At 41.7% G+C, this 72,089-nt stretch overlaps 2 protein-coding genes and 1 long non-coding RNA gene across 3 annotated transcripts; 2 read left to right on the top strand and 1 right to left on the bottom strand.

Annotated features, from left to right (window-relative positions):
- Positions 1-14,785: 14,785 nt before the first annotated feature.
- Positions 14,786-16,399, top strand: LOC128967597 (uncharacterized). Its single transcript, XR_008489121.1, has 3 exons — positions 14,786-14,948; positions 15,259-15,387; positions 15,793-16,399. It is a non-coding gene; the product is annotated as an uncharacterized LOC128967597 (long non-coding RNA).
- Positions 16,400-36,038: 19,639 nt separating this feature from the next.
- WRNIP1 (WRN helicase interacting protein 1) lies at positions 36,039-58,949 on the top strand. The gene is made up of 7 exons (XM_054381970.1): positions 36,039-36,572; positions 46,680-46,871; positions 47,868-48,112; positions 50,781-51,010; positions 57,263-57,418; positions 58,094-58,173; positions 58,674-58,949. The coding sequence occupies exons 1-7, from the start codon at positions 36,039-36,041 to the stop codon at positions 58,947-58,949; spliced, it is 1,713 nt and encodes a 570-aa protein (XP_054237945.1).
- Positions 58,950-62,714: 3,765 nt separating this feature from the next.
- Positions 62,715-68,332, bottom strand: SERPINB1 (serpin family B member 1). The gene is made up of 6 exons (XM_054381924.1): positions 68,159-68,332; positions 66,140-66,277; positions 65,228-65,345; positions 64,511-64,653; positions 63,892-64,059; positions 62,715-63,116 (listed from the first exon to the last, which is right to left on the bottom strand). The coding sequence occupies exons 1-6, from the start codon at positions 68,324-68,326 to the stop codon at positions 62,715-62,717; spliced, it is 1,137 nt and encodes a 378-aa protein (XP_054237899.1). The 5' UTR covers positions 68,327-68,332.
- Between the last annotated feature and the right edge of the window lie 3,757 nt (positions 68,333-72,089).

Raw genomic sequence — 72,089 nt, 5'->3', positions numbered from 1 at the left:
GGATGGGAAGGCAGGTCATTAAGCAGACTGTAAACACAATCCAGTGCTTTATCCAGACACATCAATGGCTACCGACCACCCCACCTACCAGTAATGAAGAATGACTGGATTATTTTGCAGACCCAGGCCAGGGACAACCAAATATTTGTCAGACAGATCATCCCTTAGAACTAAGAGTTGAGGCAGAGTGCAGGACAAAACATGGGACATCTCCAGCAATGCACAGAAGAAGGAACTGTTCTTGTGAACTATGATGAGGGATTCACCTTCTCATAGCTGTAAGGAAAACTAATGGGGTTGTGTATGTCTAAACTAGTTGCACAGTTGCTCAATATTGCCATACAGAGTCCACCTAGGATAAAAGATGTTGGTATTTCTGCCTGTCAGCCTGCTCTTCTGCAGGGTCAGCATTGTCCAGACCTGTTGTCAGCAACAAGGATTAATAAGGATTGATTTCTGCATCATCAGATAATTTTATTCATTGTTACACCACCAGGCATCAGTGGTGCATTTCAGGTGTAAAACTGTGCAAGGATGAGGTCCCCTACTTCTCCATTCTCTTGATTTTCTTCTTCCTTCTGCCACAACAATGTAAAACCTTATTTGCAAATGTAGTTTGGGTACATGGCAGGCAGAGACACAAGCAACCAACTTCACTATGTTTCATGGATCAGACTTTTCATTAACTTGCTCAGAGATGCTTTCTACCCCTCACACTACGGAGGCAGCTCTGACTAAACTGACAGACAAGTTCAACAGTCTCTGATGAAAGATATCATACCATGTTCCATTATTCATAACACAAGGCTGAATTCAAGTCTGGTTTTACTTAAATCCAAGAAGACTGTTTACTAAAGCCAGCTGTTGTTCACAGGATAGCGTGATAATTTTATGATGGTCCTTTACTAATAAATCAAACACACATTGAGGAAGGTAATGACAAGCTAACATATGTATGCTATCTCATAAAACAAACAAAATATTAACAACCTAATAATATTACCAGCACGATTCCAGACATGCTCGTGCTGCCTTTCCTAAGCCTTCACACTAGACAAACTCCTACCAAGCCTACTCAACGTTGTCAAGAGTTCGCCTAAACAAAAATTAATCATTGAGGGATTACAAATGGAGCTGCTGTTGGGAACAGAGACTCCGCTCACCCCTCTGCTCTTTGGGTCTTTGTCAGTAGCTGCCTCTGTTTTCATCATGTTCAAGGCCCCTACCCTCCATTTCCAGGCCCTTCCAGGTCTCTGATCATGCAGCTGGGCACATGGATCTCCCTTCTGGCCTGCCAGGAGGACAACTTCCTCCTCTGTCCTCCCTCTTCCACTACACCCACAGTTTCCCACACGCTCACCAAGCAAAGCCCACAGTCCACTCTGTTCTCTTACCCTACATTTCTAGCACAGAAAGCCTCACACCTACTGGCAGCTCCTAGAAGCTCCCAGAAGCTGCCAGTTCATTAACATCCTGCCTGATTCAATTTATATTTATAAACAGTTTAGATGAGTATGTCATTTTTACCAAGACAGGTAGAGCTCTACCACAAACTGTAGCAATCAAAGCTATAAAGAGACGACCATTACAATGGTGCTTTTACAACAGATGTTTCCATTGATGTTTTGAAAAGTAAAAGAAGCCCTAAACTTAGACACTCAAAATAAGTAATCCTTTCTCATCTAAGTAATGGCACAAAACAAGAAAAATTCTCTTTTGTTGATCCCCCTTGATTAATATCAGTCCAACCCCATGTTCAAGAAGCACGTATAAAAATCATTTTTGTTGTCAGTCTCCTTTGGCAGGGCAGCAACTTTTCCCTTCAGCTAACAATGCTCTGGAAACAAGACTGCACATTTTATATCCTTTCATAGTGGTGGATCAGCCAGTTCAGCTGACAGATCTTTACAAGATGCTCCTCTGCTGCTACCCAGCAATGACCACTATTTTTATAGTTTCCTGTGATGGCTCAGATGTTTCTTGTCTACCTGAGAAGTGGGGCTGCCTAAGAGCAGCCGAGATCAAAAGCAAACAGTTTGCTGACCACACTAGTCTAAGTAATATTGGGTGTTTCTTCTTCAAGGAATGTCATTTCTAATAATACCTTCACAAGATGCTTTTCCTGCTCAAAAACTTTAGAAAAACAAGCTCAAGAATTAAATCTTTCAATGAATCAACAAATGAAACCTGTATGTGACTTTTTTTGAAGAAAAAAAGAAAAAAGAGTAAAGCAAAGCAGGAAAAAAATATTAAAGGCAACCTTTTTGGTTCACTGTAAGTTAATAAAACATCAACATATTTTGTCTGAAGAAATGTCTTCATTTTTCTAATGCTACTGGGCTTCTTTCTCCCAAAATAGAATAGTCAAACTATGTTAATAAGAGTCTGTTATAGTCAACAAAGCCTTACAAGAGATTTTTGTGGTCTTTTAATCTGACCTGTAAAGAACACAACGAACCCCCCACTAGAGTGACACAGGCATTTTTCCCCCAAAGAAGTTTACAAAAGCCACATCTCCAGTTACAGTAACCCTACCTCAGATCCCAGTTTAGAACTCCTCCCCTCCCCATCGATGTCAGCAGAAATACCAGATTGGAACAGCACACTTAAGATGTTCGTTGAAATATGTACATGCCCTGACCCAAGAAGGAGTTTTACCAGTTTCACTGAGCTCTAGACATCACTGCATGCAACATGACTGCTGCAACTTGATTCCCCCGGAGAATTATAAATCTAGAGAAGATCATAGCAAAATGCATGGCCAGGACTCACCCAAACCTCCTGAAGTCTGTGTCAATCATTGTCACCCATGTCAGTGACCCCTAGCTATGTTTTACAACTGTAAAGAAATAAGCTATTTATCACTCAGCAGATTTCTATCTTTTTCCACTGCAACTTGCTCGATCTGTTCTAATACTTTTCATTTTTAGAACGTATAGGGTATTTTCTCTTAAATGTTAACGAAAGAAAATAGCTAAGCATATAGCAGAACATATCTGCAGCTTGCAAAGACTCCTGACAAGATGAAACACAAACCTGGGCTCACCTTTTCACTCTTCTTCTTGAGCAGTGCATCAGCTGTTGTCTCCGAGAAAATCTGCATTCTATAAAGATGCCCGGCTGCTTTTGTGCCGTCACCTGCCTTGCAAAGTTTACGTTTTTGAACGTAGCGTTTTACACTTGAATTATGAATTACTAGTGTTTTAACCTTCTCAGCCAGAGGCCCTACAAGCTTCTGTAGTCCAGAAACATTTTTTTCCAGTCCATCTAGTCTTTTAACCTGCAGCTCTGCATTCCTGTTTATATGAGAAAGAGATTTTTCCATTTTAAGGCAAAGTCTCTTCCTTTCATTACTTCTCAGATTTTTGTTTCTTCCCATCCTTGATCCAGGTTCAGATGTTTCCGCCTTTACAATCTCAATGTCTTTTTCAATGCAACAGATTTCCTGGGAAACACTATTAAGCTTCGTAAGGACAATGTCTTGCAGACTCAACAGCTTATCTATTTTCTCTTCAAGAGAGGCAAACTTCATATCCATGATGATCAAACATTCAGATGTGATGACATCACTGCTTGGAAAATGAGGAATTTGGGAAGGGTCCATTTCATTACCAGGCCCTTGGTTTTTGCAAAGCGTTTGGACCACGTATTTTGGCCAAGTTGTTTACCATAGACGTAGAAGAGCTCTGCGTGCTGGTCATTTGGCTGGTTTGGGCAGGGGAAGGAAATGCTCTGATGATCAGCTGCTTGAGGCCAATATCAGTTGCAAAAGCTTCCCATCCAGGCTGCTCAGATATACAGCCAAGTTTGGCAACTCCAGCTCGACTACTTTATAAACATATATTTGCCTAAATCAGAGGAAAGAGACTTCCAAATTATTTAGGAAGAAAAATTAGTCTGATCAATTTTTTTAAAAATAAAAAACTATCTAGATGAATAAACAAATAGACAGATAAATGCAGGTTCCCAAATGAAGTGAATATAGAGATATGCATCCTGAATGCACTCAGTTCAGTGGCATAGCCCTAGCAGGGACTGAACTGTTTGCCCTCTGATGGAATTTGACAGCAAAAAGGATACACGATACATGAGAAGTTTTTAAGGGCAGAGACCCTTAGGCAGTGGTGTTGTTGCCTTTCAAAAGCCCAGTCTGTAATGTGACCCCTGCTCTGTAGAGAATAAGGGTCCTTACGGGGACCTCAGATGTGGCTGTTTGAAATTACCATGTCTTGAAAAGCCTGTAATGTCAGGCAGGTAGACAGACTAGTTAAAAATAAGGTGCATTTTAAAAAGTAAAAGAACAAGACAGTGCAATGCAATTATTAAAAAAAAAATCAGAGCCCCTTTCTCTACCCTATATTTCAGCTACCACACAGATAGCTCTTTATACACAAGCAATTCTCCTCATAGCCAATACTTTAATTTACTTCTATATTTTTGAGACTCCACTAATCTGCTACAAATGAAGAAACTTTTGTTTTATAATGATCTGTTTACTTGAATTCAAAAGTACATTTTGATAGAGAGCCTGAGTTCTTTGTTTTGTTTGCCTGCCATAAGTGTCTCAAAACCAGTGAATAGTACTTATAACTCAAACAAGGCTTTTGCAAAAAGCCTTAATTTTTTTTCAGAAAGACAACACTGGGCAAAGAAGAAATATGATTTGGAACAGGATTCCTCTAGGCATAGGTCTGAATTGTTGAATATTTTTTTCATGTTAGTTAGAAAAATAAAAACAGAACTAAAATCAAAGTATGAAACCTCAACTACTCATTTCAAGTCAACTATATTTCACATGAGCAGGAAGCAACTCAGTATGGATAACCTTGAAGAAGAAAGGCTGCCTCTGAAATAGAAATAAAAGGCTACCCTGACCAAATGGCTGTCAGAGACTGACTACATGTAGGTCAATCTGCATTTGTGTCATATCCCTTATAGAAATCAATAAGTGAAGTCAGTCAGCGAGTTGGAAAACATCCAGATTGCTGCCCTACTCAGAAAAATGAGAGCTTCTTTTGTGATCCCAGTGAACAATTTCTTTTGCCAACCTCAGTTTCACCATCCTTTAAACGGGGAGTGTGAGGGATAACTAGGTAAAGCATACAGGTAAAACACACTAAAGAGCCTTCCAAAACTGCATCTGTTCACTAAATAAAGAACATGAAAGGTCGTCTCTTTATTTTTAGGTGCCAAAGATGTCTTTTAGAGTCAGAGTTTTCAAAAATCTCCAAAGGCATTCTCCCACAGTCATTTATGAATCAACATGTAGTCAGTGTTGATAAGCTAGTTCAGGAGCTGGTTCTCTGGTTACCACAGGTTAATAAAGGAGAAAGCTCCTAGGTACATTTGTCACTTTCTGAGGGCAGTGTGGTACCATAAGTGAAAGATGACCTGTGTCCATGAATGATCCAAAAACATGGATTGAAATCTCTTCTTTACATAGCAGCCATTACCAAGGGGTGACCACCATGTGTTGTTGTTCATAGCACGTTCACTGAGCAGATTGAGAAGGTTACATGAATTTGAAATAAGAAAAATGATAGGAGAAGAAAAGACAGGGAGTTTAGTGAAGAATAATATACAGGACAGCAGTTTGAAAAAGAGAAGAATATTGAAGCAAAGAACATCACAGTAATTTTTGAACCCCTCCTGACAGTTCCACACCTGCAGAAGCCCTTGTTAGAGACAAACTTCCATGAGAGGTGTGTGCATATCTGTAAAACAGCCAGGTTTGGAGAGCCATTTATCTTGGATGAAACATCTCTGAAGGAATTCACAGTGGGCTTTCCCCACTGTAGCCCACATCCCCTGCACAGAAAAAAAGTTAAAGGTTTACTTGACCTTGCCACCCATCCAGCTAGGACTCCTCCTCTGGGAGCTTTCATAGGTCAAGCCTGTTGGCCACAAGGATCCTCTCTAAAAGGACCATTCTTTTGTCAAAGCGAAGAAATTATTTTTTAAGAAAGGACACAAAGACAGTAATGGTAAAATCATGAGTTATATTAGTGCACACGGCCACATATGTTAAACATTTAAATCTCTCCTAACAGTTGTCCAGGGAAATGTTATGTGAAATACCTCAAACCAATACTATAAACACTAATAAAAAATTTAAGCTCTGTGAGGTGAGGTACCATTATCAAATATCATCTGTAAAGTCTGATTGATTTAGTATTATGCCATGGCACACAAGAATGCCAGACACTTTTAAAATGTAGAAAGCAAACTATAAAAATGCCTCATTAAAAACTCATCTGTATGCTGAGGCTGACGTGAACTGGAAGATAGACTTGCTGCGTAGTGGTAAGAGAAGAGGAACAAAGGAAAGACAGCTAACATCAGCTTGCTCTCTGGGCTCAGAAAGCTCCTGCCAGTAACTTCTTCAGACCTGGGAATTTGTGATCACTGACTCTTGCTCTGTAAACTGAAAAAAACTTACATAGTCAGATACCTTCCAAGAGTTCAGTGAGAATTCATTACTTAAGACTAAACCTTCTGCAAAAGATAGCGTTAAAGTATTTGATAAATTCTTTCTTTCATGTAAAAATCAACCTGGTTGTTTTTATTTTTTGAAGTTGAGTGGAAAACGCGTTAAAGCAGCACGAGGAATTTTCAAAGTAGAGAGGCATCTAAAGTTTGTAAGAAATACCAACAAAGTATCAGTAGACAGGTCACTGCTACTGGGACTTTCACATTTTTAACATGCCTGCAGACATGGTACAACGAATCTGCAAGAGATGTGCTAAAGCTCCATACCTTCTACAGATACAGATAAAGGGGCTAATGGTGAAGACTGGATAGGGTGCTCAAGTCAAGTCTTCCTTCTTCTTTCTCTCTTGAACTCAAACTGAGGCCAAAGGTATTTTCTCTGCACATACAAATATGGAAGCCTGGCTGGCATTAGCAAATTGTCACAGACAAGTCAGTTTGCTACCCCAGCTCTGTCAGCTAGCTGCTTCTGAACTGTGACTCTCATGTTCAGAGACACCCAGACGAAGCTTTTAGCACCTCTTGACCTAAAGCCTGGGAAGGACAGGAAAACTGCAGGTTCCACAGCATTTGGATGTCAGCCTCATCAAATACCTTTTAAAAAATTATCACAGCCCAGTTCAACTGAATCCATGACAACCAAAATATCCAGTCTCAAATCAGTACTTGCTTTTGTAACTTCACATGACAACTTATCAGTGCAAATAAAAACTGCTCTTTAAAAACGTTCACTTTGTTCTCACCAATTATGAGTCCTCTGTTCATACTGCTGAGATGTTAACAACTCTGGCTTACCTTACCTTCTTTTACTGGATGCATGTTAAAAGGAGGTTTCCTCCCTCTGCTCACTTATTTAGTCTGAATCTTTTCATTTTAGTTCAGTTCAGTTTCGTCCTCCACATTTCCTAACAATAAAGACCCAGACACAGCACCTCATAAAAGTATGGCTGCTGAAATCAATCATGAACAAGAGAACAAGTGGAAATGTATAAGTTGTAAAGTCCTAGTCCAACTTCCTCAAGCTATAAGACATGTACTGTGATATGCTGCACTTCATGGAAGACTGCTATCAATGAACTTCATCTGGAGAACATGGTACCATGTTCACCAATCTCAAGCTCTCCTAGACAAGGCCTCCAATCTCCCGTGTCCAGTTTGCAATTTTACTGCAGTGAAGGCTTGGGGTGTTTCTTCTCCCGAAGTAACACGGGGCTGCCTCTCATGCATGAGTTTGCAGCGTGTGTGTATGACGCACACTCCACATTCCAGACATTGCTCACTCACATGTGTAAGGAGCACATGTTCTCCTGATATTTCTGTACCTACATCCTGGCAAGGATCAGGTATGCACAGGGTATGTATTAAGGGCAGTAGGAGGGGACTGTGAACAATTAGCTCTGACTTAGAAGCAGAAACTTAGACCAGCCCACTGTGACCTCCACCTCTGGGAAAAAAAAAAATATGCTATCAAATGACCTCCCTCAATCACTCAAGAGATGATTTATATGAAATTTTATATAATTTAGGTATGGATAGGGCACGATGTATCTCAGGTTACATCCACACTGAATCTTCCCACACATTTATTGCCAGTAAAATAGCAGGAAGATCTGGAGGGAAGTGAGCTGTCTCTATTCAGCTAAGAGACAACATGGAGCAAACACAGTTCTTGAACTCATGTGAAAGTTTATCTCACACATGAAGCTTTAACACTACCAGCACTGGAGCTTCCATAACTTCTTCAAACAAGCTGGTGCAGTCTTGGTAATTTTCTGTTAGAGGGTTTTTTTAAAGCATGATCTAAACTTCCCTTGATGCAAGTGAAGTTGATTTGTTCTTGTCCTAACCTTGGATGACAAGAACAGTTTTATCTCCCTCCCAGTATTCTCTCAAGTATATAGTAATACTGCACACAAAAAGATAATGACAGTTTCAGAAGTGATCAGTATTGAGAGAAAAGGGGAAATTTTTTTCTTGAATATTTTTGTCCTATACAAAAAGAAATTGAAGATACTCTGTGTGCGTCTGTGGACATATAAAAAACTCCTTTGTGAAACTGGTCTACAAGTCAACATGTCATCCTCTATTTCCCAGAAAACAGTGTGAGTTTTGGCTTTCCTTTGAACTTGTTGATTTCTTCTTCTATTAAAACAGTTGCTCAAATCCCCACAATAAAATCTCAGGAGTGTTAAAACATCAAGTCATAAACATGCAGTAGGAATCACCTTTTCAGAATCTAGACAATAATATTATTATACCCTTGTTTATATTTTAATTACTTAAATTAAGGCCTTTGTAATATTATCCTTATCTAACACTCCCTGATGATTTTTCACTTATTTTTATTCATTTTAGTGTCTATTTCATGCCTTATATATCCCCTATGCTATATAACTGGAACTTCTGCGTTTTTCTTCCTTCCTTAAAAATTCATTCCTTCCAGCAACCTTGACCACTTTCTTGTCTTCAGCTTTCATCCAACTGTTTATCTGGATCATTTCAGCCAACCTGGATGAAGGAACAGAGTGTACTCTCAGCAGATTTACCGATGATACAAAACTGGGAGGAATGGCTGACACACGGGAAGGCTGTGCTGCCATCCAGCATGACCTGGACAGGCTGGAGAGTTGGGCAGAGGTGAACCTCACTAAGTTCAACAAGGGCATCCTGCATCTGAGGAGGCTGACCTGCTGGAAAGTGGCTCTGTGGAGAAGGACCTGGGAGTGCTGGTGGACCACAAGTTTGAAGAAGGCCAACAGTATTCTGTGGTGCATTAAGAACAGCATGGCCAGCAGGTCAAGGGAGGCTCTCCTCTCCCTCTACTCTGCCCTGCTGAGGCCAAATCTGGAGTATTTTGTCCAATTCTGGGCTGGATGAATCCAACAGAGGGCCACAAGGCATGATTAGAGAACTGGAACATCTCTCTTACAAGAGATGCTGAGAGACCTAAAGGCTCTTAGCCTAAAAAAGAGAAGACTGAGAGGGGACTTTATCAATACATACAAATATCTAAAGGGTGCAGGTCAGGAGGTTTAGGGCTGGCCTCTGGTGGTGGCCAGTGATAGGATTGCTATATCCTAGTCATGAAGGAGAAGTATTGTACACAGCAGTATACAAACCAGAGCTAAAGCATGTCTGCTCTTTCTCCAGTACTCAACAGCACTCTGAGAAACAATATGAGCAAACAGCTGCTCAGCTCTCAAAGAGATTAGAAAATGAGCACGACAGCTATGAACCAGATCCAGAAAGTCAGAAACTCAGGCTGTTTACTAAAAGTTCACAGGTATCAGTGATGGTAGATCAGAAGAAAACCTCTCGTCCCTCTCCCCTCCTTCTTCCTATCCTTCCCAATTAAAAAAAAAAAAATCAAGATGGATGGGAGAAATTCTTCTAAATGATCCATTTCTACAATCAGCAGTCATGTTGGACTCTTATGCCTACAATTAAGTGACATACTGTGTCATAAGTGGTACACCTTCACGGCTCCCTTGGGGCCTGCCCAAAACACTACTCTGGAACTCTGCTTATGGTCAGAAAGTCTGGCACAGAATTTCATGAAGCAGAACTAGGGAATTTACTGCTTTACAGGGCTCTCTGCACACAACTACTCTACAACCTGTTAATTAATTAGGAATTCTGACTTCCTTTACTATAATGACCCTGGAGATACCCTAGTGATAAATGATGAGAGCAAGGGTCTGAAAGAAACTACAGAGAGATCCCAGTCACAGTTTAGTGATCAATCTTGCAGGTGTCACATAGTATGTGACACTTTCAGATACACCACCACCTCCAAACTCTGAGCCTCTCTGTACGTGCTCATGTGACCACTTTTGACAGTTAACTGAAATATATATCACAGAATCACAGAAAACATCTCTGTAGAAACCACCTGGGTCTTCGAGGACGCAAATGACTGTGGAAGACACTACCCATGTTCTGTTCTGAGAGTGATACTCCTCATACTCTGGGGCTCTGGAGATCTCTTTCATGCAGAAAATCATCCGGAAAGGAAAGGTGATCCACTGCAAGTTGCACAGTGCAGCATTTATCCAGGTCAAGCACAACTCCCTCACACATGGCTTCCCACTGTTAGTGGGTTTCTTTGGGTAAAAACTAGACAGAACATATAAAATCCACCATAATCAGCATGTGCCTACTTCACAGCTGAAGCTGAAGTTCAAAGAACTTCACTGTACAAGCACATGATGTCCTTCCACTGTTAGTCTTCACGATCACCATCTCCTGCTGTCTAGATATCACATCAAGAGTCTCACCTCTGCTTAGCTGTCCCCAATGTACTACACTAAAACCAAAACAAACCTCAAAACACAAAGTTTCTTAAGGTTAAAAAATACTGCATAATAAATTACCCATTAACAGTCTAAAACTTTATTTCCAGGGAACCTTTTTAAAGGAACATTCCTGACTTTCTGAGGCGAAAGCAGAGGTGTCATAACTCTGAAACAGAGCAATGAAAGAAGTACTGTCTCCAGGTGCAGCAGGAGCTGTACCTCATTTCATCTGCTGGGCAGACTGGTTAAAATCTTTGGTTGAAATCCAAAACCTTCTGGCAGCTAGCATCCTGTATTAAAATTTATAAACCACGAAAGGCCTTTTCTTACCAAAAAAAGTTAATTCAGGATGGATAGGCTGAAAAGACTTGAAAGGGACAGTCATCAGAAGTGGTTATATGGAAAATTGGATGTAAGTAACACCTTTCACACCATCAGAACATTCTAAGAATACAGTAAATGCAATTTCAGTGAGAAAGGGAAACTATTGATTAAAAGATCTTTAAAAGAGCTAAGGAGAGAAGAGCCCCAAAGCTTCCTGCTGCGTTGAGAGGTCAAAATTTTACAAAGGATGCATTATTCTCTCCAGAAGAAACATGCTGATAGCTCAGCTTCCTTCAAGCAGCAAAACTTGCTTACTGTCCAGCCTATGATATCAGAACCCTGGTTAGAAATAGTGGACACACTCTGTGGTGGCTGCCCACTCAACAGGCATATCAACATAAAGAACAGTAAAAGCCAATGTATGTCTCAGGCTGTCACTCTGTGATTAGCTAACTTTATTAAACTGACCTTTACAAAGCAAAAGCTCTGCTCTTTGGATTCACTATGAGTTCACAACACCCAGGACAGAGAAAGTCCCAATGTGGCAACAATAGGAACATAGAGCTCTTATACTGAATTTCTTCTGTTGAATTACTGCTGGTTCATTTTCAGTTGGTGGTTTGTTCCCAGCTGCCTTCTACTGTGGGACCAGCTATGGAGCACAGAACTGGGAAGGAGGGTTTGGGGAGTTTTTGCTTGTTTGTTAGTTGTGTTTGTCAGTTTTGTTTGTCTTGGGTTTTGTTTGTTAGGGTTTTTTCCCTCTGGTGGTTTTTTTTCTAAAAAATTCCAGCAAACACTCTCCACAACTACAATTAGTCCATTTCTGCAGAAATTAAGAAATTATTTTATCCTGCTTTACTGCTAAGGCACTGCACCAAGCACAGGAATCCACTCATTCTGTAGGTCAGCCAGGGCACTTATTATTTACATAAACAGGTTCTGCTAAAGCAAACACTTTTTCACCAGTATGACTGCAACCAGAGCTGGAATTAAACAGACTTGAACTAAATCAGCACAAAAAGCTGCATGCAGAAAATACATTCAGCCACCTCTTTCTCTTCTAGAAAGGCAAGCGTCAAAAAAAGTAGAATAAATGGCAGCATGAATGTCAGAATGCAGGACTGTGTTGAAGCACCAAATGCATATGTTGGAAACCAATGTTTTTAGGCAATGGGCAACTTGAGCTGCTTTTGTTTATACATTTGGGTAATTCTGGTGAATATTTGTTATTTTATATGGATTGTAGGGGAGTCTTTCTTCCTCTGTACAGGCCTGTTTGAGCTGTGAAGGAACTAGCCTGGAAGGTCAAGCGAACCCAAGAGAACCCATCCTATTCTCCACCTCTATGTTCCTGTGTTTCAGCCATGAAGAGCAGGTGCTTCCCCATCCAAAGGAGAGAATCTGGGAGGTACACACCATGGCATACCCTGTGGTTCTACTTACATGACCAAGGGAGGGCATGAGGTATTGGGATGGAAAACCCACTTCAGACCTAGCTGTGCAAGGCTGTGAATTACAAGGAAATTCTCTCCAGAAGAACACTGCTCCGGTTTCCAGTGGAAAATCACCCAAAAAGAGCAGACAAACTGATACCGATTCTGATCTTCCTGAAGGGACTTCCAAAGCATCTTCACGGGATGCAAGTGAGTCCAGTCATAATTAGAGGGGCCCAGCCTCCAACCAGATGGAGGAGAGGAAAAAATTGGTTTATTTGACTGTATGGATTCAATGGCTTGGCAAGTTGAACCCACAGAAGTATAAAGCTTTAGTAGATGCAGGTGCTCAGTGTAACCTGATGCCATCAAACTACGAGGGGTGGAGCCCATCTGTATTTCTGGTGTGACATAGGGATCCCAACAGCTGGATGTGTTGGAAGCTGAGCACTGGAATGCAGGCCACAGTTTGCTTTCACTTGGAGGGGTGGAAGGAGTCACTGGAATCAACTGCCCCACTGGAAACACAGCCCTGCCATTTGGACTGATCATAGACTGATCCAGACTGTACAGGAACAGGGTGAACCTTCAGAGCATCTGCAGTAAGAAGTCCATTGTGTAGAGCAAGGCAACCTCATTTTGAGTGAGAATGGACAGTGAATGATGTGTGATGCATCTTGTATGATGTTAACTGCTGTTGGGCATGATGCATATGGTATAGAATAAGAGGTGGATAATGTCATGGGCTGACTTGAATCGGCTGCTGATATTCAATACCATGCTGCCGTCATGTCAGCTTTAAAACGAAAGTGCTGGCTGGATCAAAGTATCTTGGAGCTTGAAGTTCAGATTGTAACATGAAAAGGTTCCTGTTCCGGTTGCTGCTTCTGGTTTCCCGGTTTAGGGTGTTGTCTCCTGCTGTGCTGGCTGCTGCATGTTTGCGGTGGGGCGGCAGGGGATACAACCATTTATCACTGGCTTCTGCTGCTGCTTCTGCTTTTGCTAACGTAACTGTATAGCATATCATCTCAGTAAATTCCTTATCTCAACCCAGAGGGGGTTTTTGTGTTACTTTCCCTCCCGTCTGTTGGGGGAGAAGGAGACTTGTGAGAGCAGGCTGTGTTAACCCAGGATAGTTGTCATCCACTCTAGATGAAAATTCAGATGGTGCACATCTGCAGGCTACTCCCACAGAGGCTTTACGCCCTTGCTAAGCCCATGCTGCAGAACTCAGCATTAGTTTATGACCAGGATTTTAAGCTAAATACACTAGAACTGAAGTACAATCCATTTAGGAATGAACCTTCACACAGGTGTCCAGAACAGGTCAAGGCAATCTATGCTGAGAGTGGGCATGTTTCAGAGTACTTCACCATCTGGTATCAGTATGTGCACCCAGAAGCCTTTTGAGGTGCTCTCTGAAAAGTCTTTGGGGAAGAGTTTTGCCTGCTGTTCCTACTTGTGAATTTCTGAAACACCTGCTGAACATTCACGTGAAAGCAATTGTTCTGCTACATTATAGGAGCTGGAACCCTTCAGAAGTTGAAGAGCAGTCATTTTCTGAACAGCAGGACACCAGGTACATAGGCCTGGTTTCTCAGTCAGTGAAAATGGTGGCCAGAGCAAGTACTGCCCTTGGGAGAGCATCAGTGCTCTCCTAGAAACTCGTCCAGCAAAAATGAAGGCAAGTGAAGAGTTTGTACCCTTACCTTTCCCACTTGTCTCACGCAGCTGGCCCAGTCAGTAACTGGATTTCTTACCCTGTCTAAGAAGACAAAAGGGGGTGACAATGGTCTGCTTGCACCTGTAACTTCCCTGTGTTATATGCAATATAACAAAATTAACATTCCCTAGAAGCCAGATCTTTTGCATTTGTCATTGTGTTTTCAGGCTAAATTGTTACCTATTCTTTATATTTTAAAATGTAAACATAACATTGCTTAGAATAAGCTTGTTGTATTTATATTAATGAAATATCAGATTTGGATTCCTCAGTGTCTAGTGACTCTGCTTCTGGGACAGGGAAACATGAGAAGAGCAGTCTTGTTATGAAACAAACTCTCCTCTTACCCCAAAGGCTCTCTCCTCTCTTTCCCTGACCTATCCTTATCTGCTCACTTCTTCTATTTACAGAACTCCATTAATGTTACTCGTTCTAATTTGATCACAAGATTTTCACCTCCATACCAAAACTGCCTGGCTGATTTCCATGGCCTCTGCCCTGTGGAAGGGCAGAGCAGAGGATCAAAATGGTCCCTTATCACTTCACACAGCTAATAGAAGCTTACCTTAAGAAGCTTATCTTATAGTCGTTATTTCTTTCAAGCCTTTACTTCTTTTAAACTCTGTAATGCCTTAGGGATCACAGCTACTCACACCTTTTTTGCTGCTTGAAGGAAAACCACAGGTAGGTAAAGCCCTGGTGATACTCCTGTCTGGATATCCTCTGCTCCTCACTCTGCCTATATACCACGGATGAGTGCTGAAAGAGGGATTATTCCTGTCAAAACATTCTTTGGAAAGGCAGCTTTCTCTAGCTGGAATAACTCTTTGGAAAGGTAGGACACTTTCACACAGAAGTCTCACTTGGCAGTGAGGCCATGATGTTCAGTTTCTTTTTAGGGTGCTCAGCTCTCTCCCTCACTTACTCTTTTTTCATTTTGTATTTTTTTGTTTAAATATACTGTTTCTAACTAATGCTTTTGCTTTAATATCAGTACTCACTGAAAAGTCATACATACACCTGTAAGAAGTATCATGGCTCTAGAAAATCATGATTGCTGTGACAAGATGAATGAGTGAGCAACTGCCATTTCTCCCAGTGCAAGGGGATGGAGACACTCAACGTGAGTATTGTACATCAGCTTCAAATGAGAAACAACAGGTTCTCACACTAATTACTTGTTGTGCAGCTTACTGCCACAGAATATTCTGAGGGCAATGGGATAAATGGAGAGATAGAAAGGCACTGGGCAATATGACAAAGAATAGCATTGTTGGTGGCAATAGTGAAGATGTAACCTGTGGCCATGGGCTACTGTCTATCTTAAGCTAAAAGAGTCTCACCAGGAAATAATTTTACCTCATGATCCCAAATTTTAGATACTGCTACTAGCTACCTGTAGCTGGGATGCTGCCAGACCTCTAAATCTAGGATATTCATATGAAAATCCCTGCTTAATCATTGTAATTTTCTGTCACCAGAATACAGGGGAGATGGTAATTACTTATATGTCTGTCTTGCCTAACAGTGTGGACGATTTCAAGGTTTTTGGGTTCTCTCCCATCCTGCGTTCACCTAGAAACACTTGGAAGCCTTTTTGTGACTTCACCTCTTTGCCAGTGTGGTTCAATTTCGTACATGCCACCTTGGGTTTTTTCAACCTAACCTTTTTCATCTGATGCTTATTCCCTAACCAACTGATATGATCCAGCATTAGAATTAAAAATAGTTGTTAGTGGAGCTGACCAAAGAAACAAAACACTGGAATGCTTTGGAAAGTGATGGCTCATGAGAACAGAAAACTTTGATGGACACGTGAGGATGTGCTACTTCCAAATAAAATTAACTGGGTAAGAAGGCAAAGCAATGCTTGCAACCCTACTGGAATGAAGCATGTCTACTTTTCACTTCAGTGCAGTTCAGCTTATTGCAGTCCTCTCTTACGGGGCAAAACACTATTACAATGAAACGGAAAACCGTGCAAAATAAGACAGACTATAAATCTATACAAATCTCTACAAGCTAATTTCAACCAGTTGCTTAGTTGAAGGCTTTGTTCCTTCTGGAAATCTGCTGACTGAACTGCATATACTTATTGTGAAACAGAATCAATTAAACTTGACATTAAAAGATGATTTCACCTGAAATTGGGTGTAACTATTTTCGAGTCTGTTTTTAAATGCTATTTTGTGTTGAATACAGCATGGAGAGTTAAGGTGGAACACTGAGCTCTGACAACAGATATAACTGTTGGGATCTGCACATAATTGTTTTAGTATGTCTTCTTTCTTTTCTCCTTTTATCCCTGCACTACTACTTCTTGCAACTGTCCTTAAAAGATATGGCTTCTTAACATTATGTTTCGTCCACAGTATGCATAGAGTACATCAAATCCTTTAATTCTTCAGTTTTGCTGTACTAGCTGTTTCAAATTTACTCTGCGGTAAACAAGCTACAATGGGGAACATCACCATATATCAAGTAGCTGTGATCAGGCAGATCAGGTACCAGTAATTTTCCTAATGGAGATCCAGTATCAGAGACTAAGCACAGAGGATCAGATGTCTGCATTGCCACCATCCAGAATCAAGTGTCATGGATCAGAGCTGTAACTGCAAGGAATGAAGTCTCATGTGTGGTAAAGCAGGGAGGAGATACTGCCCTGGTCCTCTGTTGAGGAGCTGTGTTCCCATAACTACACTACTAGGCATGAAAGATTAACAGCAAAGACAAAGCTGGATAAATGATTGTTCTCTTAGGGAAGCCAAAAGCCTCTTTGCCAGGCATTGATTTGGTCATGCATGTGTGTCTCTGGGCAAGCAGCACCTGCAATACTCCATATGCAGTTAATGATTTTAGACACTGCTAGTCATGCATTTGACCTGCTGCTCAATATCTAAGTACTTAGAGGTGTTTTAAGTAACACACTCCAAATGCATGTAGTGACAAGGGAACATCACAAACTTAGTTTGTTTTAAAACCTAGTTTGTTTTCAAACTTAGTTGGTTTTTAAAATACTCAACAGAATAATCCAAGATAACAAAATACAAAAGAGAAAGAGACAGGCAGATTGAAAGAAAAATAAATATGAGAGTAATTTCAGCTCTTCCACTCTTCCCACTTCCCACCTTACCTCCCCAGTCTATAGGTAGACATAATTATAATTTAAAATATGTAACCCTGCAAATATCTTTAAAGTGGTAAGTGTTTCAGTGGCTTGCATCCCAGTCCTCCATCTTCCAAGGTGGGACAAATGGAAGAATGCATCAGAAGTATACAGTGATATTGTTCACTCATGACCTAGTCAGTGATCTTCTAGAGGCACAAATCTTGTTTCCACCTCACTTCACCTTGAGCTGGGAAATAAGGTTGGTGGAGGCAAGCAGTCCACCATGACACAGAGTACCAAGTCTTTGGATTCTAGGACGTGCTGAGGAGTTTACATTCAAGTTATTCTAATTAGCTTACATTCATTTGTAAAGATTGTGATTCTCAAGAATCCCTCAGAAAACAGCTCATTCTCAAGATGCCTACCACTGCTGTACCACAAAAGGAAACATCATTGTCCTCCGGAAGCACTCCTGGAAACTACTGACGCAAGTAGGTTCTTGGACAACATCCAAAACTATGATATGAACATATGACACATTTTGATAGTGCTTGGTATTAAGTCCTTGGTACATGAGCCACCTGTAAATCCCATCTATTATTAGCAGGGATAAAGGAATATGTCTGGAGCCATTTAAGGAGCAGAAACAATTGCAGAGAGGTAGACTTGTTACAGTTAACACTGATATCACTGAACACCATGTTTAGAAAACCTCCTAAGCCCACAAGACTTGTCAACATCTGCAGGTACTTCAGGTCCCAGTTAGCTTTGATTTAAATGTCTTATAAGCCAGAACAGAGGAGCCAGCTATAGCTGTTGCACCATTCCTTTTCATGTCACAGGTCAGAACCTTTGTCACTGCAACACCTGCTGCACTGCTGACAAATAGAGTCTTCTAATTTTTCAAGCTGCTCTGACACCATCTGAATCTCTTCAGAGGTTCACAGCATCTCAAAGAGGAATGAAACCTGATGTCTGTGTTCCACTGGCCAGAGATTATGGGTGAAACCTTACAGAGTGAGTGGTACATACTTGTCACTGCAGAACCAGCCATGGCTACATCTATCTCAAGTTCTTTACCTCGACTCCAATGTGAAACCTGTGTTTTGGCAGCTAGGAAAATCAAATTAATGAGCTCTTCTTATACATGTTTATTCCACTGCTATTAGAACTATGCACTCAGTTTCCAGGCATTTGCAGGGTTCTCAAGGAGCAGGCTACCAAGAGATTTTCAGGATGTTAACTGGCTCCTCACCATCAAGGCACTCAGGCTCCCTATCTCTGAGGACTTGAATATTCCCATTACAAGCGTAATTCCTCCCTTGCATCCCAGCGTAAGGAAGGCAGAATTGTGGTCAAGGACAACACCTTGTCTTCTTTTGCAAGAAGCAGCAAAGGCACAGAAAGCCTCTCTAAAGAAAATGCAACAGCACCCAGATAATTTCTTTGGGAAGGATTTATGGCAGAGACAGCCCAAGCACAGTTTGCAGAACTCTTGCTTTATCTTTCAGTGTCCTGCTCTACTGTGGTGCTTAACTAATTACTTTGTTTGCCACATTATAGCCCATCAGGGTTCTCCATTCTGACAATCTCTCAAATACCATCCCAAAGCAAGTTCATGAGTATTAAAGACCCATTGTAACCTGCAAAAACTGGTTCAGAAAGCCAGCAATCAGGACTTCTTTTGCAAAATCCAAAATGTGATCCCCATATCTGTTGCTGGCAGGTTTTTGTTTGTTTGTGGGGGGTTTTTTGTTTCTCTATGTAGATATTCCCAGGTAAAGACAACTGCCATTATAAGGTTGTTGGCAACTCAGAATATGTCCACTGAAATCATGCACAAGTGAATTTACATTCACAGCAGCTGGCTGAAGTCTGATGACTTCTGATTCTTTGTATGTCTACCACAGAGTACATTTACTTGGTCTATGTAGCGTAAAAGAATGAAAATCATCTGAGAAAGGCAAGCTATTCCTGTATCATATTAACCCCAAAAAAATCTCCTACTCCCCTCCATCAAACCACAAACGACCTGACATCATGACTGCCCTTTGTAGAATCCAGCTCCATTCTCATTGCTGAAGTCAGCTCTGTTTTCTACAGGGAAAGGTCAGTAATGCTAAGTAATGGCAGTCAAGAATGCCATTCACTTGACAGCAACCAGGCTAACCTGTGTTGCCCACAGTATAGAAGTCAGCCTAGGCAAAGACAAGGCAACTTCTGTTGAAATTGCTAGGAAGGATTGTAAAGCGTAAAGGTATGTTCTGCCTTGTAGAACATGGAAATATCTTCCCCAATGCCGTATTCCAGCATTACTATTTAAAAATATCTACTCTGTCTTGGTGGGGTCTGGGCTATGTACATGACTAAAGCATTGCAGAATCAACCCTTAACATAGAACACTGAAGAAGCCAGATTAAGAGAAATGGGAAAAGTCCTCAATGAACAACGTGTAAGAGACTTTGTAAATATATAGGAAAGCCAGAAAGGTAGACGTGGAAGGAGCTGAAATATACTGTGAGCATTGAGGAGAACTACAGAAAACGAGATTTGAAGGAAGAAAGACCAGAATCAATCTCATGCTGTTACACAAGGAAACGCAGAGTCAGCAAAGCTTCATACATTGACAATTATTGTCAACTACTGTCAACCCTAAAAGCAAGAAGATCCTGAGAAGAGGAAGAGCAGAAATAAGATATTTTTTTTCCAAAAGCAACAAGGCACAAAACATAAGTAAATCTGAATGTAATATGCGTTATAGGACTTAAAATTTCATCATCTAAACCCTCTGAGGAATGACTTCCAGCCAAAATTGGGATCGTAGGTATGTCATTCTTCCAGAAAGGTTTTCACCACTGGAGGTCACTGTAAACTGTAGCTGCTTTTTAGCAGTCAAAAAAAAAAAAAAAAAAAAAGGCAAGCAGAGAAATCACAGACTGAGGAACGTTTAGACACGTATCTGTGTATATACAGAGACCAGTTGTGTATTTTTCAGCCTGCCCCTCTTGCTGATCTTGCAGACATCCTTCCTGAATACCACTAAGCTAACAACAGGTAAGGTGATGGGGACACAATGGGAGACCTACTACTGCAGCTCATAGAATTCACAGCATCGTTTTGTAAATTAACATAGGATTACCTGCATTAGGATCTCTGAAAAAAAAGACAAATGTTTGGCAGCAGTTCCTAATGACGATGTAAGCCTGCTAGGTTTGAAGGTTTACATTCCATGTAATCCACAGATCACAGTTCATCTGAATGCAATTTTCCTCTCTTTTCATTGCACTCAGATGACTATTACAAGGAACAATCCCTCCAACAGTTCCCAGCCCACTCCATTCAATCAGATAGCAGTGTGTGTATACTACATGTATTACAGATCATAGGACCATAGGATGTTAGGGGTTGGAAGGGACCTCCAAAGATCCTGGAGTCCAACCCCCCTGCCAGAGCAGGACCGTAGAATCTAGCACAGATTGCACAGGAACACATCGAGATGGGTCTTGAAAGCCTCCAGAGAAGGAGACTCCACAACATGTCTGGGGAGCCTGTTCCAGTGCTCTGTGACCCTCACAGTGAAGAAGTTCGAACTCATGTTGAGACGGAACCTCCTGTGCTGCAGTTTATATCCATTACCCCTTGTCCTATCACAGGGTGCAATGGAGAAGAGCCTGTTCTCTCCCTCTTGACACCCAGCCCTCAGATATTTATAAACATTTATTAAATCCCCTCTCAGGTCTTCTCCAGACTAAAAAGCCCCAGGGCTCTCAGCCTCTCCTCATCGGGCACATGCTCCAGTCCCTTAATCATCCTGGTAGCTCTCCACTGGACTCTCTACAGAAGATTCCTGTCCCTCTTGAACTGGGGAGCCCAAAAGTGGACACAACATTCCAGGTGAGGTCTCACCAGGGCAGAGTAGAGGGGGGGAGGAGAACCTCCCTCGATCTGCAGGACACACTCCTCTTAATGCACCCCAGGATACCATTGGCCTTCTTGGCCACAAGGGCACATTGCTGACCCGTGGATAACTTGTCATCCACCAGGACTCCCACGTCCTCCTCAGACAGTAATGGGATGCTAGTTCATATTCCTGTCTCCCATATTGCAGGAGTCCTAGTGGTATGAGTAGCAGTGGATGTTCACAGAACAGAGATACTGGGTCACTGTCAGTGAAAGTAAGTATAAAAGCAGTGGAAAAGAATAAAAATTAATGATCCTGGCTAGTTCCCCATGGCTTAAAAAACAAACAAACAAAAACCCAAACAAAACTGGTTTCATAAATGAAAGCATTTAGATGATAGGGATACAATTGTAATTTGACCACAATTCTGACAATGAATCAGTGTCACCTGGACAAGTTTTAACTGAAATGCCTATTTCATTCATGGAAATTCCACTTTTTAGTGGGGAGAGGGAATCAATACAGGTTTCTTTGTTTTCTGCTTGGTAATACGCAGCAGACCAAGTCTTGGTTTGTGTCAACCAGAATAACTCCTTCTGTAAAAGAGAAGCAATCTGGGCCTCTGATAATTCAAAAAGATTAAAAAGGAACCAGCTTTTCTGTGCTCTTCTGATTTTTTTACCTTTCCCTTCCACTCTTTTGCACTTTATTTCAAGGAAATCAGTAACAGACATCACACAGCAAAATCTTGACAAAAATCAAACCCTGAAGAATGAAGTTTGACAAAATCCTCTGATGTGATTAAAGCACTGCTGGTTAAGCAAAGGCTAGTGACAACACCAAGTTTTCTGGATAGTAACTTCATTGCTTTGTTGTGTCGTTCTCCTTTTGGTTTTATTGCACATAGAATATGACCTCATTGAAAGAGTAATTGTCTTTTTGCTGAATGCATACTCAGACAACCTCAATGTGTATAAATGCATAACACCATGTAACTCCAATTTAACAAAGCATCTCAGCATACGCTTAACTGCAAACATGTGAATTGACTCACTGTAAATAATGGGTAATCCAAGACCACCCACATGGTGAAGTATCTCCAGTCACATCCTTTAGCATGTCATTTTAGCTCACTGGAAGGTAGAAAATCTCAACTTTCCACTGGGACAAACAGCACTTGCTTGTTCAAGATAGTTATGCTTTAGTTTCATCTTCAGAACACAGTGCAGTACTAACACAGACTGAGCTGAGAATCAAAAACCCAGAACAGATATTCAACAATGGATAAACAGATGTGCCAAAGAACTCATTTGGGGTTGCTTGTTTTATCTAGAAAATGCTTATTTGTCATAAACCTCAGTTTCATTTGACACTTGGATTTAATGCTATTCCAAATTCGTGCTGATAAATCTTGTATATAGCACTCCAGACATGCACTTTTCTTCTTGACCATCCTTAAACCATCATAAATTATTATTATGATTTCCAAGGTAAAACACAAAATATAGTCTCTAAGGTCAAATGTAAGATAATGTGATTTTTTTTTTCATTTTGATGAGTATTTTTTAATTTGGTGTTTGTTGCATACATTAAAATTCCAGATGCAAGAGACCCTGGGAACTATGAGAGACTTGGCAGATCTGGAAATAGAGCTTAAATCATTCTTGCCAACCCATATTCTTTCATTAAGCATTCAGCTGATTTTGGAACCCAGAGATAGCTAAGAGGCCAATTTTCTCTACCAGTTACATGATGCTGAAATGGAGATGACTGAAGAATTTGTGGGGAAAAATATCTCCCACATACTTGGCAAATGCCAGCTAATGACATGAAGGCTTTCATGCAACATGTGCCAGAGAATACAATTCCAGATGTCAGAAACAGGTGTGATGAGGAAGACAGTTCTTTCAAAGCAAGCAGATCATACTGTGGTAGCAGTATGCCTCATGCCCTGGCCTGCAAGTCAGAACACCCTGTTTATGCCAGAGATCTGCTGAGTGACCTTGGGTGCCTCTTTTCATCCCACTGGGTCCCTGTTTCTCCTTACACTCCTGTCTACATAGACTGACAGGCCTCTGATGTGACAGCTGTCCATAAACAATCTCTACTGCAGTGAAACTTTGTATTGTCTGAGCACATAAGGAGGAAACCTCGTGCTGAGCTGACCTCATAAAACATCTAACCATGCATGAAACTACTGCTAAAGAAGCCGGGGAACCATGTCCAGCTCAGGCATGAACCAGGAATGGTACACAAAAGCCTTACACAAACTTTCTGAACAAGTCCCACACAAGCTCTCACAAACATTTTCAATCTTCTCACAATTGGTGGCAGCAAGGAAATATTACACAAAGATTCTTTAAGAACATGATTTAAAAAATCTGTTTTGACTCGTTATCAGTTCAAACACAACTTCCTAAATAAAGTTTTCCATGTTTGTTCTCTAGAGTAGCTGCTTGATAAGTGTAAACAATTTTGACAGGTGACTTACACTTAAACTTACAACTTACATTTGCTGCACAGCATTATAAATCTTTTTTAAGACAGATTTTATTATGCAGAATTGTGTGTACAAGGTGGTCTCCTTACATAGCACACCTGGTAATTAACATGACAGGTGAGGCAGTAGTTGTATGTGGAATCAGGAAAACAAAGAGAAAATATCTTCAAAAACCTAAGCAATTTAAAGTATTTGGATAAATCCTTACCTTTGCACATGTCTCTATTTGAACAGAGTTATTCTACAACTAAAAATGAAGCGTGTACACAATAGAGTTTATAGATACAGATCTTGGATGTAGTGCTGGAAAAGTTGCAACACAGAGACAGATCTGACAGTTAGCAGCCAGAATATTGTCTTAGGTAAGGACAGCTTAGAGGATTAGAAGTGACTAAAATAAAAATTCCTCTTTATAGGAACATAAGTAGTTTTAGTCAATTTGTCTGATTCACAGAATGTTAGACGTTGGAATGGACCTCACTCCTTTGTCCTAATTTTGTTTGTTCTTCCATTTTAGTGGTGTTATATAAATAAACATTTTTCTACCTTTCACCTCTTTAGATGCCTTCACCAGCAAGATGCATTTCTATTCTGTACACTTCTACTCTTACAGAACAGAACAAGTTTCATAGGAAAACACAGTGAAGCCCTGGTAATATACAACTTGAAAGAAACATAGCAGATAGGTATAAACGGGGTACCTAGGAAGCCTCTGGGATGGTCTAAAAGGCTTTAGGCGATTTCTCCAGATTTGGAATACCAAACATAGGTCTACCATGGAAGTCAGAGACAGCAGAAAGCGACAGCTCCTGTGGTGAACATGTCCTTTAAAATGTGATGATGACATTAACGGCTGTAGCATCTTCAAAGGTCAACAGAAAAATCATCCTGCACCTTGTTGTCTCATTGCCAATAGTTAAGATAAAAGGCTGTAATTTTCTCCTATCATCATCAACTACAGTCACTATTCAAGATATGAGACCAATTAGACGGGCTCATAACTAGATAGGGTCATAGCTGAAATTAAATCTATCTGCACACGTATCTGCTCCAGCACTGTTCAAGCATGGAGTTAAGGAGATCTTGCGCACCAGTATGTCTGTTTAGTTAGCCTTGAAGGCAAGGAACTATGGAGAAATTCTCTCAAAATCAATTTCCTTTATGTGTATTACAACAGCATCCTGTGTGCTTTCTTCAGCGCAAGGTCATATTATAAAGCCCCAGTGTCATTTCTCTCAGGAAATTCATTTGTAAATGACAATCAAGTACTTAAAAGTACTTGACTACATGATACTTTTTCAATTTACATTCAAGTTACATTTTCAATATAATTAAGGGATTTGCCTAACTCAGCAGTGAAAAATAAACTATTTTCAGCAAACACCAGGTATTATGTTGGATTGTCCACCTAAGAGGGAAAAGGAAGACTCCCAGCTCCTTAAAATGCTCATTACATGTGAGGTTTCCATTCGAGGTAATAGAAATGCAACCTGTCCTGTGCAAGGTCCCTTGTCTGGAATCCTCACACTGTGTTCAGCACTGAAGAGCCACTTTTACTGCACCGTGACTTCTGTTAAACGTGTCCACTAGACATTGCACAAGGGTGCCAGAAGAGAAAGGTCACAGAGACAGTCTGGATGTATCTCCCTGCACCTCCATGTGCATTACAAATTGGCTTGGCAGGCAACCTGTAACAAGACACCTTTGAATGACCATGCTCAAAAGAATTCTTTGCTAAGCCATGTATCTAAGGTCAAAGAAGAGTTTTTAAGGGGAAACAGACAAGATTCAACATTTTTAGACTGAAATAAATGTCTTTGATTACAGCAAAGGCTGTATCAAAAGTGATTTGATCTTCATAGTCACATATTTAACAGCCACATATTCCAAAGGTTATGACAAGTCTCTCACCGTGGTATTCATAGGATCTAAATAAAAACCAAGGAGAATGAACTGGAGGAGGAAGGAGTGAATTGCATGTAAATAAACACCAGAAAAGACAGAAGATGCTACAGATATTTTAAATTTTAGATCCCAGGCCAAATGGTCTGCAGGACCATTGTAATCTGTATTGATGTAAGGGCTGGGATCCAGTAGGTTGAAGGTTGGGAGGCGTGCAAAAAGGACACCAGACAGAGTCAGCAATTTCATTTCCATGTTACAGATGTCTCTGCATTTTTGTCACTGACTCACAGCATGACCTGAGGAGACTCTTCATCCATCTCAACACTTGTTTCTCATTTTACTTCTCCCTTAACCAGCTGTCCATAAAATTCATTCTGTGGAGTGGATCTGACTGGTACTGTGCCTCACACAATTTCAGTTAGGGCCTCTGCTTGCTTATCATAACACATATAATTATTACCTAAAGCTAAAGCCCTTTCTGACCCACTGAAAAGATACAGGATCACCAAAAGTACAGTTACCTGACACTGATGGTAATATTCTGCTGTAGCATCACATACAGAAAAAAATGGATTTACTAGAAGTTACTTGCTATAACTCTGAATTTTATCAGTTAACACTTCTTTCTCAGTTAACATGACCAAAGGGTAGCACTGTTCCCCCACAAACTTTCATTTTTTTCCAGAACTGTATGAGCAAGACCCATAGAGATCTACACATCCCATCCCCTTTCTTTCCTCCCTTAAAATATGAACTCTGGTAGATATCACCAGCCTTTCTGATAGCACCAACCACATGTGCAAATCTTCACAGGTCTGGGAGACACGGGACACATCAGCATGCAGAGGAAGAGTTTTCTTGCAGTTAACAATAACACTTCTCTAGAAAGAGAGGGGGAAGTATATATCTGGAATAGACATGCCACAAGGTCCTGAGATGACACAGAAATCTTAGTCCAAAAATGCAGTTGACTCATTTCCTCCCAAAGCTAAGGATTCAGATTATCCAGGAATCCCTGAAAGAGCACAGCCAGTCCCTGCCAAGGACACTTGCCCTGCGTTTGAAATACCTCAAGAGGTCATGCCACCTTTTTATGTACAAGGACTTACAAGATACCCTGGGAATCTTATACTTCACAAGGTATCCTTTAAGACAAAGAACATCATTTACACACAGAGCAATTGAAAAATAAGTGTCTGACAGATGTTACCACTCTGAATTTTGAAAGTGGGCTTGTGACATACAAAAAAAAAAAAAAAAGGCAGATAGCTCCAACAGTCACTGGCTTAAACAAAAAAATCAGGAAACAATACATTCATGCAGGTAAGGACTAGAAAGCACAGTACTATTGATACTTGGTAGTCTTAACACAGGGTAATTTAAAAATCTCTTCTCAATGCAATAAATATAGTTCTATTGCTAGCAAATACCATGTAACACACCGGCTTTAAGCCTTAAAAACCGAAAAATAAATTTACAGCAACAAAACAGTAGAAGCACAATAAAAAAGAGGACAGGGGAATAAAATAAACTTACTTTTCCTTATAAATAAAATTCACTCAATCCAAAAAAAAGGCAAACTCTTAGTGAACCAGCTCTTTTTCCAAGCTCCTCTCTGAGTACAGCAACAGCCTCAGACTGCGTCAGAGACAAAATGCAAACCACCAGCAATAGACTTGATTTCTTTTATTTGCAAATATATCTATAGAAACCACTTTTTATAAAGAACACAGTGCTAGTATGTTTTTCATATCTGTTAATTATCCTCTCATGATCACTCTTGTTTGACTGTCCTGCAAGAAACATAATTCCAAACCATTAGTGGTTTTAGAGGCTCAGTGTGACTGAACTTAAGATTCAACAGCGATGCATATCAGGGACAACATTCTCCTTGCAGAATGGTACTGAACAGCTACTTCTTCATCTACTAACAAGCTGGCTAAAGAATGGACTTGAAAGATCATTACTTAAAGTGAACATTTTAAAAATAATAATAATTAAAAAATCATTCAGCAACTGACACTACCAAATTAATTGACAACATGAATAAAGACATTTCTAACATTTTTACTTTCTGACTGTCCCCTTACTTTTTCCTTTCTTTCTATTTACCCATGCATATGTGTCACAGAAGCAGAATCAGTCTCAAAGGAAACAGCATCGAAAAACCTCAATAAAATCTAGCTATTTGCTTTTACTGAGAAACACAAGTACAGATTTGTGAAAGAACAATTGTTCTGGTGGATTGGAGAACATTTATGTAATGAGCTTCTTAGTTCATCATGGAAGAGTATACAAATTATTCCACACTTTTCTTCTTTCTTCAATTTATTTATGAATCTCACTAATCTTGAGTACTGATAGTGTGTGTAGAAATATTTCTGTTATCACTGACCTGAGAGCTCCTTACATAATATGTGAAAAATTGTTATATGCTCATACTAGGTCACAGCTCTTTTGGCCAACAAGAAGAATAATCAAGTGTGAGGTTGCAGACTTTTCAGATCTCAAAACTTTGACGTGATACCAGTTTTGAAATTCTGCAGGTCTATCTCTTTACTGAACAAAAGGAAATTTAACTTGCAGTAAAATAATTCCAATCCTAAGCATTCTGGCCTTCTACACAGTTGAAGCTACTAGAACAAGTGTCTTCCTTTGTGCCCATCTAAACCCATATATTTCTTCTGTTTAAGCAATGTTTCCTCTTAAGAATTCTTCTAAAAGCTCTTCAGTTAAAACATGATAGGTCATCACAGCACTGTATTACTTCCTGGGAAGTCACAGCAAATATCCATACAATCTTTGACTGCAGTATCTGTAATAACTAGCAATGCTCCTTCTCTTGGGAGTTAATGCTAGGTTCACTTGATGCCAACAGGCATGCAACACACTGGGGATGTGAGTCCCACAAGAAGGGTTGGCAACCTTGCTCCCACGGTGGCAGGAGGATAACCTTGATGCAATCCCTTGTACTGCACCCAGTAGAGGTCACTAGAGGATGGGTCATGTTGTAAATGGCAAGCCAAAGCCCTCCAACAAAGGGGAAAGATGGACCTTCCTGAAAAGCACAGCAGCTGTCCAGGGCTTGCTGTGGGGTAGACTCTCAGGACAGAAAGGGATACACACCGCTCCATCAAAAACCAGAGAAGTTTAACTGGACACATCCAAACACCAGCAGCATTCATCCAGTCAAACAATACTGATAAGGATCAGTGACATAGATCTAAGTTATTAAAAGTATTTCTACTACCTGTGCATTTCCAGACGCAGGGATCTTTTTCTTCCTTCCACAGCTTAATACAGTCCACAAGGTATGCCAGAGATACGAAGCCAAAAGGCAGAAACTATCTGCAAGCCAGGCAGCATTTCTTTGCAGGGGCAGATCCATCCCCTTATTTTTGATCAACTGATTAACTCGGTTCTCCTGCCCTAGCAGATGCAATTTGGCACGCATGTCTAAAACCCTCCCCAGCTCTCTAAGTACTACCTAGCTAGACAAGGCTCAGACATGCAGCAGGATCCTATCTCACACTTCAACACATTCCCTAGACCTATAAGGAAAAGAAGTGATGGTCTAATGACAAGCGTGCAGCAGGTGCACATGTGCATACCACAGACTTGAAAGGTGATTACTCTGACACTCCAGAAATTCTCAAATGAAAGCAATCCCTTTGTAATTAGCAGTTCAGGCCACTGGTTATCCTTTTTTTTTTTTTTTCCTTTCGATAGGCACAAAATGGGAAAAAAAAATCCAAAGAGCAAAATTCAAGATAGTCACTAAAAATGTATCATGGTGCAGATGCACAGGAAGGTCAGTTTGAAATACCATGGCTTTACCTACTGCAGTTGCTTCTGTACCTGTGCTTGCAGTCTGTCTGTGTTGCACCCATATCCAAACCACCACCATGCAAAAAGCAGGTCTTAGAGAAACTGTGGTGGTGGTGATAGGGAAAAAGAAGGCTCAAAGGAGACAGGGCTGATCACATTCTGACTGCAGACAAGGAAGGACAAGTTGCCATTCTTAGGCCTAGCTTAACTGAACACCAAATACTGAGTATATAAAATACTTAGCCTGGCTGGAACTACTGAAGTTAGTCTTTAAACTGATTGCTGAATATCATCAAAAACCTCAAAATCCAAAATACAAATGAGAAGTACTTTTCCACCTGACCTGAACTGAAAGTACTCCCATTATCTCCAGAACTTCAAAATAAACTGGCATAGCACCTACTCAAATAAAACTAGCCTTAAAAGAGCAAGACTAACAAACCCTGAAACAAGTAAAGAAAGAGCAGCTTTGCTTCTTGCCACTTCTATTCTTCCAAGAAGGGCAGCAAGGGCAGTAAAGTTACTACAGGTTATTGCTTATCCAACAGTCAGTTGCAAATGATATGGGAAAGCTTGCTCACATATATGCATGGGGAGACATCTCTATTGTCACAGCATGCTGCCCAAATAGCATGCGGCTGGCACAACAGAGCAAACAAGAAACAGTGATGGATGGTAATGGCCCCCAGGTGACAGCCAAGATTTGAAGATACAAAATGACAAGATCAAAAAGCCCTATGCCTGTGCTAGTGACTGTAATAGCTGCAACCACAGGAACTGTACCTCTCCCTGTTGCAAGAATTTTAAAAGCAGTGGCATTATGCTTGTGGAGACACCCTGAATTTCAAACCTGTTTCCCTGGGGGATCTGCCAGAGTTCAGAAAGCATTGAAGCTTCACTTAGGAGCAGATTCAGCTTTTGATTTATTTAATATTTTATTTATTTAATATTGTTCTCCTGAAAAAGTAGTCATGTCATTGCTGTCCAGTTACTTTTGTTATTAACATCGTAAATAGGAGCCTAGGAGCTTCTACAGTTCTGAACATTACTAATAGGAAAGAATCAGGCTGCACACATCTGAATCACCGAGTAAGGGTTTAAAACAAGTCATAGTGCCTGAAGAAGATAATTTTACAGTATTTAAAACTGAACAGTCATTAGGGAGAAGGAGTTTGTGCCCTAATTTTAGATAGTTTTTCAGAATTGAACAATCTGAATTGTATTCTCACACCATCACTAACCAGGCAAGGGCCAGAAGGAAGAGACCACAGGTTTGCTGCCCAACAGCATGCAGCTTTGGCAGGGCCATCAGAAGCACCGGGGAACATGGAGCTCACTGTGAGCTAATCCAGCTAATTGTGAGGCAGTTCCACAATCCATTTACCTTTGCAGAAGCTGGTGCTGCTGCCAAAAGAGGTGGTTTCACCTTCTCACACCTGCTTGTTCCCATCCTGTGCCACTCCCTCCCTTGAGCCAGCAGAACTCCTTGGTGTGGCTGTTCAGTGCAAAAGCTTGAGGGTGGATCTGGATTTCTATTATTTTTTTTATCTGGTTCTCATGCATGAAAACCTTTCTTACAGAACAAAATGTCTTTCACTTGTTAATGTATAACCTGAAGCAAAACTCTGTGTTCATTCCTGAATACAGAACTTAGTCAAAAGACAAAGAAGACATGTTCTGCCAACTGTACAAGTGGGGGTCAAGAGGACATTCTGAACAAAATATCTGTAAAACAGGTGAAGAGCAGTTTTGTCATGAGTTATTTTGAGTCCTGCTCTTCAAGAGCAAACTGGTTGTGGTGGTGGGCTGGTGTGGCAAAGAGTGCCATCTAGAGGATACCACTCCACAGCAGGTGGACAGCATGCCATGAAGTCGCTATTCATAACTGATGTGCAACAATTAAAATGCAACTACGGAAATCAAAGCCAGTAATGTCTCTGAAAGTTGGGGTATTTTTATTATAGTTTTGGTTTTAGAAGAATATACTGTACTGAAAGATGAAAGGTATATTTTCTTATTTTATTAAAAAAATGTATCTAGAAAAACTTCTTTTTTCCAGGATGGGGATAATTTTGTTCTCTAATTAGAATCAGGTTTAGACAGCATTATTTCCTACAGCAAGTACACAATTTTCTTCTAGATGGTCTCCTGAGTTGCAACCCTCTCCCCCTGAAGTTAACAGATATTCTGCCACTGCTTCCAAAGCAAGCAGAACTTCATCCACAGAAATTATGAACATACGCCCCCACACACAAATGTAAATGCAAACACCTGAGCAAAGTTTACTGTATTTCCTGCCAGCACAATCTTCTTTTCTTCTCTTCCTGATCAGTACAATAAAACTGTTCATCAGGCAAGCAGGCCAAGACCTTTCAAAGAAAGGCCTTGGTTTTCCTTTCATTGACATTAACAGCACAGCTAGGGCCCAATTCTGTATCCCACTGAGGAAATTCCTAAAAAACTTTTATGACAGTTAAGTTTTAAAAGCTTAGGAGAAATATAACTAATGTTCATGTATCTGGAAGCCTCACTCCAGTGAGGTATAATCAGAGTTCTAATGGACTGCCTTTCACCTTTGAAGTCCTGTCCCCAGGAGACTGAAGAGCTAAAATGGGAATACAGAGATATTTCTTCAGATTGCAACTAGCCACCAGCTGTTCATCTTCTAAATGTAGTCCCTTCTCCCCTACTGCACCTCCAAACTCTCCCTGCCTTTACTTACAGCACTAAGATCCAGGACCAACCATTAGACCAATGAAGCAAACAGCAAGGCAATGGGTTAGAGATTTTGCAGCCAAAAGTAGGGGCAAATCCCACCACCTCAATTCTACCTGCAATTCTACCTCAATATTACCTCAATACTACCTGCATTTCATCATCTCAAATACATTAACACAGGTAAAGCAGCTCTCATAGACTGTTACCTGAGCATTAAGAGACAAAACTCAGAGCAACAGTTTTTACTTTCTCACTTCTGCAAGCTGATTTCCACAGTAGAAGAAAACAATCCTAATAGAGCCAATATTTCTCTCCAAACCACCACCACCCAGATTTCTTTTTTTAAAATTTATTCTCATTTTCACTGTAACTCTACATGAAAATCTCTAAAATAAACATATCCTACTTATGAAAGACATGCTTCCTTTAATATATAGATAAAACTATTTCTCTAAAAAGTAAACATTGTAGTAGATTACTGAAGCCTAGAAATATTCAGACAAAAAAAAAATATTCAAGATACTTGAAAAACTCCTCTACCATGTCAGCACAATCAGCACACAAACACCCACAGCACGTGTTTCAAAATTTTTCACAAATTTTTGTGTAAACTTAATTCCTCATTGTACTACTGCGAGTAGATTTCCTCATTTCTTGTCTAAATGACATAACAATATGAATACTGGTTCCTCTGGACTCTTCCAAAGAAAAAGTGTAATACAAATAAATGTGTTACTATTTCTAAACATTTTGGCTGCTTATATAGGCATTTGCCTGCCAAGGACACATTCTGTGATGCCCAGCGCCTTTCTTACTGGAGACAGGAGCACCACTGAGCTACAGTGGACATCTGGCCCTGCAATCATGGCCCACAGTATGTAACTGTGCCCTGCTCCCCAGCTAATAGGGAGAAAAGGACAAACCTGCCTTAGTTCCTCTGAGAAATTTGCTCTTTCTATGGGATTCCTTGGGTGGCCACTAACTCCAGAGCTGTTAGGTAGAAAAAATGCTTTCAAAACATGAATACAACAAAATCTATGTTTACCTTCTGATCTTGAAGAGCTGCAGAACCAGACAACTTCTTTACAACTTCTAAATACAAGTGCAGCTGTAAATAAACCCCAGAACAAAACCATACATGCTTACTTCTGTGAATGCAAAAGACTAAAAGACGTTGACCACACTCTCAAGAGCTGCAATACATTTTCACAGATGGTAATGAAGAATTCAACTCTGCTGGGAAACACCATAGGAAACTCTTTAGCCAGCTGAAAGAAGAAAGGGACAGTGCTTTCAGAAGATGAAATTAATGATGCAGTTAGTTAGTTACCTTTTCATCTTCTGTTTCAAGACCTGATTCCCTGATTTTTTCTTCCTGGAAGCTTCTGGTCCTTTCCATTCTTTCCATGCTCTGAAAAAAGGCTGTTTTTTCCAGTCTGTTGTGGCTGTATTGTGCATTGATCTCCTCCAATCTATTAATTTTAAGTAGTTTCATACTCTGCCCGGTTAATTTACTCTCGGTTTTCCTCTCCACCTTAGATTCGTAAACCAGTGAACACTCATACCGTCTGATCTCTCCTCTTTCTTGGCTGTACAGAAGAAACACAAATAAGAGGCATCAGTGTTACTGATGTGTTTTAGTTTAGAAAACAGTCATTGTTGCAATACTTTCTGTTTTATAAGTTCTCTCTTCTTATACTCTCTGAACCAATACACAAATAGAGTTAACAGCACTAGTTGTTCACAGATGCCATTCTACCTACTCATCTACATTACACCAGATATTCAAGCAGGCTGCAAGACCAATGTAATTTAATTTGTTGGTAGAAACTATTTAGCTTTATCAAATCAACAGATACTGCTCTTGCTTGCAGACCTTGCTTAGGGATTGCTCCCCACTTTTTAACCATTTCATTGGTTCCTTGTTGCTTACTCTGTTCTCTCTCTTGCATTTCCAGCAAGTTGACATGCAAAGACTCTGTTATTAAGTCCATTAAAATTTTAGATATTAAAGTGGTTTGGGCCTGAACACAGTCCTTTCCTCTCTTCCCACTACTTTATACCACAGAAATAGGTAATTTCCAAAATGGTGGTAACTTCAGACACCCTCCTGAAGGTTGCAGAAGAGCACAGACTTCAGCTGGGTTCCTTTCCACCACAGGCCCTCACTGTACACCTAGTACATATATAATGTAGGATCATTAAGGCTTGTCTAATGGCAAGATTGGCTGAGAAGTAAATCCAAATCAAGTCGTTAGATTTGATTAATTCTCTGTAGAAGTGCTTTTATTCCACAGCATGGTGGAATGTTCCTCCCCCAAGTAATCACTTGGTAAGTATGCCCTTTTGTAGAAGTAATTTTAAAAGATTAAGAGAAACTACAAGTTCTAAATTTTCACTTAAAACCTTCCTCCCAGCATTACATTACCCAGCTTTGGCCTGGGAGATGCTTTCTTCTAGGTCATCTTCAGCAAGCTAATCTCTCGCTTTAAGCAAAGCAGCTTGCTTCATGAACCACATCCTCACTTACGTACTCGGAAAATATACACACATCACAAAAACACAGAAACTTGCATAGCTGTGTGCACAGGGGTTGTCTACCTCCAGTCCTACTGCTTTTCCTGCCCAATAGCAGAAAACAAATAAATTTCCACAATAGGTATACAAATAATACTGTGTATGTTTATAAAACTGATGAGAAATAGACATAGGCAGGCAAATAGGTTATCAGCCAAAAAACTACCCACAATCAACCTTTTTTCACTTCAAACTCAGTCTTTTGCCATCTTCAGATCAAACAGAAAACTTTATTTCTGACCAACTGGCCATCTGCAAAATAGTCATTTCCAAAATTTAAGCCTGGGGACTGGTACCTTTGCCAGTAGCCTGGCCTATTTACTTCCCAGTATACCCTGACATTAGACCGACCTGAATTTTACAAGCTGGAAAAGATTATGCAACAGTATATAATTAAACCTAAATATGTAATTTAAGAAAGAAAACAAGATGTAACATGGAAAGAATTGCCACTGGGTCAAGTTCAGGTGGTAAATTAGGATGCAAATAACACTTACTGTGCTTTTCTTTCAAATACAACCTGCTTTGCATTGTGTGATACAAGCTAAGCATTTTCCTTATTAAAAAGAATTTATTGGTAACTCTTCAATTAAGAACACATTTTTCAAATTCTTCAATGAACAACCAGGTGAAACCCCAACAAAGACACAGATCTTGGCAATACTTATTAGCATAAGCCCAAAGCAGCACCACTTGAAGGGAGCCAGTGGGGTCTTGCTCTTCTCCCACCTCTTCGCAGGTTCGGCTGTAGAACCCCTCAGCGGCAGCCTGCTGGCTAGAAACTCGCACACCACAAACGGGCAGTGACGACTCTGTGCTTCCCCCAGTCGCAACCTGAGAGACCATAGCGACACTGCGTACCCTTAAGTGTTTGCAACACTTTGTGTCAAGGCAGAAAACCAGGAGAGCAGGTTACAGGCCCAACTGGGGGCGCCCGTTTACCCCGCCATGACCGAGGAGTGCAGGGTTCTGAGGGCGGGCTCCCCTCAGCATCCCCCTGCCTACAGCGGCCTTTCCGTCCCTGCCCTGCCTCCACGGCGTTGGGGACACTGAAGGCGAGGCGGGAACGTTTGTCCTCTTCACCTCTCGGAGATGCCGAGACGGGAAAACGGTGCTCGCCTTCCCCCGTTCGGACACAGCGAACTACAGCTCCCGAAGGGCTGCGAGCGAGCGCCAACCTCGCTTCCTGCCCCAGTCTCGCCTCGCGTGGCCTGACTCCGGCCGTGGCGGGAGCCGATGGGGGACGCCGGAAAAGAGCCGCTAGTGCGGTGCCCGGTGTGCCTGCGTGAGCTGCCCGGCGTGCGCATCAACTCGCACCTGGACCAGTGCTTGCAGGCCGGGAAGAATGAATCGGAGCCGGGCTCGTCGCCCCCCTCCAAGCGGCTACGTCTCGCCACCGCACCGGCGGGGAAGCCGGAGGAGGCCCGCCCGGCCGCCGCTAGCCCCGTCTTCTCCCTCTTCCACAAGGGCTGTGACGGGGGGCAGAATTCAGGAGCCCCTGGCGGGAGGAGCGGGGCGCGGCGGGAGGAGGCCGCTGTGAAGTCGGAGGAAGGAGGCTCGGCGGCGGCGGGCAGCGAGCTGGCGCTGTGTGGGGCGAGCCTGGCGCAGAGGCTGGAGGGGAAGCCCCTGGCCGAACAGTTGCGGCCGGACACGCTGGGGGACTACGTAGGGCAGGAGCGGGTGTTGGGAGCACAGACTCTGCTACGATCTCTGCTGGAGTCTCACGAAGTTCCCTCCCTCATCCTCTGGGGGCCACCGGGCTGCGGCAAGGTGAGTGCTGCCGCCGGGCCCCCACCGCTGCGCAGGCCCTGTCCGGCCCCGCCGGCGGGCGGTAATCCCGGGACAGAGGCCTTTGGCCATAGGTTCACACCGTGCAGCTGAGGCTGGATGTTCAGGTCGTTTTCGAGGCTTGACGGACTTAAAGAGTAAGACCTGTTTAGTTTTCTGAAAAACCGGGTTTTTCCTGTCTTTTTGGTTGGCTGATGCCTCCAACTTTCACTTGGGTTACAAAAACACACCTTCCTCCTGAATAAAATAAAAGTGGCTCAGCCCCACCAGCCCAGCTCCCTGCAGCTTACACTTTGGTTTACACACATGCTTTGGTACACTCGAGAGCTGTTAATTAAAACACAGAAGCTGCAAAGCTTTAAAACAGCAACAATAAAATCTATAAAAATTACTGGGAGATGGGATGAAATACTGGCAGACTGCCAGTATAGAGGTTTGTTTCAACTCAAATTATAGCCTCTGACAGAAGGCAGCCCTAGGGCAGAAGGGAGCCGAGGCTGTGGCCAGGCGCTCATGCGCATCTAAACTGGGTAAGTGCCTGCAGGATCTGACTCCTGCATGTTCTTGTTCTGCTTCGATACTGGGGCAAACCTGTGATGAATCCTGAATTGCAGCACAGCAGTGGAGGGATCCACAGCTGTAATGACAGAAGGAGCAAATGAATGCCTCAGGTGTAATCAGGGAAAAGTGCTCTAAAGATCCTGCCTTCACTTTGTGCATTTTTTGTGTATTTTACATTGAGGGGAGGGCAGGGGAGAAACTAGACAAGCAAGATACATGGTTATGTCATTATACATATACATATGTCAGTGTAATGTGTGCACAGTGCTAAGTTTTGTGTACTATGTATATGGATGTCTTGGCTGTGTGAACATGTGGAAAATCTGGGATAGGGAAAATAATGACCAACAGATATTGTTAGCATGAAGGGACAGAACAGCAGCTTGCTCTTCTCAGCATACTTACTGGAAGGTAAAAAGAGAGTTGATATGTGTGGTATTTGACTAATAATACAAGTTAATTACAGTTAATAAGGAGCAGGTATGAGAATAGTTGATAGATGAATACTGTTATCAGTGATGCAACTCGTTGTTTAGGCTGGATAACATACACCTGAAATGAACCAGCTGGTAAATTTTAAAATAACAAGGTAATATCAGAAGGAGATCAGAGGAGATGAGGTAAAGAAGGGCTGTTTCTCAAAAAAAAAAAAAAACAACCCAACCCCCCCCCCCCACCCAAAAACATTTAAACAGGGGAGGTGGATTGACTGAGACAAAATGGCCAGAGAGAGGTGGACCTGAATCCTGAGATAAATAGGAATATACCTTGCTGAATGAGCAATATATTCAGGGGCCTGCTTTTGTATTTGTTCATACTCTTCTACCTGTCACTAGTTATCTGTGCCAACAGTGTTTGCTCTTTCTTGTGGCCCTTTTTCCTTAGGAAGTATAGTGACATACAGTGGTAACAAATCAAAGGCCACATACAGTCTCTGAAAACTAAAACTGAATTCAGTGACATTTGGGTTGTAATCTGATGACCCCTCCATTTTTTAATTATAGAATCATAGAGTTGTTAGGGTTGGAAGGGACCTCAAGGATCACCTAGTTCCAACCCCCCTGCCATGGGCAGGGACACCTCACACTAGATCAGGTTGCTTTTTTTGTGAACTTTTGACAGCTTGTGTCTCAGGTCTTCTTTGGGAACCTTCCTTCTGTGATATGTTTTCCTATTTATAATAACAACAGAGCTTTTGTTCTCCTTTCTGCTGACCTGTCTTTCTCACACATATCCCCTATATGGATCCATTACTTGGAAAACTTCCTTCTCACAGAGCTGTAATACTCCTGCTCCTCAGTCATCTCACTTGCATCAAGATTGTGCTTTTCGCTCCACAAAGTAGTAGTTCCACAATTCATGTTTTCTCTCTCCAAGTGCTTAAGCTGTTGGGTAGCTCATCTTTTTCCAAAGTTACTCTTTCTCAGCAGTCTATATGCTTTCAGTTGGCTCTTGGTGGGACTATCCAATTCTGGCTGAACCAGAAATGTGTACTATAAAAAAATTGAGCATTTCCCCTCACTCATGCTTACCAATATTCCTAGGACAGTGCTAGAGTTTAGTTCTCTCTCAGGCATTCTTCCTCATAAATCATATTGTCTGTCTCAGATAAATGTCTGAAAGGAGTATCCTTTACCAAGACATTTTTTGTTAAATTTCTGTCCTTACAGAGTTAATATGCAAAGCAAAGTAGGCCACTTAAAAATGGAAAAAGAAGTGTGTGGTTGCCTGCCTGCCTCATTCACTTACTATTTGGATTGTCCATACAATGTCAAAAACCCCCAAAACATTTCATGAGGAAATAACCTGAAAAAAGTGGAGGATGGATGGATGAAAAATAGCCTATTTCTCTTTTGCATGAAGAATCACATAACTTAGTGCTTGAACTCAAAAGACCTTGTGAAGGAGAAATAAGTATTCTCACTGCCTAGGGACCTGGTTGGATTAATAATCTAATAAACTCTGTTGAGCATCTTGTTTTTTCAGTGGGAAAATATTAAGAACTAATTGTATGTTATGTAGCTTCAAACATAACAAGCCCACATGCTAAGCTCAGTCGTAGAATCATAGAATCAGTCAGGGTTGGAAGGGACCACAAGGATCATCTGGTTCCAACCCCCCTGCCATGGGCAGGGACACCTCACACTAGATCAGGCTGGCCAGAGCCTCATTCAGCCTGGCCTTAAACACCTCCAGGGATGGGGCCTCAACCACCTCCCTGCACAACCCATTCCAGGCTCTCACCACTCTCATGGTGAAGAACTTCCTCACATCCAGCCTGAATCTCCCCACTTCCAGCTTTATTCCGTTCCCCCTAGTCCTATCACTACCTGATAGCCTAAAAAGTCCCTCCCCAGCTTTCTTGTAGGCCCCCTTCAGATACTGGAAGGCCACAATAAGGTCACCTCAGAGCCTTCTCTTCTCCAGACTGAACAGCCCCAACTCTTTCAGTCTGTCCTCATAGGAGAGGTGCTCCAGCCCTCTGATCATCACCAAAGAAAATAGCCTTACGTTAGAGGTTAGGTGCTAAAATAGGAGTATAATTAGATATGTTGGTCTAAATTCAGAGTAAGATGGGCATAGACTCCTTAAAACCTTTTCGTGCTTCTGCTACCCATAGTGTGGTTATTGCAGCCCAACTGTGCTGTTCCATTTCTACAGCCAACTGCCAGCTAACTGATGCTGCTTTGAGAAGCGTAGGACAGGACTAAGTAAAAGTAACTGGAGGCGGAATTAATCCTTGGTGCCAAATTTCAAATTCATTTATCAATTATTTATCAATCTGAGAAGTAGCAGTTCAAGACAATTTCTAAGCAAAAAGAGAATACTCGGCTATCAAACATCTATAAATGGCAGTATTTCATATTGTAGCTCGGGTAATTTTTGAGAATTTTTGTCATTAAAATAGTAAGACTAGATACCCAAGGGAAAATACATGTGCTTTGCATTGCTCTGCCCATGTTGATTTCAGCCTTAGTTGCACTTGAATATTTTGAATTTCCATCTTTATTGAGTCTTATTTTAAGGGAGTGTGATCTTTGTACTTTTAATTTGTCATCTTCATTCCTTAGGAAGTCAGGGTGAAAAGGCTGTGAGTCTTTGTTTTCATTTTTGTCACTATTAAGCGTTGAACACAAGGATATATTTTCTGGTTTTAAGAAGCTGACCAGGCACAGGCGAGAAGAAGAAACACAGCCTCAAAGAGATGCCGTGGTGATTAACTTAGGAACAGTTAGCTTGTTCATCCTGACGATGCAAATTTTTAAAAGCCTGCATGAATCCTAGTGTAATCCGAGTAAGCCATGCTGTGATTTACAACACCTTAATGCAGGGATTTAGATTTTTGCTTGTCTGCCACAGGGCACCAATTTTAGGAAAGAGTTAGTGGGGGGACACAGTGTAACTTGAGCATAAAATAATTTTACTGCCACAGATATGGTTTAAGGCTGATAAACCTGAACATTCTGCATTTAAATACAGTAAGCATTCCCTGTTATATTTGGTGTTTAACAAGAAACAAGAAAAAAATGTAGGCAGCAAGTGTCCAGAACCCATTCCCTACAAAAGATAAAGAATATTCATGTGTGATTTTCTCAGGGCTGTCATTGCAGTCCAGTACTGAGGAAAAAAACGCCAGCTTGATACGAGTACAAAACATTTAAAAACCCCAGTAGATTATCTTGGAAATTTCTATCAAGTCTCCACTGAGTCTATATTTTAGGGCTCCATTGTATTTCCTTTATTTGTTATAATTCAGAACTTTAATGTATGACATACTGAAGCAAAGACTGTAACTCCAACTTAATATTTCGCTCCCTGCATATTTATTGTCCCTTCCTACTAGTGTTTTCTGATTTGCTAATTCAAGCGATTACTTAAATAGCCATCTGATTATTTCAGGGTATTTCTTAAAGTCATAGAATTGTTTTGGTTGGAAAAGACCTTCAAAATCATTGTATCCAGATACTATCTAACTCTACCAAGTCTGATGCTAAACCATGTTCCTCAGCACCACATCTCTGCAGCTTTTAAACACCTCCTGGGATGGGAATTCAGCCACCTCCCTGGGGAGCCTGTTCCAGTGTTTGAGAAACCTTTCACTGAAGAAGTTTGGTCGAATATCCAACCTAAATCTCCCCTGGTGCAACTCGAGGCCACTTCCTCTCATCCTATCACTTGTTACTAGGGAGAAGAGACCAACCCCCACTTTGCTACAATCTGCTCTTAGGGAGTTGTAGAGAATGAGAACTGCACCCCTCATCTTGTCTTATTCATTTGAATTAATGAGTTATTTTGATGGATTCCCATGAGATTTTTAACTGAAAATGTGTGATGTGTTTTACAGTAGCATAAAGTGAAAGTCCAGAAAAACTGAAAAATGGGGTTTGTGTTTGCAGTTGCTTGGGAAAGTCTTTGGATTCAGAGTGTGCTTGATTGTCTTTTGCCAATTCAAACGAGGAATAACTTTGGATAGCTCTCTATAGAGAAAAATGGTAGAGAAAATACAGTTGTATTTATAAAGCAGTTGGAATATAAGGAGAGAAATCTAAATGCAGCGAATGGGGGCACAGCTCCATTTCAGTAAATACTGTGCAGTGACCTTGCATCTGTTGATGCTGGTTGGACTTGGGTTCTGAAGTGCTGTAAACAACATGCTGTGGCTGTTGTACAGTGACACCTTACTCCTCCAGTAGTCTCACAGTGGGCTATTTGGGATGTGAGGAACTAAACAAGATGGGTAAGAATAGCATCTGCCCTTATATAAATGCCAGCTGCTGCCACTTTTGATTGTGTTTATAGATGGTGCCCCTGGGCCATGTTCATCTGCTATCCTGCCAGTTTCCTTTAGAAACAGTTCAGCTCCTGTGACACAGCCTGGTGCCTTGTGGGCAACTCAGCCATTTGGTAGGACAGACCCCAGCTTTTTAAGCTGCACCCCAGGGAACTACTCCCCTGGCATCCAAGGATACTGGCACTTTCATGTCTCACTCGAGGCAGTGAAATGGGAGTGTGGCCTTTCCTGACTGCATGTCAGCTTACTTTATAGCCCTGTTGCACTCAAAGGGAGTGTTGAGGGTCAGGAGAGGCTGTTGATGGCAACTCTATGTAAGCAAAGATATGAAAATATCATCCCGAATAAAGGAGGAGGTAAAATTACAGGGGAAGTCATGTTCAAAGGGCAGCAGAAAAAAGCAGGCTGCTAGTTCAGAACCCTGGTAAGGTAGTTTAGACCCTACAAGTCCATCAGTGCAGCAGGCCCATTGGGCTTGTGTTTTGCACCAAGCTGTCAATCTTTTGTCATTCCTGCCACAAACAATTTAGAGCGTGGTTCTGGACAAACCAGCCAGGTCACTTGGTGAGGAAGCCCATGTGCCAACTAGATTATCCCCTCTCAGGAATAATCAATGCTGTGCTGCAGTCTGTACACTAGTGCGGATCTGTGCCAGATCTTCTTTGGTCACCTAAGCACACCTAAGTTCTCCCGTAAGTGTAGCATGAATGTCAGCTCCTCATGAAGACAGCTATGAGGCTGGAACAGAGCAGCCAGGAGCTATTCTATACACCAACCAGGAGCTCTCTGACATGATTGCTGGACACAGCATAGATGTAACCACAGAGACCATGGGTTTGCTGTGACTGACATGGAGAGTGACTGTTTTGCTAAATTCTGTAAGGAAAGACTCCATGAATAGGCAGCCTTAGGCACATCCACAAACAAGGTCTACCTGGTCTTTAAACAAGAGTGAGGTAAGAAAGTCTTCCTAACTGGAGTCTTCTTGACTACAATCTGACCATATACACTAATCTCAATTTTTTCAATTCCACTTTCTGAAGAGGGCTAGGCAGTATTACTCTATATAATTGGAAGGAGGTTTGGTGAGCTAATGGAGTGGGCAGAGTTTACTGTCCTGGTAGGACCACCTTATTCCTAAGACAGTTAATGTTACTCACTGGACAGCAGCATCAATAGGATGGCTTAATTTGTACTTGCTTTGTACTGTTTTCTTCCTGCCATGGTTGTGAGGTGGCATTGACCAGTGGAAGCACAGAGAGTAGGGTATTAGGTTACACCCAAAGAGAATTGCCCACTCAAAGAGACCTGAATATATAGAAAATTCTTCTACCAAACCAGCAAATCTTACTGACTTATCTGTGCCAACAGGGCTGTATGGAGCCAAGCGTGCTTTGTGGGTTACTTCATGTTACGTTTACCATAACTTGTATCAAATTCTGGGAGAACTGGTAGCATAGCTGCTGGGAGTAGGCTTGTTTGGCTATTTTTGTGTTTGTTCGGTGGATTCTTGTAAGTCTTGGATGGTTGCAGCCTTTGGGAAAGGTTATTCTCATTTGGGTTAACGTGAAGAAATTTGGAAGACGGTGGAGGAGAGTTTCAGAAGTTGTGTGGGTTCTGCATGTAATGAATCTGGAAATTAGTGACTACAAGGCTCAAGTTGGAAGTGTTACTCATTAGTGAGTAATAGTTCATCATGAGTTTCTTGCTGGATATGTTTCCACATTTCAGAATGGCTCCTTGTGATGGCAACACTTTAGCCTGTCAGTAAGGTCTTGCCATTTTCAGCATAAAACTGGAGATGATAGGTGTGAGTTTGGACAGTTTGGTGGGATAATGGAAAATTAACTGAGTAATTTCTGGGAAGGGCAAGGACATTTGTAAGGTGCAGTTTTTAATGAAGTTAGCAAAAGGTTAGTTTGCAAGAACACTCCTCACTGATATTATTGCCACTTAATTTAGGGAAAGCTCCTCTCTGTAAAGGGAAAACATAATCTGAAGAAGAAAGATCTATATAAAGAAAGGAGGAGAATATCAACTTTTCGAGATTTTGTCTTCCTGCATATTGTGTAGGATCTGGTGTGGATGTGCTCATTTAATTAAATTACATCAGTGTCACTATTTTAAAACGTATTAATCAAACCTACTTCAAAATCTATTTCAGATTATGAGCGATATTCGGTACATTTTCTTCTCCCATATTCTATATCAGATGCTTTTCTCCTTATCCCTCAAATACATTGGCCCTGAATTTGGTGAAAGTAGGGGTTTAGCATACTAATTGCAGTTCTGTACCAGTGCCTTCATACTTAGGCCTCTTGCTTAAAATAAGTCTCCACAGGGTTATGTGTTTCTTGGTTGTAACCTGATAGCAGTAAAGAGGGAGAAAAGAGTGCAGCATGTTACTGACTTTGGCTGAGATGGTAGGAGGAAAAGCAGCATAAAAAAATAGTGTTCATAGGAAATAATCAGGCTTTCACAGGAACAGAGAATCATACAATCATTACGTTTGGAAAAGACCTCTAAAATCCAGGTCCAATTGTCAACCCAACTAAACCATGTCCTAAAGTGCCATGTCTGCATATGTTTTTTAACACCTCCAGGAATGGTGACTCCTATGCTTCCCTAGGCAGCTTATTCCAATGTCTGACCAAAGGTTTGACCTGTATGTGACTTGCTGGATGTTTGATGGTGCAGAACAGAAGGAAGAGGCCATGGCTGCTGCCTATGTTGAGCACTGTCCATTTGAAAGCAATATATGTTGTTCTTATTACAACCTTTGTTGACCTAGAAGTTGGCAGAGCAGGAGAGGTACTGCTTGAGACCTGTGCAGCAGTTTTTAAATAGATTCTTGGTGTAATAGTAACTTTCAAACAAATCGCTGGTTTTTTTCTAAATTAGGGGCTGTAATACAGACTCCTGTGCATGTGTTTATAAAACAATTCCTTGCTGCTTACTTTAAACAACAAAACTATCTGTAATTTGGTGAATGGCAGCCAGAATGCAGTATGAGCTACCAGTTCAAGTGGACCTGCAAGAAGAGCATCCACTTGATTTATTTTCTCCCCCCTCTCACACTGCCACTTTTAGGGTAGGAAGAGGTACATTTTTCTTTTTCATCCTCACATTTGATGTACTGGGGGCTTCCATGCTTTCGGTGATTTTGAAGGCATGAGTACATCCTCTGAAGGTACATTTTGTGTTAACATGCTTTTGTAAGGAAACACCAATTTTGGTTTTATATTGCTAGCTCTGTTTCAGAGATAGTTTCACTTTTTTTCCTTGCCTTCCTAAATCCTCCTGATTGCTGAGGCCTTTGCCGTAAGTGCTTTCCAGTGTGTCTTTCCTATCTTGAGTTCTGCAGTGATACAAGGATGAGAGAGGCTGGTGCTTTGAGCTCCAGGGAGTGAGAGAGGATCTGACACAGGGTGCAAGTCTTGTGTCAGGACATGAAATGACACCTCTTTGGAAGCCCCTACTAAAACTAACGCATGAATAAACAGTAATACATCCTCCCCTTTAGCCTCCCCGTTCTCTTGGGCTGGTTGCTTTTCCAGGGATGTGTTAAAGGGACAGAGCAGTGCTACAGTACCACTGGTGACCATGTGGTGGGTGGTTGATTCTGCAACTCCCCTGCGAGAGGATCAGGTTGGCAGCACCTGTCACTTTAACCTCAGTACTTGGATTATCTTCTGAAGCGGCTTTGTCAGCACCTGTCCCACTCCTCATCTGCTGTGGCTCTCCTGTCTTTAGTCTCCTTGGGCTTCTTCTTTAATAGAAGATTGAGAATTATGGAAGAATCACCTGCTTTTCTCTCTAGCAGGACTTTTAAATAGAGATACAACCAGTTTTACTAAAGGTTGTGAAGGAAAGTCTGAAAATTATGCCTATAATGTCTTCAGGTGCAGTAAATCTGCCTGCAAGGTAGTACCTGAGATTGCTCCTGTGCTTTGGTAGGCTCTGTGAAGTTCCCTATAAATAAATTCTGAGCTGAGGGAGTTGTCTATAAGGAAAGAAAACCAGCACAGCTGCTCACTAAAACCAGCCAAAAATCTGTTCAGTCAGCTGCCTTTTATTTCCCTGGGCCAGCATTTGGTTGTTGTTGACTATTTAGACTTAAAGAGCTATGATTTCTTGTATATACAAACAATTTTTCAGTACTAACATCCTCATGATTTTGTAGAGACCTGGTGGCTGATGAATTTCAATGTTATGTGTAGTGGAAACAGAAGAGTTTTTATTTAACAGCATTGTAACTTTTTATTTTTTAAATGTGGTTGCACTGTAAACTCTCCTGCAGATGTCTTGGAGCAGTGCAGCTCCTTTATTCATTAACATCCAAGCTTTATTCATTAACATGCTCTACAAAACAACTGCACAGCAAATTGCAGTCACCCTGTCTGCTGCAACAGACATGTGTTTGGCAAACAGTTCTTATTCTGTGGTAAAGGAGACAGCTGTCATTGCTGGCCTTTTCAGTATTGAGATGGAATCAGTCTGGGATGTATAAGTGCAAGCATTAGAAATGCAGTGGTGGAATTGGCAGCTGCCTCTCACAGGAAGTTTTTAAGTCTTCTATGTGCTAGAATAACATCATCTAAAATACTTTACTCTGTAAACTGTCAACACTGTTGCTGTCCAGAATATATGGCTTTGTTCTTTACATATTTCTTTCAAATTAGTACTTTCTGTGTCCAAAACCAATTTTACAAAGCTTTCTCCTGTTGCTGTTTCAGACTACACTGGCACACATCATAGCCAACAGCAGCAAAAAGAATGGCACAAGGTTTGTGACACTGTCGGCCACAAGTGCTAAGACAAATGATGTTCGAGATGTCATCAGCCAAGCCCAGAATGAAAAAAGACTCTTCAAGAGAAAAACCATCCTCTTTATTGATGAGATCCATCGTTTCAATAAATCTCAGCAGGTATTGTGCTGTACCTGTTTTTCAGAAAAGCCTTTGTCAGCGCTTGTGTAACGTTTCCCACTTTGCCTTAAGATAATAGCTCACTGTGGGCTTTGGATTTTAATGTTTTTACTAGATTAACTGGGGAGAAACATAAAAAATTCCATAATTGATTTCCAGTTAATGTTTAGTTACTGCAATTCAAAGATTCTGATAAAAAAGCTGAGCTGTAGCTGCAGTTGACTTACGTGCTGGGCTTTAGATGGTGGTTTTTTTGGTATTTTGTTTCAGCACAGCCATGTTAGTAATACTTGTTGCACACATCTTCATTTCAGCCTCCAGCCTGGGGGTAGCATTAAAAATGTCTAAAATGTGAGTGTGAACATGCCTAAAGTGTGTTCATGTTTTTATGTTGCCCCCTCTTCTCTGTGAGGAAAGAGAAAAATACAGCATGGCATGGTACTTTGGGATTCTTTTTTTTCCTTTTCCTAGGTATGTTTTCTTTCATCATAACCATGGAAAGCTTGAATTCTGTACTGCAAGTTACGGCTTTTACACTGAACTATATTGCAATCTTCCTGTAGTTTTTTGAGACGTCCTTTGGAATTACGAAGGGAATTGTAAACCTAAAGGTTGATTCAAAGAGTATGCAGAAGTAGCCTCACTCTTTGTTGTATTTGATAAGGCAATTTCATGATATCTTTGACAAGCAATAAACCACAATCACGTAAATAAACGAAAAATCTGCAAATTTTTTACTGTTTGCTTTCAGCAGGTGGGGTCATTCTCAGTTCAAGCATGAGTTATTAAGCTAAACATCCCATAACGTGCTGCGTGCTTGAAATTAAATCATATTGATAGCTGAGCAGATGAGCTGCCTTGTCAGTGAGGTTATTTGTCATATCACCAGGAAGCCCAAAGACTCACAAGAGGCAAAACCCCGTAGCCTACTCACATGGGATGTTTCAGGTTGTCATTGATCGAGATCAGCTTTTTCTGCTTCCCTCCCATCTTCAGGACACCTTCCTTCCTCACGTCGAGTGTGGGACGGTGACCCTGATAGGAGCGACCACAGAAAACCCTTCCTTCCAAGTGAACGCTGCTCTTCTGAGCCGGTGCCGGGTGATCGTCCTGGAGAAGCTCTCAGTCGAAGCTATGGAGGCAATTCTGCTGCGGGCCGTCAGGTCCTTAGGAGTCCAGGTTTTGGGCCAAGGCAAGCAGCACAGCAGCTCTGTGACTGGCAGTGACAGCAAAAGCTCAGAGTGAGTACTTTATGGGCTGTGCAGGGTGTTAACGCACACGGTCCCAGGATTTGTCTGCCTGCCAGGGAGAGAATGGAGCAGTTGAGGGGTGGGAAGAGAAACTCTAGCTAGTAAAGAAAAGAAGTGGCAGCATATGGCAGGGGCAGGGGATTACAGGAGAGAGAGAATTCAAAGCACTGGCTCTCTCCATCCAAAACATAATCTCACCCTCTGGACTGGAAGAGAGTTTCATACTTGAACCTGTAGCTCCTGACTCACCCTCCCAGGATATTTAAATCTGTTTTGCTGCTGAGAATTTGCTGCAGAAGCCTGTAGCTGGGTCTTTGTTGTGTTCTAATGTGTTCTCGCTACTATCTATAAAAGCATGATGTTAAGTGATTAATGGGGCATCCCTTCTTATATTTATTTGGAAATGTTCAACAGAATTTTATTGTCTTGTGAGAAGGTTTTTTAAAATAAGATCAGGGAGGACACTACTGTTCTTCAGTTGCAGAATAAGTGCTGTAGTGTGGATTATCATGTGCTGTGTGGCAAGAGAGCTATTGCTGAGATGTTAATAAATTGTTTTAAGAGATATTTTGTTTTTCTCTGCTCCTTGTTGTCCAAGCCAGATAGAGTCATATTTGGGAGAGTTTTGGGAAAAATAGAAGCCCAAATTTGTCCATAACGGTTGTTACCTGACCTCCGTAATAGCTAGCTGGCAAATAAGAGCAATGCTTGGTACTGTGCTACTGTCATGCAAGTTATTACATTTCATGTTGATGCTTGTTTGGACTGGTAATTTACAGTGTACTGACATTGTGGTGATTGGGCAAGCACTCAGCATGAAATAAATCAGAAGGAATCCGCTTTGTCCTTTAGCTTTATCACAGAATGTAAACACCAGAGTAGCTAACCTGAAGGCTGAGGTCAGAATAGGGGCAGAAAATTATTCCTTTTTTTTAGTATACCCTGCCTCATGGTTTTACCCATTTGTAGCTTTTACTTATTGCAGCAATGTGAATTTTAGAAGAGAAGGCAGCGCTGCATGTCAGCTGTAATGCAATGGCACAGCTGTGGCCTGTAGCTACACCCTGAATGTGGTTGGGAGACCTTCCTTTCTGTGCAGGATTAAAGTACAAGGCATAGTTTCAGCTGCAGTTGTTTGGGTTTGGGTTTCGCTAGACTCTGCGTACATGTAACCTTCCGTTAGCTCTGGGTGATTTAAACAGCACAGTGTGGTGCTTCATCAAAATGAAAGAAGTCTGGCAGGCAGACTCTCAGACTAGCAGTTACAGAAATCTGTCCGTGAAGACAAGAGGGCCTCACTCCTGTGGCCCATGTGGGAGCCAAGCATTTAAAAATATAAAAATGAGGTTCAGAATTTAGGAGCATTTGTTGCGTTTTTGTATGAGGTCTTTCTTGCCTTCCCTGCCACTATCTCGTGCAGGTCTGTAGTTGATACCATTGCTGACTAGTTTGGCTTTTTTAATTCATTCTTGTTCCTCACTGTGGTTCCAGTTTTGGTCTCCATGTTACATGCTCCTTCTTGTTTCACTGTCCATACTATTTCTGCTCCTTCATTTTCTCTCCATTTCCTACTCTTCAGGAGCAGCTGTGTCTTGTCTCTATGAGGCACAGCTGTTGTTCGATGCAGGCAAGTAACAGTGTTCCTGCTGTCCTCGGGGGGTAATGGAAGTCACCAATTGCAGTTGAATTGGCTGTTCACTGTGCTCACCAGAGTTGGAAAAGGAGCTGTAAGGCAGCATGTCCCCAAATATGGGGCATGCCCACTTTGAAAGTGCTGCAGAGATCTATCCAGAAGGCACAAAAGATGTGCACATTGAATTTTGGATTTAATTCCCCATGTGAGTCTCCCTTCCCAAACCATGAAAGTGTAGTTTCAAGTCCTGCATGTGCTGCTTGGCCTCACTTTATCAGGTCCTTAGGAGTCCAGCAGCCCAACAGAGGAAAACCTGGAGAAAAAGCTTGAGGACTTATTTCACTTTCCCATGTTTTCCATAGACCCACTGTGAGAACTCAGGAGACCCTTCACCTCTTGCTGCACTTCTCAACTCTTCCTGTCGTGTTCGTTTAGAGCATGTGCTGGAATTTGGCCTTTTTCATGTATTTGTATAGTCCTGGCACACTTAGAGGGGTGAATGGCCAGAAGAATGAGCTGCGTGCACTGGGATGCCTTTTCTCTCTTAAGATATTTTTGGTGCCCCACTGACTATGTTTTAATACCTGTTGCTGTTTAGAAAAAATAACGTAGGATGCATATATGGTTTACAATGTAAACAGTCCTTCCAGTTGTTGCTTTTTAGAGAACATACAATAGCAGCTCTTACTGCTGTTAGTTCAAAACATCATGCTAATTATATTATACCTTGCTATATTCTCTCACATGCATATGGATAGCTTCCTACCTTTTCACTGTCTTTCCAATAAGGAATGTGCTAGCTATGAAATGCTGATGAAGTGAAACCCTGTGAAGTTCATCTGGCTGTAGCAGAACTGTGCTCTGCCAAAACCCTAGCCCTAGCTTCCATTCAATTTAATGAGACAGGTTATAATAAGGGAGTTGAAGAGATGATAGCTCCTGCCCTACCTTTGAAATACCATCACTAGCATAATGTGCAAGGAGAGGAGCGTGATAGGACTCACAGTGATGGGCATTCTGTTGCAGGTTCCAGGTGTACATAGAGGAGAAAGCTCTCAGTACCCTAGCCTACCTTTGTGATGGTGATGCAAGGACGGGACTGAACGGACTCCAGTTAGCAGTTCAGGCCAGATTAGCAGCAGGGAAGATCACTCCACTGAACCCTATCGAAAGTGGTTCTGCAGATGGCATTCTCATAACAGAAGAACATGTAAAGGAGGGGTTGCAGCGATCTCACATCCTGTATGACCGAGCAGGTAAGTACCTGATACAGTTTATAAGATGCAGCATTCTCAAGAGCTGATAGCCTCCTTTAATTTCTGTGTCTTCTTCCCCATTCATACCAGCTGTTCTGATGAAAGTGGATTGAAATTTGTCCTAAAAATTACTTTCCTTTACAGAGTAGCAGGCTCACCAAGAAATTCCTTCTAAACAGGGTTTCTTTCTGCTTACCACTTGGGAAGTGTAGATTAGCTGAAAGACATACTTGCTTTATTTTTAGAGCTGCTTTTAAAGGTAATGAATTTTGTTGCTTGCTTAGGGCAGGAGGCATAATTGCATTTAAGGCTTCCTAATGTGATAACCACTCTTGCTAAGTTTGTGACTTGGCGATGTTGGGCATCACAGTAGTTGGCCACTACCATTTTTCACTTGAGAAAGGATTAAAAATTAGAAAGTAAATATTAGAGATTAGGTGAACCTCCTCAATACATATGATGGTTCTTCGGCAATACTTTAGTCACCCTGCAGTAGAGTATCTAATGATTATGCCAAGCAGTGTTTTAAGAACCGATTTATTTTTGGTTTGCCACCATATCTGATATACTCAAGTAACTGTCACTGCTGAAAACCTCTGTTGAGGGATTTCTTAGGGTATAACATATATGCCTCCTTGCAGCCTTGTTGCTGCAAAGAGGAAATGATGGCTCGTTGGCAGGAAGAAGTCAGTTGGACACATACTGATCTGATGGCAGCTGAGAAGTTGAGGGTAGGTAGGGGAAGGGAATAAAAATATGTTATGTTGTCTGCGTCAGAAAGAAGTAAAGCATAGGAGGAAGCAGGAAATCTGACCAGTTTACTAGTGTGAGTCTCTTGCACCATGTAGTCCCTTGAGTGTTTGCTGTCGCCTTGTGGCCGCTGTCACACAGAACTCTTGGCTGTGTCCATTGCTCCCAGCCCTCCTACACCCATTTGCTCTGTTAGAGGTGGCACGGAGTGCCTCTTCCTGAGTCTAAGTGGCACGTGTCAGCCGTGTGACAGAAATGCTTTGAGATACGTGTAGAGGGGGTTTTCTGTCCAAGATTTTTTTGATAATGTAAGGTAAAAATTCTGTTTTTCTTGATTGTACAAATGCCATGGAGCCTACCAGAGATACTGTCACAGTAGCATGTTGGCTGAATACATGTTTTTACAAATTTTTCTCCTCTGTGAAGTAGCCTATGTCTTGCTTGGCCACTGTTGTCTATAGCAGAGATAGCTGTTTGTCCTTTTAGGTACAAAAGACTTCAGACAGGCTGCTGTTTGAATAAAGATATTTTTGTAGCATGCTTTATCTGATACTTTTTGAATCGCAGTCCACAGTCCTGTAATACAAAGTCCTTCAGCCTTACAAAGTTGAGGGACATGATGCTGTCTGATGGTGAAAACAGCAACAGACATTTGAGTCTGGTGTGTTTGTGTAGAAAGCACCAAATAATTAATTAGTCTTCAGAGTTGTGTAAATGGAATTCACATTTTACACCATTAATTATTTTGTGTCCTCTTCTGCAAACTTTGCTAAATGTGTGTAGTTGGGCATTCTTTTATGTGCTTTCCAGTCATTAGGCTGTTCGGATCTGAAGGGGACCTACAAGAAGGATGGAGGGAAACTGTGTACAAAGGCCTGTAGTGATAGAACGAGAGGCAATGGCTTCAAACTTAGAAAAGAGCAGCTTTAGATTGGATGTTAGAAACAGGTTCTTTACTATGAGGGTGGAGGTACACTGGAGCAGGTTGCCCAGGGAGGTGGTTGGGGCCCCATCCCTGGAAATATTCCAAGTGAGGCTTGACAGGGCTCTGGGCAGCCTGATCTAGTTGAGGCTGCCCCTGCTTACTGCAGAAGGGCTTGGACTAGATGACCTTCAGAGGTCCCTTCCAACCCAGACCATTCTGTGATTCTATAAAGGATATGTGCAGGATGATCCCTGCATCTTAGATGGAAGGACAAAGAAACAGCTCTAGTCAAATCTGACTGCAGCAGCCACCTGTAGCCCCTTCAATGTGAGAGGAAACAAGCCAGTCAGATTTTAGGTTTTAGTAGCAGGGATTTAAAATCCTAATTTTTCTTTTTTTTTGAGAAAATGATGCAGCAACCAAATTAATTGGAATTTAACTGCGCATGGACAGCAAGTAAGTTTTTAAGATAGCGTTTTATTGTCTCTTCTTTCTCTTATGTGTTGTGTCTGTCTGCTAACACTGACTGGATAGCAAATGCCAAGATAAATGTCAGAATAATGACAGGATTTTGTCTCACTGTCTATGTGGTAACATAACTTCAGATATGGGGAAGACTGGGAATGTGTTAAGCTGAAGTTGTTTTTTCTGTAATCCAGAACATAGTTGTTCCTTCCTCCTCTATGGAAGAGGAAAGAGAAGGTATTTGACATCATCATGGCTCATGCCAGCTTGATTGTTTTCCGCTGGACTGGAATGAAAAGTCTTTTTTTATCCATGCTCTTGCTCTAGTCTTTCTTCTAAGGCTTTATTCTGTTGCTTATCAATGAGCAGTTGATGTTTACTTTTGGCTAAGACAGAAAATAAGGTGAAATGGGGACTCTGATTGTACTTTTGTCCACTGCCTTATAAATAGAGATTCTTTGAGGAGTCCAGATATTAATTATGGTCAGTGAATGAGGCCTTTTCCCTGTCATCTACATTTTTGATAAATTAACATCTTAGTTTATCTGGAGAACTCTTCATGAGCAGTTTAGGGACATAAATTAACAAGATTTATGCATCCCTATAGATAAGATACTACACAAGAGGCTTTGTAGAGGACAAGATTTTCTAGTGTCTAGTTTCTCTTTGGAATGGTAGCTGCCTTTGTGGGAACTACATAGAGAAAATGTATTTTGATTCCAAAAACTCTTGAGCTTTGATTTCAAGAGTCATCTGAGCTGCAGAACAGCAGTGATATCAGAGAAGTTGATATGTGTCTCCAACTGAAGAGATGAGGCCAAAATTTGTACGTTTGCTGACCAGCCTGAGAGACAGAGCTAATGAATAAAGGTCTGTAAAAAGTTTGAATTTTCTTTAAACTACTTCTAGTGTCTCACATAGAATATATGTAAACCTTTTTTTTTTAAAAGAAATGTAAAAAGCCTTTGGCCAATGCACATAATTGTATTTTCTTTAATTGAAGCTGCATTTAGAGTACAGCTGCAGTTCTTCTCAACATGTCTGAGTCTGGTGTAGGAATGTTGTCATCAGGTTTATGAGTCAGTCACCAACATTAACTTTGAAGGAGATAACAGGAAAAAACTGTCTCTTAGGCTGCTGTACTCTGAAGTTCCCTGCAAGTACATTCTCTAGTCTAACCTACCCACTGGATTCCTTCTGCCTCTCCAGCTGGTCTCCCAAATTGACACTTTACAGTAGTCAAAGCAGTGTATAAATGCACTGCAGCAAAAAACAAACAAAGAAAAAACAACCACCACAAAACCCCCCACCAAAACTGATAAACAAAAACAAGACAAAAAAAAACCCACAAAACCCACAAATAAACACCTGTGTGAGTGCAACCTCTGAAGATATTTAGAGGCCGTCTTCTTTTCTTGAAGAGGCAAAGACACCTCCTCCAAGAGGATGGTGCGAGTTCAGCTGCTGGGGTTTAATTGCTACTAACCCAAGTGTTCAGATGGAGCACGAACACATTGTTTGTGTTGGCAGAAGTGATGACTGCATACCACAGGGCTCTTTGTGTGGAGTCACAGCAGAAATAGTTGTCTGCAAGCCTGCCTGCACTGGCAGAGAGTGTGTTGAATTCCCCATGGGACTGCAACACAGGAAGATGGACCCAATTTCTGAGCTAGGAGGTAGAGGTCTTGCTGGCTTTGAAAAGAGCAGTTGCAGCAGTATGGGCGTTTTGTTTTTAACACTCATGCATGTGACCTTTTATTTTGTAGTGCTACAAGCAACAGTGGTGTGTTCTGATATGGGCCTCAGGCTCTAAATCCTTTTAGCTGTGAGGAGAAATGCTAACAGATGGCTGTGCATGCAGCCAGTTGCCTCTATGATTCACAGTTAGCTGTGAGCCAAGGAATGCCAGGCACTTAACAATGTAAAAAAAAAAAAGATGATTTGTGTGGAAAGTTTAACAACAATATTGCAGCAAAATACTCTTACAAATTTGATTAAAAGCAATGCATGGGAATCAAAACCAGCTGCACAGAGTAAAATTGCAAGCAGGTTCTCGTTCAGTGCTTGCAATGTTGACCCTCTGTAGCCGTAGAAGATCTGTGGAATGGCTTTGTTTCTCCTTGGAGTCCGTATCTAATCATGTATTAAACTTTCACAGAATCACAGAATGTTAGGGGCTGGAAGGGACCTCAAGAGATCATCTGGTCCAACCCTCCTGCCAGAGCAGAATCACCTATACCAGGTCACACAGGAACATACCCAGGCGGGCTTTGAATATCTCCAGAGAGGGAGACTCCACAACCCCCCTGGACAGCCTGTTCCAGTGTTCTGTCACCCTCACAGCGAAAAACTTTTTCCTCATGTTTACATGGAATTTCCTATGCCTTGATTTCCTATTGCCCGTTGTCCTGCCATTGGGCATCACCAAGAAGGGTCTGACTCCATGCTCTTGGCACTCACCCTTTACATATTTATAAACATTGATGAGGTTACCCCAGAGTCTTCTCTAAGCTAAAAAGCCCCAGCTCCCTCAGTCTTTCCTCACAAGGGAGATGTTACACCCCATTAAGCATTTTTGTGGCTCTGTGCTGGATTCTTTCAAGCAGTTCTCTGTCCTTCTTGAACTGAGGGACCCAGAACTGGACACAATATTCCAGATGCAGCCTCACCAGGGCAGAGTAGAAGGGAAGGACCTCTCTTGACCTACTAACCACACCCCTTCTAATACACCCCAGATTAGCACTGACCTTCTTGGCCACAAGAGCACATTGCTACCTCATCGTCATCCTTCAACAGAGAATCACAGAAAACTTTAATGCTAAAAAAAAAAAATAATCCTTGTAATTCACTCAGTCTTCCCATTCCTTGTTTAGCAGTCTGGTGTTTCAGGTTTTGTTTGTCTCTTGTTACAGTTTTCAGGACCCTTCCAGTAATGCAGGTGTCCACAACAAAACTCAACATCTCTGAGGGCTTTGCCAGGGTTGTGTACTGCAGTCTCTCCAGATTGTGTAATGGGCCTTCACTGCACATCCACAGCAACGTTTCCTTTTTCCCCCTATGTAAATGCAGCAAACTTGTGTTTGATTTACTGTATACTTTATTTTCAAGTTTTAGCTAATAAAAAATTTCTTTTTCTAAAATAACACTAGTGTAGAGTACTGGATTTCTCTGGTTCTTATGTCATCTTCTGAGAGCTGTGTGTGTCCAGAGGCAATGGCCAGTTTTTGATATGTACTAATACTTTACTCCTTGTCATTTAGGAGATATTTATAGAGAGTCTTCTTTCTAACTGCTTAAAATACCTGGTTTTGTTTGATGTGTTTTATTTTTTTTCTTTTGAAGGAAATGTTATTAGGGTACTAAAACTAAATAGTTTTCCTTGCAATGTTAAAAATAAACAACATCCTCCCCTTCATTTGCAGTTGCTCTGTTATGCTTCTGTAGTTAGTAGAATGTTCCAAGTGTCAAAGCATGAAGATGTTGAAAACATTAATCACAGAAACTTTCAGGTTGGAAAAGATCCTTGGGATCACCAAGTCCAATCAATTACTCTATGAGGTTTACCCCTAAACCATATCCCCAAGCACTACATCCAAACCACCTTTAAACACATCCAGGGTTGGTGATTCAACCACCTCCCTGGGCAGCTCATTCCAATGTCTGACTACTCTTTCTGTGAAAAAATCTTTCCTAATGTCCAGTCTAAACTTACCCAGTTGCAGCTTGAGGCCATTCCCACTTGTTCTGTCACTAATTACCTGTGAGAAGAGACCAGCACCAGCATCTCTACGATGTCCTTTCAGATCTCCCCTCAGCCTCTTTTTCTTCAAACTGTACAGTCCTGGCTCCTTCAGTCACTCTTCATAAGATTTATTCTCCAGGCCCTTCACCAACTTGGTTGCCTTCCTCTGCACTCACTCCAGTACACTAAACAGAACACTGAACAGTACACTAAACTCACTCCAGAACACTAAAATCACATACACATCAGAAAAACTTGAAAAAGCTGTTTACCTTCTATGATTTAGTAAATATTTGCTGTTTCCTTAAATGCATTTCACTCAGTTTCCTCCTGACAGCCTTGTGTTTCTCTTCTCCCCCATTCTAAATAGGAGAGGAACACTACAACTGCATCTCTGCCCTGCATAAGTCTATGAGAGGCTCAGATGAAAACGCTTCCCTTTACTGGCTTGCTCGAATGCTTGAAGGTGGTGAGGATCCACTCTATGTGGCAAGGAGGCTGGTGAGGTTTGCAAGTGAAGATATAGGTCAGTATATGCAGTGTTTCATGTTGAAATACAATGTTGAATGAAGATCTGCCATGCTTCAGGTTTCCAAAAAACTGGTATTTGAGAAAAAACAAACCCCAAACTGCTATATGCAGAAAAAAAAGGTGCAAAATGCTGAACTGCTTCACATCCTGTCTGTTTGTTTTAATGGCTCTGGAAGATGGCCTGCAAACCTCTGACTGGATAGCTGTCTCCCTAGTTGTAAGGCATCTTGAATTGACTTATCCAAAGTAGCAGAAGCAGCAGCACTTTTAGCACATACGTGATGGGTAAAGTTATGAGGTCTGGGTAAGCTACATCTTTACAGTGGAATTTCCACATTTCTTTCATATTTCCAGAAAATAAGGGAATCTCATACATAGGAAGCTGCTGCTCAGGCTGCCACCATCTGGCAGCAGATTCCCTGTCTAAATCATATCCTTGACTTAAGACTTTTCTTTGGGGGGAGGAGACAGGAGAAAGAATGCTGTGGATGGAGTGAGTATATCTTACGTACTACAAAATATTGTACCAGGAGTTCCAACATCTAGAAAGCAACTTTAAAACATGCATGGATAACCTTCCATCTCGCAGGAAGGGGAAAAATAGAAGAAAGAAGAACCAGTTACTAAAGTAAACTGATTTTAACCTGCTTTTTCTGATCCCTTTTTGTAGGGCTGGCAGATCCTCTGGCTTTAACACAAGCAGTTGCTGCTTATCAAGGCTGCCACTTTATTGGAATGCCAGAGTGTGAGGTAAACACTTCATTAATTTGAAAGTACTGTAAACGCTATCTGCAATTTGAAAGTGATTTGAAAGTACTGTAAACCCTATCTAATTATAAAAAGAGATTGCAGGTACAAGGCAGATTTAGTTAGTTGTTCATTCAGCGTGTCCCTTCTGTGACAAAAGAAGATTGCAGCTCCTCAGGTAAGTGTTGTGGCATGAAATAGAATTCGCTGTGTATTTGTTGTTAAAGTGTGCTACGTGTACTAATATGGTTTTGCTTTGTACATTTTTTCCATCTCTGTTACAGATAATATATTCTGATAGTCTGAAGGAGATGTTCTTTTCTAGTAGTGAAAATTATGAAAAGCTGTGTTGCTAAATAGTAATAGTCATACTATAGTAGCAGGCAGAGGTCAGTTTTAAAACATAATCCCTGTCATGCTGCAGAAATAACCTGAATAACAGGCCTTTTTCCAAAGAGCTTGGAAGAACCTATTTAGCATTTTCCCTCTTTCTTTTTTTCCAGGTGATTCTAGCACAATGTGTAGTGTATTTTGCCAGAGCACCAAAGTCCATCGAGGTATACAAGGCATATAGCAACGTCAAAGAGTGCCTGAGAATGCACACGGGACCTCTGCCACCTGTACCGCTGCACCTCAGAAATGCCCCAACAAAGCTCATGAAGAACTTGGGCTATGGTAAAGGCTATAAATATAACCCCATGTACAAGGAACCTGTAGACCAGGACTATCTACCAGAAGAGTTGAAAGGAAGAGACTTCTTCAAGGAACAAAAAACATGATGACCTGATTATACCGGAATGGAACTTCCCCAGGTGTTACTGTGGTGGAAAGTATTAAACCCCTGCGCCTTTTGGATGCTTTCTTTCCCTTCTGGTTTTACTACTGTCATTCTGAAGGTGTTTCATGGTGATTTGCAGTTAAGCAGCATAGAAATTGAAAAAATAAGCTGTATCAGTGTAGTGCTGTCACCCTCTGGTTCAAAGTAAATGAGGTCAAAATGAGGAACTTGTCTTTCTGGCTCTTGCTGTGAGACCAGAAATGTTATTGTGCTGCTTTTTAAAATCATTACCTATTTCAGTTTTTGAGAATGTTTATTTTCCAGAAAAAAAAAATAGCAATTTGTATCCTCCCTACTAAAATAGGATAACCAAAATATAATTACAATGTAATTACTGCTCTTATGATGGTCCAGAGACTTTTTTACATTTATTAAACCAATAAAGTTGTTAAAAATAGCATCTCTGCCTTTGTTTAAACATTCTTATGACACCAGTATGGTTTTGAAAGTTTGAGGTTTCTTTAGCATTCCTACTTTCCAAAGTTTTAATGACTGTTCTACTTCCAAAATTACTTAGAGTAGCTGAATTAAGTTTGAAGTTGCATCACTTAAAGTTTTTATTATGTTATGACCTTATTGCCATCTACAACTGCCTGAAGGGAGGCTGTAGCCAGGTGGGAGTTGGTCTCTTCTCCTAGGCAACTAGTGACAGAACAAGAGGACAGTCTCAAGCTGTGCCAGGGGAGGTTTAGGCTGGATGTTAGGAAGAAATTCTCACAGAGAGATTGGCCACTGGAATGGGCTGCCCAAGGAGGTAGTAGAGTCACCATCCCTGAAAGTGTTTAAAATAAGACTGGATGAGGCACTTTAGTGCCACGGTTTAGTTGGTTAGGTGATGTTGGGTGATAGGTTGGACTTGATGATCTTGAAGGTCTTTTTCAGACTGGTTAATTCTGTGCTTCTGTGAAGGTGCAGGTGCTTATTTATTGACTGCAGAGAATTTGGTGCTGTGTGGAGCTCAGATCAGAGGGGTTGCCACAACAACACATCTCTCACAGACCAGGATCTGTGCTCTGAGAATGCAGTTTAAACCAGGAAGCCAACTTCAACTTTCCTGTAGCAGGAAATTCAGCTGATGACTCTTGTTTCAAGACAGATTACTGCACCTTGACCCTGATCAAAAGTTTTCAATATACAACCTGCAAAGCTTTTGTATTACTGTCTTCTCTCGACCAAAGGGTGTTTGTATTGGAGATTAATTTTGTTGTGAGGGTCCCAGCTTGGTATTCTCCATATTAAGTTCTGGATGGCAAAAACGTAGGGCTTAAGAGAAGGATGTAACTGAAATGTTTCAGAAATCAAACTGATTGCATTAGTGCTTACTGTTATTCTTCCTCACAGAGGAACTCTTCACAGCAGGATGATTTAGCAGGGTAGGAGCTACTACTCCCAAGTCTTTGTCCGCATGTAGAAGAATGGAAACATAAGGGAGTGTGTGTGTGTGTGTGTATAGGCAAAATTGTCTGCACAATCAGTCAACATTTATTTTAATTCTTAAGACACAGAGAATTGATGTCAATAATTAAATGCCCCATGATTTGCAAGCTGACCCAATCAATGGAATGGTAAGCTTCAAGATGTTTTTGTGTCTTACAGGTGTGCAAGAGGTTGGTGTGCTTCCTTTTGCAACTGGCAGTTAGAAGTGCTGGGCTAGTGCAGTCTGAGGTATTTTTCCAATCCGAGGTATTTTTCCAATCTTCTTCTCTTCTACTAGCCAAAAGAATGAGATCACCTCACCAGGTATTTTTCATTTTGCTGCCTACTAGGATTTAAACCTAATTCACTACAAAGTTTTACACAAGGAAAACGTCAAGACTATAGTTTCTTCCCATGGTTGACAGATCTTTTAAAGCTCCATCCACAACATATGACATGATACACTTGCTCCCAACTTGGTGTCATCTGCAAACTTACTCATGGTGGACTCACTGCCATTGTCCAGATCACCCATAAAGATATTAAACAGGATTGGGCCCAACACTGACCAGTTTAAACCAATATTTACTAACAAACACTGAAGACAGTAACAAAAATGTGTTTATTTTGCTTTGCTGGACTTGTATTTGGAAGACATAAAACATTGCTATTTGGGTCAGATATTGGAGAACATTCCTGGGGCATACTTACGGAGTATGCTAGGCAGGGGATTTAGTGATGAAGATACCAGCAAAGTGTAAAAGACAGGTTTAGAATTACTTGTGAGACATTTCAGATTCTTATTCTTGGTAATGTCAGCTTTTATATATTGCAAGAAATGGAAACTTGTGGTTGTGTCATTTCATATAAAATGTTACTCTATCTTTGTGCCTTCTAGGTGCTGGCAGCTGGGGTCACTATAATTACAGGGAAGTTGATGATTCACACCCTCACCTCTTCTACTGAGTAATTTGGTTTCCAGTATTTTTACCTGCTCTGAACAGGCCAAGGACTTCATACAGCTGATCACACTTGCTGCATCAGTGGTTTTCTCTGAAGCTAGCCTTCAGGTAGACAGCTGTTTTTGTATTCTGAAATACTAAATTGTGTACAGAAATTTCCATTCTGACCATAAGTTAAAGACTTTTTATTTGTTGCTAAAAGACAAAATAAGATACAGTTCACAATTTATAGAAATGGTTTTGCCCTACTTAGAACTAAGGTTGTACAGGTAGAAGTTACAGTACCCCAGATATACAGGATGCAAACAAATAAGCTCCAGAAATAAACTGAGAACATTACTAATATGTGATTTCAGTGGCTCCCAGGCATAAGGCTGTTGCCAGTACCACAGGTTTGTGTATAAAGGGGTAGTGGATGTCAGCTCAGTAAATGCTGAATCCTTGTACATAAAAAGACACATTGGATATTTGCTACAGATTATACACAGTCATTCTCTGGGTAGCTAGGGTACTTTTTTAGGATCTCCAAGGTTCTGGCTAGAATGTCATGCTAAAATCTCCTGATCATGCAGAAAGGCACCCATTAGCTTGAAGCACCTAAGACCTCTAAGCCCTGACCTTATTTTCCTATTTTCAGTAACTAAAACAGCACCAGATTATACATTTTAGAAAGCTTTAAACATATCACATGATTATTATGTATTTCTTCTCTTCCTTCTCCTCATTCAAAAGCTGTATTGCAAGTTTTCTGGCTAATGATTAGAAGGAGATATTTTTGTTTAAATAGCTTAATCCTTTGTCTATTAATAGATGTCTCTAAACAAATGGGTTCTGACCTATTTAACCACAGAACTGGGTAAACTCAGCTGTTCAGGAACATGCCTTTTGGTGCCCAGAAGTATTTTATTACAGTATCTTTGAAAAACAAGACTCCAGTGGAGAAATAGCTCTGCAAGAACAACCTAGTACACATGTATAAGAATGACTGGATTATTACAAGTTACTACAACAAGGGGCTGTGTCAACACAGAGAAACCCATGCAAAGACGCATACACGGTGACCCTGTGCTTCAAAAGACACAAGTCTCTTGCAAGAGTATTTCTAGACCCATTTCAAAAGATTTCTTCTCCCTGCAGTTAAGATTTTTCTAGTTATTAAAGATTATGTCCATCTCAAGAAAGAAAATTAAATTACTCCCCAGTTTCTCTGGGATTGATTAAATGGGAAAGGCAGAATCGACTAGAAATACAAGACAGGAGCATTAACTTTCTACAGGAGTGAAACTCTGACTACAGCAGGAACTGATCTGCACATGCTGAATTCTCTTTTATGGAGAAGTACATCTGCCAAGGAAAAGTATGCTTTGAGTTGGGTTGTGGCGAATAAAGAAAAGGAAAGGATGGTCAGCATTGAAATGCTCTTCCATAGCCATGCAGAGCATAGCAATGCCAGCAGTAGCAGCTGCAGCTTCTGTGCCTTCCTCATTCACTTCTACAAAAGCCTTGTGGACAATTTTAGAGATAAAGAGGTCACGTGCCCCTGACATTCCTGACAAGTCAGCCTTGCCACTGTCAAATACATCCAACAAGCCCATAGTGGCTAAATCTGATTCAAGGTCATAGCTTTCTTCTAGCTTGAACTTTGGCAAACGCACATGAACATCAGCAGAATATAGATGCTCTGGACATGTCCATTCCTGGAGCTTCTCTAAGGTAAGCTGCTTTTCCAGCTAGAATTAAAAAGACAAGGGATCATTACATATCACCAGTGTAGAAATACTTCATTTTCAGTAACATTTACAAGGCTTTTATAGAGCAGTATACAAATCTGGCCATGCCCATAGCTCCATGAAGTTGAAACAAATGCCATTAGAATTTAGTGGAGTCAGTGCAGTTCTTACATACAAACCAATGCAAACATTTTGCTTCTTGCTGCACCATACAGAAAGGGAACTGACAGGAACTAAACCTAGTCATTCTTTCAATTAACAAAAGTCTATCAGAGAGATTGAAGAATCATAGAATGGTTTGGGTTGGAAGGGACCTCCAAAGGTCGTCTAGTTCAACCCCCCCTGCAGTGAGCAGGGACATCCTCCATTAGATCAGGTTGCTCAGAGCTCCATTGATGTGTTCCTGGTCATTTAATGGAAAACAGTTTCAATACTTTACGACCAAGAAAATAAAGACTTTGAAAGGTAATAAAAGTCCTGTCATTAACAAAAGTATGCAAGGCAAGTTAATTCTCATAGTTAGTTTTGTTTTCACAGTCTCCCTTACGGTTCAGTTCAGCAAGCAAAAGGACACAGAAATGCAAGCTACAAAACTGAACACAGCTTCTCTTCCTGGTGCAGCACATGCATGTATTCCTTACTGCAATGGTAACAGAGCATTGTCTAAAAATACACCTGATAGATAGGAGGCTCTGACAACACAGATCTGCTAAAGCTTTAATTTTGAAGGCCTGAACCTATCCATTAATTAACTGCATTAACTTAGGTGGGTCACCTTCTGCAGTCCAGTGGAGTCATCTTCAATGTCATCAGGTAAGAGGATGATCATACTAAGTTCTTCTTGCTCATAAGGCAGCTCTAGAACACGGATCTTCGCTTCAGGGATGTACGTGAACCGAAATTTCTTTTTCTGATACATCATTTTCACCGTCTTTCTTTCATTCTGGATGGATGGATGAAAGGTACCAAAAGTAACATTTGAGAAGATATTAATTTAAAAAACTGATAGGAAAAAAGTAAGGTACGAATTGCATTATTGAAAAAACTTCCTCCATTGTGGCAGGTGATTATAAAGCTGCCTTCATCAGTAATAACAGTTTCTTCTGATGACTTAAGGAGATTCTGTTAGATTTGGTTCTCCTTTGACTTCTATACTATAATCCTCACAAAACCTGAAAAATTTATTCAAGACACTGTATCTTTATATTGTTCTAGCCTAAAACATGACATTTAAAGTCAAAAAAGATCAACTCTGTTCAGCACACAGCAGATGCCTGTATAGAGTATCCTGTATTTTTTTATTATTATTTTACCTGTAAACAAAGCTTCACTTTAGCACCTATATTATTTGATCTTTTCATTTAGTGTATACTACCAAGACATATCTATCTTACCTTATTCAACCGAAATGGCATGTCAGTGGTGTCAGCTTCCTGAAATTTCTCTGCCCAGTTCCCTTTGAAATAAATAGCATTCACCACTACAAGCTTGGTCATACTATCAACTGAGCCTTCAGACAGCAGATCAGGGATTTTACCTTCAGAGAGGGCAGAAAAAAAAAAAAAGTCACAACAAAATCTTGTAGTAAGTTGACACCATATAATACATACATGAAGAAACTAATGCTGCAGAAATACTGCAGCTATAGAATTCTAGTTCAGTAATGAAGTGTATTTCAGTACCTTCACCAAACTTTTTACACTATTATAAACTTTTGCTATAATTTGATTAAAGTGTAATCTTTCTAGCTCAAACTGTCGTCATGTATGACTCATCATACAAGAACTAGAAAACAATCACATTTAGGATTACTGGATTTAGAACCATATATATACAATATGGACCCGGATTGACTAAAACAAATTCTTATAAGCATGCATCTGTGTTTAGCTGTCTTTCTTGCACTTGTCAGCCTGAACACACAACAGCAAAAAAGTCTCTGGAGGGTACTGTTTAAGTGTCTTGCTTAAGTATTTTCTGGTTCTGTCAGTGCATCAACTGAATATCCCAGAGTAAAATCAAAGTGTTCTAAAGGCAGCAGAGAATAAACCCTATTCCTGCTCTCAAAGTATGAAACTCTGCCAGTTACCTTATTAGCCAAAATGGTTTACCTTCAGTTTTCTCCTCTACCCACTGGTTAATTTCTTTCCTGGCTTCATGACAAGCCTGAACAAAATCAACTGTAGCCAAGTCAGCACCATATAGTTTCTGAGTATTAACCAGGAAATCCTAGATTTTGGAACGATAAGAAGAACTCTTACTGCATGCAGATAAGAAAGCATCTCTTTATAATGTAGATAATCAAACAGATTATTACCTGCTCTAAGGTGGGGCTCTAACAGAGCATTGCTTGGGGTGTTTCTGATGTTGCTGGGTTTTTTTCTGTCTCAGAATAAGCCTCAGAGCACATCTGCCACGTACACACCTGATAGGATGCTTACTGCAGGTGTGGCAATAGTTACTTGTCATGCTACTGAAACAGGCTCAAGCATAGCTAGGATAAAACTCTGCAAAAGAGCTAAAGAGGGATAAAAATAGCAACCTAAGTACACCTTATACAAAGGTATAACTCACCAATGAAGAGGCATGTTGTTTAGCCATGTTGGGCATCCCCTCCAAAATAAATGCAGTGTTTTCAAAAATATTTAAATAACGTGGTGCTAGACCAAAGGAAATCCTCACAAAATGATTGCAACAGATACAGCTGGTTGCATCGTAAAAAGCTGGTTGCAACAGAAGGGGCTGTTATGAAAGTTACTGTAAACTAAGAACACAGACAAGTAATTTTTCTCTTGAGCCCAAGAGCAGCAGAATTGAACAAACAATGAAAAAATGTTGCTGTGTTAACAGCTCTTAGGTGAGAGGCACAGATGCCTACACATCTGGAAACAACTGTGCATGTATACAAAACTAACACTGACTGCCCGGTAACATTTAGAAACATACTTTATAAATACTGAAAACGCTGCACTTTCCCACCAGGCTTCACCACACCATCATCATCTACAACATGAGCTACGTACAGGCAAAAAGCTGTAGGTCTTCTCTCCAAAAAGCCGATTGGCAAGCCGTAAGAGGTAGGGAGCATTGCTTCTGTTTACATCCATAGTCAGAGTCTGAAATCTTGAATGAACATCTTCAACTTTGTCAAAATGAAGTGTCTGAAATAAAAGAAGCAAATTAGCTGCTGCTAATACTGTCTTAAAAGACCATATGGTGTACCTATAGGGTGGGTCTACTTCAGCAGGTAGGCAGCTTGAAGAAAGAGAAGAGCCTGGAAGCTGCTCAGAGACTTCTGTAAGCCTCAAAGAACGAATTACACTGTTCTTGGTGCTATTCTGCCTGTGTCGATCTCTTGTATTAACTTCTGGTTTATACCTAGTTATGGCTGAAGATGCTGATCATAACCCTAAGTCCTGTCCATGTGACATCAGCATGACTCCCCTTCATGGGCCTCTGGGCACATAGGCTCATCCCCAGGTGGGAAAACTGAAAAAGAGACAAGGCCACAGAAACACTCAGGCTGTCTTGCTTCTCCACTTTGGCCAAAGGTAACTTGGAAGTTTCTCTTTGCAGAGCATAAAATCAAAACTAGCATAGGTGAGAAATCTTAGAACAGTTATCTTTTACAGTTTTACGAAAATAGAACTACTTAGATACATAAAAACCTAGCATCATCTTAAAAATCAAATACATTACTGCAGTTTCTCTTTCCCAAAGGCAAACTGGATGGTCAAGGCCCACAGGTGCAACAGCCAGACCTCACAGGCAGGGAAGGCTAGACCAAAGCACGGATATTCACACGCAAACTGAAGTCATGCATTTCTCAGTAGGGAAGTGCTGTGAAACACCCACTGGATTAAAAGGAAAATCCTCAGTTTATCTCACTGGGGTTTTTTGGTCAGGACTTTCTGCACGTATGAATGCACATTTGAACAAAAACATCATGGAGTAAAAACATCACGGAGGCAACTTCAGAAACAGATTTCTATATGCTTGCAAACAGCCCTTAACAGTCAACAATCAGTGCCGCCTTAATTACTTATGTTGTCCTAAATGAAGCATTATGGTATGGGAACGTGGATTATTGAAGGTGACTGTGCTGAAATACTCCCCCTCCTCCCCGCTCCCCAAGTTCCTTTTGCATGATTTCTGCTGTCAGTAGGTTTATCCTGGGTGGGGCTGTCAGTTTGACTACATGAAATTTATGTTCGCGGTCTGTTTGTACAAGTGGTGAGAAAATAATTTTATTGTCTTATTCAGTAAGCCAGTTAACAGCTCCTTCTCAAGTCCAGGATACAAAGGTGAAATTATTCATAGGGAAATATATGCTGATGACTGCAGTGGGAGGTCTCACACGCCTTTCTGTGCTAGCAGACATTAACCTAGCAAAAGGAAACAATAAAAGTGACTAAGGCCCCTCCACACAGGAGGCTTCATGACAGACTGGCCTACACCACTTGTGCAATTTATAATGAGGATTTTTAAACTATCCTCCCTAACTACCTAAGGCTATGGTGAAAATAAGCACCTGGGCTCAGCTCCTTCGAGATATCCCAACTGCCTAGCTGTAACTAAGATACAAATACTTAGGTAGCATCATCGTGGATTATCACAGTGGTTATGCTTTAAAGATGAAACTCTAGATTATTACTGTGTTCCTTAAATAAATACACAGTACTATTAGCAATAAGTATGCCATTGGTGACCTGGTATTACAAAACAATAGTTCTTTGTCAGAATGTCTCACGGAAACTAGTAAAGCTTTGGCTGCTAGAAACTCCCATCATTTGAAATGGAAGACTGATGAATCAATTAAATTAGTTTCCTATTTAAAGAATTAACAAGTGAAATTCAATGAGAAACAGTGGCTGTCACAAATGTGGGAAGAGGGCTCCGGAGCAGAGCAGGCAGAAGGCAACCACACGAAGCCTGAGGAAGCCTCAGTGAGCATGATGGAAATCCCCCTTTCATGTTCCCTCCTCTAAAACACAACAACTTTTAATGTGCAAAAGTGAATTTTAATTTTTTTTTTTACTAACCTTCAGCATCTGTGACTCTGTGTTACCTCTGGCTCCTAAAAGGACCATGGCCAGAGCAGCAGAGACACTGAAAGGAGAGAAGAACACGTTTCCTGTTGGGTTGGTCTCATTAAACCTTCTGAGCAGGTCAAGTGCAAACCTGCTGTTGGCATTATCGAGGTTCTCCATGGTTATAGCTGAAAAATACATCAGTCAGTTAAGGACTTCAAGAAATACTCTTTGAAAACATAACCTTGTGTGAGTCACAGAATGAAAACTGGATCAATCTTGGGGCAGCTGGGTACAGAAACAGCAAAAACAGTGCATCTTCTTCTTTCAATAAACGAATCAGTCACACTGAAAAAGTATTTTTCCCCACATAAATTGTATCTCTCAACCTTCCCCATCACACTAACTTTAAATACATTGTTTTTTAAAAATGTCTTTCCTTCTAACTTGAAATTAGAGGTATGTATGCAGGCAGCGTTGCAAGATGAAGTCGTTCAGTCTCACAGACCAGCACACCCCACATCCCAGAGCGCTCAGAACAGCTTTCCCCTCCACTTTTCTACTTGACTCGACCCCAGAGGACAGTAACTGCGCAGAGAGATGCAGACCCCTTTCAGCAAGCTGCCTGTCCTCACACCACAGGTGTCAGTCTCCTAACAAAGGCTGAGGTGCACCATTACCTTCAGCACTAGTCTCACCAACCTGCAAAGTTCTGGCATCCTGCACCCTGGTACAAACAGATTCCCAGCCAGGCTGAGCAGCCCTAAATACAGGGGCAAAACCTGGGGTTTTGTTAGCTGAAGGTGAGGTACCAGCCAGCAAGGCTGAGGTGAGGAGCAGAGCAGATAGAGCCTCAGGGCTGATGTTGCACCCAGAGCAGTGATTCCTTTGGGAGAGATGCTTCTGGGAGGCCCCTGAAGTGGGACGGAAGGTGGGAGGGCTGAGTCAGGTATAAAATCCCACTCAAGGGCTGGTAGCACCACTGCTTGATGCTGCAAAGCTTTCCTGCGCACCCAGCTCTGATTCCTGCTTCTCTTTGCTTGCCTGCAACAGGACTTCTGGATTTGATGGTTTCAGGCAGCTGGATTTGTGCATCTGCCATCAGCAACCAGGCCAGCAGTCCCGGAACAGTTACAACTGCTGTCCCAAGCCGCCAGGTGCACAGAGGAGTTTGCACCAAAACTGGGTATTTCCAGCAGAGTCTTCCTACAGCAACGGCAAAGTAACATTATCTGCTGCCACTGCCAGACAGGTGAACGCCCCACACCTTTGCACTGTCTTTTATCCAGCCCTGTGCCAAGAAACAAACCATAAAGCTCCAACAAGTCCAACCGAAAAAAAAAATCAAAACCAACACCACCCCAAACGTCTGCTTTTACTTTCCGTTTCTTAAACCACGCCACTGTGCAAGTGCTGCGCCGTGAAAAGCCATTCTACAGCCCCTGCCCCGTGGCTACCGGCAAGGGCCCGCCGGAGACCTCGCTGCCGCGGCAGGGGGAGGGCACAGGCAGCAGGGAGGAAAAATTTCCCTTTTCGTCCCGTTATCCCACCGGTCCCGTTGAAGGACCTCGGGGGCGGAGGCTGCCCTGACCTCCTCCGGCCCAGCTTAGCCGAGGGTCCCGGCCTTGCCTGCCTACCTGCCTGCCTGGTGCTGAGCGATGCGGTACGTTGCTAAGCGGTCCGTTCCTGAGCAGTGCGGCGCAGAGCCGCGGGTACGGCAAGGCACTACCGGGATGGGCCTCGGGGCGGGCCACCGGGGCGGGGGCCAGTGGCCACACCCGCACCGGAGGCCCCGGGAGAGGCCTGAATCTCCCGGCGGAGCGGAGTAGGCGGCCCCGGGGCTCAGTTAAAGCGAAGCCCCTCCTGCAAGAGCTATGCTGGTTTAGGGGGATTTGTCCCGGAGCTGCCCAAAGCTGCGCGACTGTTTTTTTCCCGTCGCGCTGCTCTGCTTGTGCTCAATGTGTATATCGCAGTTCTCTTTACTTTTATAATATGAAGAAATTAAGAGCACCGAGTGCTCTCTCTGATTCCACCCAATGGGGTTTTCTCCACCAGCCGGACACCTCACACCCACTGCCTGCTCCGGCGTTGGATGTGTAGCACTACCCCTTTAACTGCAGTTAAAGGTGACTAAACTGTTCCCCCTCTTCCAGTCGTGCTTTTATTGTCTTCACCAAAGACAGCATAAGGCAGGCTAGTGCCCTTTGGACAATGGCCACTGAACCGTGATTCAGAGCTGTGCTGTCTAGAAGAAACAAACACCTTGCTCTGGACCCCTCTGCTGCAAGTCGTTTCCAAGGCCAGCCCCAAACTCCACAGGAACCTGACAGGATGACCAAACTATTGGATGAGGGAAAGGCTGTGGATATTGTCTACCTAGACTTTCAAAAAGCCTTTGACACTTTCCCACAGAATTCTCATGGACAAACTGGCTGCTTATGGCTTGGATGAGCACAGGCTCTGCTGGATAAAGCACTGGCTGGGCAAACAGGCCCGAAGAGTGATGGTCAATGGAGTTAAATCCAGCTGGTGGCTGGTCACAAGTGGTGTTCCTCAGGGCTCAGTGTTGGGACCACTTCTATTTAACATCTTTATTGATGACCTTGGTGAAGACATAGAGTGTGTCATCAGTAAGTTTGCAGATGATGCCAAGTTAGGTGGGAGTGTTGATCTGCACCAGGGTAGGGAGGCTCTAGATATAAGGAAGGCAATTTACAGTGAAAACACTAGAATCAAGAAGGTTGGAAGAGACCTCAAGGATCATCGAGTCCAACCTGTCACCCTACACCTCATGCCTATCTAAACCATGGCACCAAGTGCCACGTCCAATCCCCTCTTGAACACCTCCAGGGATGGTGACTCCACCACCTCCCTGGGCAGCACATTCCAATGGCCAACCACTCTCTCTGTGAAGAACTTTCTCCTCACCTCCAGCCTAAACCTCCCCTGGCGCAGCTTGAGACTGTGTCCTCTTGTTCTGCTGCTGGTTGCCTGGCAGAAGAGACCAAACCCCTCCTGGCTACAACCTCCCTTCAGGTAGTTGTAGACAGCAATGAGGTCTCCCCTGAGCCTTCTCTTCTCCAGGCTAAACAGTCCCAGCTCCCTCAGCCTCTCCTCATAGGGCTTGTGCTCAAGGCCTCTCACCAGCCTCGTTGCCCTTCTCTGGACATGTTCCAGCAATTCAACATCTTTCCTAAACTGAGGGGCCCAGAACTGGACACAGTACTCAAGGTGCGGCCTAACCAGTGCTGTGTACAGGGGTACAATGACCTCCCTGCTCCTGCTGGCCAAACTATGCCTGAGGCAGGCCAGGATGCCATTGGCTCTCTTGGCCACCTGGGCACACTGCTGGCTCATGTTCTGGCGCCTGTCAACCAGTACCCTCAGGTCCCTTTCCACCTGGCTGCTCTCCAGCCACTCTGACCCCAGCCTGTAGCTCTGCATGGGGTTGTTGTGGCCGAAGTGCAGCACCCGGCACTTGGACTTGTTGAATGCCAGGGGGCTTGGATAGTTTGGATCAATGGGCCAAAGTTAATGGGATGAGCTTCAACAAGGCCAAATGCTGGGTCCTGCACTTGGGTCACAACAACCCCAAGCAATGCTACAGGCTTGGGGAAGTGTGGCTGGAGAGCTGTCTGGCAGAAAGGACCTGGGGGTTCTAATTGACAAACAACTGAATATGAGCAAGCTGTGTGCCCAGGTGGCCAAGAAAGCCAATGGTGTCCTGGCTTGTACCGGAAATGCTGTGTCCAGCAGTAGAGAGGGGACTCTCCCCTTGTGCTCATCTGTGGTGAAGCCACACCTTGAGTATTGTGTCCAGTTTTGGGCACCTCAATACAAGAGAGATATGAAGGTGCTGGAGCGACACTGCAGAGGAAGGCAAAAAAGCTGGTGAAGGGCCTGGAGAATAAATCTTACGAAGAGCAACTGAAGGAGTTGGGGC

The sequence above is a fragment of the Indicator indicator genome, chromosome 6 (assembly GCF_027791375.1).
Source record: "Indicator indicator isolate 239-I01 chromosome 6, UM_Iind_1.1, whole genome shotgun sequence".
NCBI classification, from domain to species: domain Eukaryota; kingdom Metazoa; phylum Chordata; class Aves; order Piciformes; family Indicatoridae; genus Indicator; species Indicator indicator.
This window is presented reverse-complemented; position numbering and strand designations above follow the sequence as displayed.

Excerpts from the sequence above, each read along its gene's own strand:
- WRNIP1 (XM_054381970.1), top strand. The coding sequence starts at position 36,039 with ATGGGGGACGCCGGAAAAGAGCCGCTAGTGCGGTGCCCGGTGTGCCTG. Across the intron at positions 46,872-47,867 it reads GTTTCAATAAATCTCAGCAG|GACACCTTCCTTCCTCACGT; the intron begins GTATTGTGCTGT and ends TCCCATCTTCAG. Across the intron at positions 58,174-58,673 it reads TTGGAATGCCAGAGTGTGAG|GTGATTCTAGCACAATGTGT; the intron begins GTAAACACTTCA and ends CTTTTTTTCCAG.
- SERPINB1 (XM_054381924.1), bottom strand. The coding sequence starts at position 68,326 with ATGGAGAACCTCGATAATGCCAACAGCAGGTTTGCACTTGACCTGCTC. Across the intron at positions 66,278-68,158 it reads CAGAGTCACAGATGCTGAAG|ACACTTCATTTTGACAAAGT; the intron begins GTTAGTAAAAAA and ends CTTTTATTTCAG. Across the intron at positions 64,654-65,227 it reads GGTAGAGGAGAAAACTGAAG|GTAAAATCCCTGATCTGCTG; the intron begins GTAAACCATTTT and ends CCCTCTCTGAAG.